The sequence below is a fragment of the Carassius gibelio genome, chromosome B8, assembly GCF_023724105.1.
Source record: "Carassius gibelio isolate Cgi1373 ecotype wild population from Czech Republic chromosome B8, carGib1.2-hapl.c, whole genome shotgun sequence".
In the NCBI taxonomy this organism is placed as follows: domain Eukaryota; kingdom Metazoa; phylum Chordata; class Actinopteri; order Cypriniformes; family Cyprinidae; genus Carassius; species Carassius gibelio.
Window position 1 is genome coordinate 18,258,851 of NC_068403.1, and position 67,855 is coordinate 18,326,705.

General features: G+C 37.2%; 2 protein-coding genes across 10 annotated transcripts; one reads left to right on the forward strand and one right to left on the reverse strand.

Moving 5' to 3' along the window:
- Positions 1-19,443: 19,443 nt before the first annotated feature.
- Positions 19,444-58,316, reverse strand: LOC127963531 (GTPase-activating protein and VPS9 domain-containing protein 1). 9 transcript variants are annotated; one of them, XM_052563482.1, is made up of 29 exons: positions 58,106-58,293; positions 48,230-48,434; positions 47,334-47,601; positions 45,383-45,958; positions 44,699-44,785; positions 44,126-44,260; positions 42,402-42,594; positions 40,759-40,839; positions 39,935-40,089; positions 39,717-39,846; positions 39,169-39,294; positions 38,875-39,048; positions 35,850-35,975; positions 34,456-34,590; positions 33,634-33,753; positions 32,505-32,582; positions 31,366-31,712; positions 30,407-30,494; positions 29,674-29,706; positions 29,041-29,112; positions 28,824-28,964; positions 28,008-28,137; positions 27,729-27,841; positions 26,859-27,018; positions 26,492-26,679; positions 25,290-25,503; positions 24,949-25,021; positions 24,668-24,865; positions 19,444-22,573 (listed from the first exon to the last, which is right to left on the reverse strand). In XM_052563482.1, the coding sequence occupies exons 2-29, from the start codon at positions 48,412-48,414 to the stop codon at positions 22,433-22,435; spliced, it is 4,467 nt and encodes a 1,488-aa protein (XP_052419442.1). In that variant the 5' UTR covers positions 48,415-48,434; positions 58,106-58,293; the 3' UTR covers positions 19,444-22,432. The 9 variants fall into 9 exon arrangements, with proteins under 9 accessions (XP_052419442.1, XP_052419447.1, XP_052419445.1 ...); XM_052563487.1 differs by lacking the exon at positions 40,759-40,839; XM_052563485.1 differs by lacking the exon at positions 40,759-40,839 and having other exon boundaries at positions 32,505-32,606.
- A 4,153-nt stretch (positions 58,317-62,469) lies between these two features.
- On the forward strand, positions 62,470-67,618 carry hpdb (4-hydroxyphenylpyruvate dioxygenase b). Its single transcript, XM_052563506.1, has 14 exons — positions 62,470-62,540; positions 62,632-62,658; positions 62,850-62,912; positions 63,282-63,386; positions 63,534-63,576; positions 63,666-63,748; positions 63,847-63,936; positions 64,254-64,357; positions 64,534-64,611; positions 65,950-66,112; positions 66,201-66,272; positions 66,394-66,516; positions 66,709-66,825; positions 66,996-67,618. Exons 1-14 carry the CDS (start codon positions 62,538-62,540, stop codon positions 67,104-67,106), a joined length of 1,182 nt encoding a protein of 393 aa, XP_052419466.1. The 5' UTR covers positions 62,470-62,537; the 3' UTR covers positions 67,107-67,618.
- Positions 67,619-67,855: the final 237 nt, after the last annotated feature.

Below are 67,855 nucleotides of genomic sequence, written 5' to 3' on the forward strand. Positions count from 1 at the left end.
AAGTAAAAATCCATTATAAAAAAAACATTTTTCTTAGGAAGCCTTGTACTATTATTATAATTCTTTGTTTATGAACATATTTTTTTTTTTTTGCATAATCTCAACCTAAGTTGTTTTCTTGTGATCACAACTTAACTTTGTTTCTTGTGATCTTGACAACAAAAGCTGTTTTCTTGTTAACATAACTTAAAGGTATAGTTCATTACTGAAAGTTATGTGTTATTAACCCTCATGTCATTCCAAACCCGTAAGACTTTCTTTCATCTTCAGTACATGAATTCATATATTTTTGATGAAATCCAAGAGCTTTCTGACCCTGTGCAGACATCAACGCAACCACATTCAAGGTCCAGAAAGGTAGTAAAGACATTGTTAAAATAGTCCACGTGACATCATTGGTTCAGCTTTAATTTTATGAAGCTACAAGAATACTGTCTGTGCAGAAAGAAAACTAATTTCTTCTCTTCTGTGTCTGTCTTCATCACGCAGTACAACGACACATGCGTGTGGTGCTGCTGACGCAGGAGCCAGTGTTCTGAAGTAGAACATCCATCTCTCTTAGTTCATTGTTTGTATATTCTGGTTTGAATAAGTAAGGCCGGGCCAAAAAAAAAAAAAAAATGCAAGTCATCCTCTCTGTCAAAATCTTCAGACATGTTACTGAGGACCGTTTTATGTTCAGCATGCGTCTTCCTCTGCTTGTAAATAAGACACAGCGCATCTTGTTCCTGCATCAGCAACACCACACGCATGCATTGTGGTAGTCTCTTGAATGCACGGCGAAGACTGAAGAGAAGAAATTGTTGAATAAAGTCATAAAGTCCTTGTTTTTGTTGAAGTGCCATCTATTGTTGATAGTGTTGTAGTATTCATCATATAGGATAGGCTTTCTGACCATTACATCTATGAAATCTTATCAAAACAGACTTATGATCTGATGACAGCCTGACTGTTATATTTATTCAATATTTTGTTATTTCATTTGCTAAGTCTATAGTTAATGCTGTTGTTGGAAAACAACTTTTGTCATGGCAAGATGACAAGAAAATTAGGCTGTGATCAGTGACGGTGCTACAGCTTGGAGGCTATAGCCCCGTCATAACTCTTAATAGGAAGATGAAGTTGTGATCAAAACAAGAAAGAAAAATAATAATAACAATGGCCTCTTAAGGCTTCCAGCAAAATATTGTTCTTTACTTCGCCCATGCACACGATTAGCTGTCGCATGCACGCAATAGATGAGCGAATCAAGCACAGGACCGAGCAAGTTTCAAACTTGACTGGTCAGTAACAAGCCAATAAGTTGAGATTTGGCTTTCAGAGTGTCTCTTTTAGCACAAATATTCTTTAGGCACACTCATTATGAATATTGCCTGGTCTGCTTTCCACATGCGGTCAAGTGTTGCAACTAGTTGCATTATGTCCGACTCGAAATTTCAGCATTCATCAGTAATGTACGGTTGGGCCTAATTGGAGACAGCTGCAATACATAATGCAATTATTGAAGAAGTTTCCACATTATAGTCCTGAAACATGTTCATGTGGTCAATAAGTCACGGGCGCCAGGGCAATGGAGAAGCTACGTGTGAGCTTCCGATGCTTAAAAGGGCATTTCAGTCAAGTCATTATCATTCCACCACACCAATTAGACACAAATAACCTCCATACAACTCTATTCTGAGAAAGGGCAATCTACGGCACGCCGTACTCTGGCACCGTAGCCTAATCCACATTTCATGTGCACACTCACTGCTTCACACCCACCAAGACACTATTGACTTCATTAGTGTTAAAAATTGCTAGCATTTTATAGGCAGATGTAGATTTGAGCATTATTAGCCCTCTGTAATGTTCTCCTAAAGGGCGCGTGAGGCAACCAATTAAACTAGAAACTCTGAGAAAGAACAGACAGGGGAACTCTGAAAGATAATATTTACCCCCCACACCCTCCGGAATGTGACTGTATTTTATTTCCTGAGGAATGAATAGCTCGCATTGGCCTTATCAAATGGAAAAATCAAAGAGGGTATGTGGATTCCACGCTCACAAATAATACAATGCCCACTTCGCCGGGATTGCCTCAGATTGAATTGTGAGATTACACAGTAAATACCTGAGAGAGGACGCACATAATCTTTCCATTACCACACAGATGTCTCACTAACATGGCCACTGGGTTTGACGTATCTTTATTTCTGCACACATTGGGTCACTAACTGTATGTACACATGTATTTGTTTGGGAGCATTTTAATACAGTAATTACTGCATGTTGAGTAGGAGAATTTAAACTTGAGGGTTGCTTTCACTTCAGGCACTTTCATTCCCCAGGGGTTGATTTTTATTATAATCATGGGACAGTTGCATAAATGCAGGCATTATGTTAAGACTTAAAAGAGATAGGTCTTACTAAGTTTTTAATGGACTTTAAAAAATAAATAAATAAATAAATAAATAAATAAATAAAAGTAATGACCAATTTTGCTACTCTTAAACACCTTTAATGTACAGTATATTTCAATCTTAAATTCCATGATAAAATTATGAATCATGACATGTATCACTACGATAATAAAACAAAAACTGAAATAAACATAAATCTTTTCAGTCATTACCATGAGAAAAATATTTGTAAACATTTTGTAGCGTAGTCCTTTGAATAAACACCTGACCATCCTATAAAAAAAAAAAAAGGCTTATTTTTGATGCAAGTTTAAAAAGAAAAACTGGCATGAATTCTGGAAGAATACACCTGTTCATGCGAGCACATTTTATACACAGGGTAAAAAATATTTTTGCACAAATATTCATAAATGAGACACCAGTCATGTTTCTAAACCAGCACTTCTAAACCAGGAGCTCAGTGGGGGCCTCAAAATGTCTTATGAAATAATGAATGAATGAATTAAAATAAGCTAAAACCAATCAAACAAATCAAATTCTAAATATTTCTTATTTTATTTCACCCCTCTCAACAACATCTGTATTTAAAGAACCAGGATTCCCATGTTCTTACAAAACCTGGATATGGGAAATAGCCTCAGCTTGAAAAGTTTCGGTGTCAAGAATTGACATAGTTATGTAAATAAATGGCATTTATTTTTTAATGACAATTTTTGTGAGAAATTGTGAGAATTTTTAATAGTTTAGAATATAAAGAGTTCTTCTTTTTATTATTATTATTATTCGATCTTTTCATTATATATTTTAAATATATTTATAGCAAAGTGCAGCCTACATATAACATTTAATCTTTAGTTAAAGGCATCTTAATATGGCATTGATTCTGAATTTCTAAACAAACACGGCCAGCCATGAGAGTGGTCAGCGTGAAGACCTCCATGAGTGAGATAAGCTAAAGCTAAACGCAGCACCAGCGTGAGGTGCAGAGGGATCCAGGCGCCCGCTTTCCTCCTCTGCTCTGCGGTCTCAGTGCTGTTACAGTGCTGTCACTTCTCATTGGCTGTGCCGGTTTCCACCGGGTGCCACCACCTCAACAGGGGCATCACTGCTGATAGAAAACACAGCGTGTGATTTGTGAACTCTCACCGTCTTTGTAATTTCATCAGGGTAATGGGATTATATTTCAAATCACCGCTCCTTTCTTCATTACACCTCTAAGCTCCTCTGACAGACCAAAAAACTTAAATAAAATGTGTGCGTCAGCCCCGCTTGACTTCGCCCGCCGCTCGCACTTGATTAGACAAACAGCGCGGAACACGAAGGGGGGAATAATGTGCTCATTTATTCATTTTCCCGACGAGTCACAATAGATTTTTAACGACCGATGTCTGACCTCCCTTAGGTCCCCCGTGCTTAGGAGGGTTAATAAAGCCCAACAGTCTGGAGCTGAGAGGAAGAGAGCGAGAGAGCGCCGAAGAACAGGAAAAGACCAGGCTCCTGCAACAATATAAAGACAGCCACGTCGCAGGCCCCAAAACAAACTGCCACTCCTTCCTCCATCTTGCACACCACCACCCTAGAGAGACGGAGAGAAGAAAGAGAGACAGAGGGATGGAGAGCTAGACTGCTTTTCCACTTAGATTCCAATTCCACTGGTCTCTGAGGGACAATTAAAGGCAGTGTGGTAGAAGTGGATTCTTTTCTGCAAGCTCTCTGGCGTGCATGTTAAAAGTTTTTCCCCTGGTATCACTGACACTGAGACTCTGTAGCGAAAGGGTGGACAGGAGAGATAGAGCACGCAGGGGGTGGAGGGGTGGGGAGAAAAAGAAACTTGCATTTTAAAAACAACCGACTTCAGACGCATACCAGTGGAGGGTAATGAATGTTAGCAGGACCAAAACTTGTTTGGTTTTTAAGAGGTCTTGAGGGAGAAGGAACTTGTGTGATGATGGTAGCATTGTGACAGAGGCTAATAAGTGTAGTGTGTAGAGTGAGAAATAGTTTTTATACAAAATTGTAAAAAATGTTTAAACAAAGATTATTAGAGTATGTTTTACAAGAAACTGATTTGATGTTTGATTTATTGCGGGTTGCCTCTTATGTCATACTCCGGGGTTCCCTCCACACTCTGCAAAAAAGGAGCTTATTGAGGACATGCTCAAATATATATATATATATATATATATATATATATATAAAGATATATATATATATATATATATATATATATATATATATATATATATATATATATATATATATATATATATATATATAAAGATATAGATTGTACTGCATCTAAACTGTAGGTTTGTGATGCTGTTTGTTCGTTTGAATATATATTTTCAGGAAGCACTGAATCACTGAACTATGTTGATAATGACAGAACTTGCAACCATAGTTGGCTAATAACACTTTTGGGAATCGCACCCCAGAGCGGGTAACCTGAACAGGTAAAGTTAGGCTGCAAATAAATCACCATCATTTACATAACCAATTTGAAACTGTACATAATACAGGGACTTGAATTTGAGAATCATTTTTCAGAATCTGTTCATGTAAATGAATCAACCAAACAAATTGAGTCAGGAGACTGAATCAGTGATTCAGACTGACACAACCAGTGTTTTTGGACTGTATTATAACAACAGCCAATAAGATTTGAGGACCAGAACTAACTGTTGAATAGTTATAATTAAATAATTATTTGAGTCTTCTCTCTCTCTCACACACACACACACACACACACACACACGCATCCTTTATCTGATAGGGTGTCCCTCTATTATCAAGATCCCCTTGGGTGTTTAACGATCACATATTTTTTCCATGATAATGCTAAAGACTTTGAAATGGCTTGTGATGTTGACACACTGAACTTTAAAGGCCACTCAAGAAGCAAAGACCATTACCAAACTGGCATGAAGTGACACCGGGTGTCTATTTAAAAGACGGAACAGAAATTTTATCCTGGCACTCTTGGCATTTCAATATATTAATGGGTTAATGCAGATGGCAATGTCCTCATAAATGTCCTGGCAAATGCCTGAATCCTGATCTTATCATGTCACACCTCTTCCATAATAGATCACAAAAATGAACATGAACAAAGCCATTCAAAGCCATTTGCTAATGCACATTCTTTTGCTTTCACATTTCTCAGAGGATTTTTCATCCAAAGTGACTAACAGCGAAGTCACATTGCTTGCATCATGTGATACCAGACGAGCTAACATTGCAGCTAACATGCTACTCCTGAAGTGTGCTGAAATGTATTGAACATATTTAAATATTGAAAGTGTATTTTTATACTTTTAACTTTGAAATACTACAATATTCCTGAAATAAGGGCAATTCAAGTGTACCTTTGAGTAAAAATCATGATTTTCTTTTTATCATAACACACTTAAAAAAGTGCACTTTGAAATAATGTAAAAAGGTTTACTTAGTATTAATAATCATGCCTTAATAAACTTTTAAAGTAGAACATTTTTTGACAAACTATAGCATATGTAAAGTACTGTTATGTTATTTGATATATATATATATATTTAATTGCAAGAAAATTATTTAACTGTTTAAAAACATAACATTAATTTTAACATAAAGTATATTATTTTAAAAGTAAAATATTTCCATAATGTGTACTCTTTTAAAAGTACGCTAAAGTGTCCTTATTTAACTGGAAAATGAGTGGGAAGAAATAGTATGATATCATAATTACATCATCTGCTACAGACTTATCTTTAAGTATGTGCTAAATGCTAAAATAAGTTTCATCATTGCATCATTGGCACAACGAGCCATGCCGCCATCAGATGTGCATTTAAGTCGAAAATCCAATGCATTATAATGTCTCCTTTGGATCTCATTCATGACTTTAAAACAATGAGCGCTCGCCGGGCAGCCGAGCTTATTCAGAGTGGAAAATGAAATATATCCATTCGCTTTTCACCCCCTCTCAACATCTCTGCATCATTTTCATCTAATTGTTCCCTCTATTCTAGCAGCTCTTTGTCAGGGGCCACATGGGAGAGAGGAAATTACAGACTACCTGATAATTAGCAAAGTTCACAGTAGAACTTGGATCTGTTCAGAACTAGCGGCTCCACGCTAGAGCCGGCTTTCTCTTAGCAACTAATTAAGTCCGCCTCTGAGGGCTCCTGCTGTGGTGGAGGTAGATGCTGCAACAGCAGAATCCAAAAAAAGAGAAGAGAGAGAGAGCTAGGAAGAAAGAGAGAGAAATAGTTAGACTTGCTTTCGTCTTTCTTTAAACCGAGGAATAAAACCGACTCTAATGCTCCTGGTGTTTTATTATTTGTTTCAGACGTAAATGGATTTCTTTCCCAAATGGAAGTATCAGTGGTGGTCACCATTACACACCACTCCAAACAGCGAGGCTTGTTCAGCTCATGACACACTTTAATTATTATAATGGCATTATCCATATCCGTCGATGTAACACGGAGAGAAGGAACAGCTGAGCGCAGTGGGCGTTAAGCGCAGGTTTTTAATCTCCTGCAGTTGAATTAAGTTTCTATCTAAAGAAGACTTTATTGGTGATGCTATCATCATCATTGCAACAGATTATTAAGCGGGATGCATCATCAAATGTCATCGCTCGTACACGTCGGGTGGTGAGATTATCTCCTCAGGGGCCTTATTGGATATAATTATGATTTTTGTGTTTGTTTGTTTTCATTTAGTTCAAAATTTCCTTAACCTGCTGGGCTGTGCTGAAGCCGTGTGCAGCATATCACTTCCCTCGGAGTGTGGGAGTTATTTTTTTATAACTGGATGGATGGATGGAGACAGACAGACAGTCAGACAGACAGACAGACAGACAGACAGACAGACAGACAGACAGACAGACAGACAGACAGATAGATAGATAGATAGATAGATAGATAGATAGATAGATAGATAGATAGATAGATAGATAGATAGATAGATAGATAGATAGAATAGAAAAAATAATAAAATGACAGACAGACAGACAGACAGACAGACAGACAGACAGACAGATAGATAGATAGATAGATAGATAGATAGATAGATAGATAGAATAGAAAAAATAATAAAATGACAGACAGACAGACAGATAGATATAAAGAATATAAAAAATAATAAAATGAAAGACAGACAGACAGACAGATATATAGATAGATAGATAGAATAGAAAAAATAATAAAATGACAGACAGACAGACAGACAGACAGAGAGATAGATAGATAGATAGATAGATAGATAGATAGATAGATAGATAGATAGATAGATAGATAGATAGATAGATAGATAGATAGATAGATAGATAGATAGATAGATAGATAGATAGATAGATAGATGTACAATAAAGACCTTTGACAAACACCCCCAGAATCCTTCTTGAAAGTCACTGCTGTGAACCAGAGGGCCATAGGAGGACAGCTGAAGCCATCCAGAAGTGACGTCTGGGCATTTGTGGCCATCCTCACGTGACTCCAGCGACACGGAGACACTGTTTGTGATGCAATCCAATAGAGACACGTCTAGCAAGCGAGCAGACGAGGCTAAGGCAGAGGCAGTCATTATTTTCTGTGCAATTAGAGGAAACCTGAAGTCCTTGATAACGAGCGCAAAAAATGCCACATAATTAGAAATACACCACAAACACCATTATTGTCAGGAGAACACGGCCGTATAATGAAGCAATTATAAATGAGCGGCTGAGCTCCTGTCATTAATTTCAGCTTTTAAGGATGCGAGAAGATGAGCAGAGGCTAAATGTTTCAGAGAGAGTGAGCGCTGAGAGGGTGCTTAAAGTAGTCAATGCCGTCAAAACCACTTGAGGTTCCCCTCAACGGCCAGATAAAGCCTTAAGTGCCCTGTGGAAAGACTCCTCTGAGCCTGAGTGTGAGGAGAAGAGCTTTGAGTGTTAACTCCTAAGCTATTATGGCCGTCACAAGCAGGGAGTTTATAAACATTTGCGCACAAGTTTACGTGAGAACTGACCTTGATGTAGAACCTCAGTCTTGAGCTAACCAACAATCAACCAAATCAACATTATTAAAGAGAGCCAGCAAAGGATTTGAATAGGCTCTTAAAAATAAAATTGCTTCATGGTGCCATAGATGAACCTCTTTGTCTAAATGGTCCCATAAAGAACCTTTAACATCTGAAGAACTTTTTAGTTTCATAAAAGTTTCATTGTAGCGAAAGAAGGTTCTTCAGATTATAAAAGATAAGGAAAATATGGTTCTTTAAAGAATTTTTGACTGAATGGTTCTTTGTGGAACCAAAAATGGTTCTTCTATGGCATCGCTGTGATTAAACCTTTTCAGCACCTTTATTTTTAAGATAAAGGGTTCTAAAGGGGGGGGTTACGCAGCAATGCCATAGGAGAACCATTTTGGGTTCCACAAAAACACTTTTAGTTAACGGTTCTAAAAAAACACAAAAACATTTTGATCATCTAAAGACCATTATTAAAGGATATAATATGCAATGGTAAGTTTTCATGGATCATCAATGCCAATAAAGAACCTTTATTTTTTAATAGTGTAATAATGTGCACTATCAATAGTAAAATGGGTGAGTTACACTTTTAAAAATTAAAATAAAGGAACTTTTTTTGGCATCTATGCTTGGGAACTTTCAGCTCTTATTAATTATTAAAAAGTTCTTCCCAAAAAGGTTCTTTTAAGAATTGATTACTGAAAGGGACTTTGTGGAACCAAAAATGGTTCTTCTATGTCACCGCTCTGATCAAACCTTTATTTCTGATTGTTCGTTGCTAATCATGTTTGTCTGTTAGCTTAAAGACAGAAAGAAAGCTTAATTACGGCCACACTTGGAGGAAAGAGAAAAACTCTTCATCCACGAAAACAACTCAAACGTATTGATCTCACTTTGAAATGCACACAACGCTCTCCTTAAACCCCGCCAATTAAAAAAGTGGGGGTGAATTTCTTTAAAATGCCACATGCTTAGTCTTAATCCACCACCACATCCCAACCAGCGCAAACAAGCGGACATAACGATTTATTAATGAGAATTTTTCTTCTTTGATAGCCCTTCTTCATCAAGACGATCGACGCTGAAATCCTAGGATGCTACAGTAAAGAACGGCTAGCAGAATATGTGCTAAAGCGTCATGCGTTAAACATGAAAACAGCAGTCACTTCTTGTTCTCACACATGCACACACACACACACACGGTATTGAACTTCAAAGTCGTTGGCATCATCCAGCACACTTAGAAATACAATCTTATTAATAGAAAGGCTGGTGCTACAGGCACACTACATCATTATTGTCTTGAGAATGCAGTGCTGGAGAAGGAGGCAATTAGGCTGAGGAAGCTGCGAGGTTGCCATTATTTTAGCATTTAATGACCAGGCGCTACGGCAGGGGCTTGATGCAGAAATGAGGGTCTCAGCTCTGAAATTATGCATTATCTGGCAGATCTTAGTGCACCCCCCTAAGACTCCCTCTCCTTCACCATGAATAAATTTACATGCGAATGCTTATTTCTCTAATTTAGGCAGTAAAATTAGAATATACAATACAAATCTACCCATGGAAGACAAGCATCTACTCACGGTTTTGGTTTTTAATGACCCTGTTTAATGTCTTCCTGTGCTTATTTCTAGTTTTAGGGGCGAGGGCTGAGACAGACTTGTGGAAATGAGAGTTGTGTCTTTCCTCCATTAGTTTAGATACAATTTTTGAAAATGGAGGAATATTTTGAGGCCTGTATAGGAAGTTAGCCTCATATTAGTGGTAGAAACTCTTTAAAAGTGAGAAGATCTCAGACTAAAATAGCAAACGCTGAAGGAATGGTAGCATTGCTAATTTGATGAACTAGTTTCTCACAGTCTAAAATAAAGTTTTGAGCTGTTTAAGTATCAAATGAATATCCAGGAAATATCTTAAATGTGAAGTGTGCACAAGTAGAATGTTTTCAGACAGGTTTTCTAAACATTCACCCTTGTCTGTCATTGGTCAGTCAAACAAAAAGCCCCGCCCAAAACCCACACCATTGGTTGAGCCACTGTTGCTGTACTGGGCTGGAAAATGCTGCGTTATGAAAGAAAATGTTTTAACATCCAAAGATTACATACTTTGAAAACAATTAATGGTTTATAAATAGTGCAAAACATTTGCTGAATGTCATCACATTTCTGTGATTGTTATTGATTAGCAAAACCTTAAAAAATAACATATTTTAAATGAAAATGCACACAGCAAATAGACATCCTGGTCTTGTTTTTGTAATCAAGGGACAATTATGTTTGCAAGATTAAAAATAAAGGACTCCAAATTAAATTGGGGTCCAATATGGGGTTTTGAATGTGAAAATATGACCGTGTGTATGTGTATGTGTTAGTATTGTTATTAAAAATTCAATTAAAAAGATTTTCATTGAAATCAAGCTGAAATAAACAAAAATAAAAAATATTAGATGAACACAAACAAAAATGGAAAAGGTGGCAACAACCTGAAAATAAATTGAAAGCTAGATTATATTATCTATTCTATATTATTCTATTAAAAACAAAAACAAATAAAAATGACAAGTATACAAAATTACTAAAACATAAAATGAAAACTACTTATAAGATAATTGTTATTATTAATAAATACATAAGAGTATTGTACATATATAATACAAAATCACTGTGTGTGTGTGTTTAGAAATTACCAAAATGTAAGCAAATGTTGTGTCAAAGTTGGCATTATGTCAAAAAAAAAAAATGTATTATTGTTTTCTTTTCCCTTAAAAACTAGATTATGATTATTTTCTCTCTGTCACAGTGCATACATGAAATTAAAAATCTGTAGAGTACTATTACTATTAAAAGTTCAGAAACCCTCATCCTCATGCCTTCTGTTCCATAAAACATAATTTTGCCATGATAGAGCATTAGCCACAGCCTGTGACTATAATATCACTAAAACAAATTTGTCTGACGTTCTCCGCTGCTTTTCATAACCCAGACGTGTCGACATGGCCCTCGTCTGCACTGTCAGCTGGAGCTCTTCTGTGAGCAGATTCCTGCAGAAGAAGTTTCAGCCATCCGGTGAAGTCAGGACTGAGGAGACGCGTCTCTCACTGCTAAGAGATGTTCATCATTCTTGATCTGAGTCTGTCAGGCCCTGGTGTTTTAGTGCCTCTTGCTATTAGGCAGAATTGACAGGCCAAGAAGGTAGCGAATAGCAGAAACATGTGAAATTAAGGAGGGCATCGTGTGCGTGCGTTTGTGTGTGTGTGCGTGATGGGAGAGAGCAAGTGAAGTGTGGCCGTCATTTAATCTGCAATTTATCAGTTTAGGCTGCACCTTGTTACAATGGAGTGAAATTGTTGCTGCCTTCAGGTGAGACGTGATGGCGTCTCGTCTCTTCCATTGCAGCCTTTCTCTCTCATTCGCTCTGTCTCTGCATGCACCTCTTAATGTAGTCTGACAGCGGGGGGCTGGGTGGAGTGGGAGAGATATGGTGGAGAGGTATTTTTTTTTATTGTTATTATTATTATTTCTGAAAACCCTCAGTTAATATATAGCACTGTCATCCTCTCCATGGGCGAGCGGCTATAGCTGTGTGACAGAGAGAGAGAGAGAGAGAGAGAGAGAGAGGCCTGTGGAGACTTGTGTGTGTCATATAGGGCCGAGGTCACACACTCAGTTCGGTTGCTTCGGGAACATACACGCACAAACATACACACACATCTCTTCCATAACAAGGAGAACATTCATTTCAGGGCAATCAATGCTTAATTGCCATTTTTCCCATTAGGCCTCTCTATTAATGTCTTTTTAAATCAGATTTGTATGAGTTGTGAGCTAGTTCATGTTAGATTTCCCATTTTAGAAGCCTAATCGAATTACCTCATTGGGCTTCTGTGGAATGTTATTTTTCTATATCCATGACAATATTCAATTTAAATGGCCTCCCTGCTAAACAGGTTGACAAGCATAGTATATTAATCTTAGCGCAGTGTCTCCTGAAATGACATGCAATCTGCAACCCGCTTAGTTGTGTTTACGCGCACGGACTTTTGCGAATGAAGTGTCCATCATAACATGGAAAAAAAACTCCACCCATGGGTTTGGTAAAATCGTTGTCCGGTTTTTGTTTTGCAGTACCAAGCACTACTATTTTTTTTTTTTTTATTATAATTTTTTTTTTTTTGGAAATTAGGTTGTTTTGCAATACTAAATACTTTTTTTTATATATATACTTTTATTCAGCAAGTATGCATTAAATTACATTTAGATTATTAAATATTCCAAAGTAAGAAAACATGTTTCTTTAAAAATAGTTCACTGAAAAGTTCTTTGGGGAAAACCAAAAAATTGTTCATTATTGTTAAATGTTAAAGGTTCTTCATCAAACTATCAAAGCTAATAAAGAACTTTTATTTTGAGGTGTGTATGTGTTACCTGGTTTTGTTTAGCAGCCCTGCTTGTAAGAGTAAGTGCCGGGGCATTAACGGTCAGTGGGACACTGGACCGAGCGTTGCTGTGCCACTATCACACAGCACTTTTTCTGTAAGAGCCTCTTTAATACAGAGCAAATTCACCTTTGTTAGCCTGCTGGGCTGACAAGCAGGGCAGGGAAGCCAGGACCAGCCCTGTTTAATGCCTGTGCCCTGTAAAACAGCATTGCGAAGCAGAAAAGTCAGGCCTGTGTTAAATACCTGCAGGGCATACTCCAGGCAAGCAGGGGAGAAGAAGACAGAAACGGAGGGAGAAAAAGAACTAGGGCATCTAAAAAAAGGAGAGATGGGGAACAAGAACTCTCACCTGGCAGGATTTGATGACACACATAAGTTGCAGGATGTAATTCAAACTAAGTTTCAGAATAGCAGCGGTCTGAAACACACCAACAAAACATTGAATTACTCACCGGTTTGTTACATCAAATATAAATCTTTAGTAATAGTTTTGTGAGGCTCAAAATGTTATGTTTTACCCTGCAGCACAGCATTAATAGCAACACGGCCAATAGACAAGGCCTTGGCAGTTATAGAAAACAAATCATTTTAGCTAAATAAATAAATATTTGTCCCTTGGCTTGTAGCTTTATAAATAACTGCAACATTTTTTTCACAACACTGGAATTTTATTAAATAACCTGCGCTGCTCATAACAAATATAAGCACTATCTTTCAAAGCTTTGGAGTCAATAAGATATGTTTTGCATTAAAAATGATCAAAATATTTCCATTTCAAATAATGTTGTTCTTTCTATTCATCAAAGAATCCTGAAAGATTGTGCATCATGGTTTTCACAAAATTATTAAGCATAACTGTATTCAACATTCATAATAATAACACATTTTTTTCAATCCACAAATTAGCATTTTAGAATGATTTCTGGAAAATCGCGTGACACTGAAGACTGTAATTGCTACTGAATATTCTGCTTTGCCCTCACAGGAATAAAATTACTTCTTTAAATATATTAAAATTGAAAAGTTACTTTAAATTCTAATAATATTCTAAAAATAAATCATAATATTTGATACTACGTTTTACTATTTTACTGTCATTTTGATTATATAAATGCAGACTTGGTGAACATAAGCATATCCTAAAATTATTTATAATAGTTTCATGTTTAGTAAGTAATGTGTATGTAGAAAATGTTAATCAGTTACATAAAATTATTTTGGACCCTACAAGCTCTGTCACTCATTTTACCCTTAATATTTTGTTGCTTTGCTATAGTCAGATAAAATATTACTTTTTTTTTCACTTAATTTTTAGTTTTTTAGTTCTGAAACATACAACAACAAATGCTTTAAGGCAATCTATTACTGTAAGAAAGTTACAAAAAGCTTCCTACCAGTATCTGTCTATGCTCTGAGATCAGATCTCTTCAGCCATGACAGTTGCATTTCTTTTTTTTTTTTTCAAACATGGATTAAACTCTTCTCCGATGAAGACGTGACTTGACATCCTCTGCTCACCGCGTGTCGGGAGTCGAGACAGCTCACTTCTCCATCGGGCACGTTGCCAGACAGCCGGCCCTGGGTCAGGTCCTCATAGGAGGCCAAAGACACATTTGCTTGTAACTTCTGTCACCTGTTGCTTGAGGGACAAGGCAGCATGACTGAGAGCAGTCACATCAGTGCAGAAGAAGCTACGGAGGCCCAGTCTGAAACCGGAAAACTGTGTGCCCGTCAATTTAGTTTCCTCAGGCACATCAGTGGCACAGCTCAGAGCTCATTTCTCATATTAACGCTGACAGAAATCAGTAAAGCAGGCGTCAAGCATACACACTTAGGCCAGATCGCTCTCACTCGGAGGGAGCCATTGGCTACAGATGATGCATGTCTGATTGATCGTGCTAGTGGACTTTAGAGACGTCTCCGATGAAATATATCAAGATCTGAGATGAGCATTCTATAGGCTGAGGTGAACACGAACATAAAGTGATCTTAAAGGGACAGTTAACCTTCAAAATTGTCATTTCAAACCTGTATGAATGTCATTCTTCCCTCTGCAGAACACAATATAAGATATTTGGAAAACCCCTTTTGGCCTTACACTGAAAGTCGAGACTCTCTTCCTCAAAATGTTCTTTTGTGTTCCACGAAATAAAGTAAATATCTACTTTAACTAGATATTTGAAAGTTAAACTTAAACTGACCAGGTTTAATGCAAAATACATTTCAAATGTTTTTTGGCTATACACTTAAAGTCATAGGGTCAAAAACAACCCTGCACCCTTCTGCCATTCTTTATTTAATAATAATAATAAACGCTTTTCTCAAAATACAATCTTTTGTGTTCCACAGAGTTCTACATGTTTGGATTGATATGAGTGTGAGTAAATTTTTTTTTTTTTTTATCAACACATGCACATTCCTAGTCTCGATGTGAATAACACACTGTTTTACCATCAAATCAACATTTTAAACTGATTGACAATACAGTGACTCTCAGGGGGGCTCTGCAAACCTTTTTAACCTCAGTTTTGTTTTGTTTGTTTTTTGTTTTTTTTATCAGGGACAATACAAATTAATAAAACATAAAATCAGCCATATTTAGTATCTGTAGTTCCAAGTGAGGTTGATTATTAAGATAATGATGATGATGAAGATGATAACAAAACCCTTAATATTGTGTAGATTACATTAATTCATATGCTTTTTAAAAACACATAAAAAAAAATAAAAGATGTACAGCACTGAACTGAGGTTTAATTCTTTTTTTTTTATTACAGTCAAAGTACCAGAGGTGAACATGGTTTGATTGAAGGGCATTCAAATATTGTATTAGAGTCCAAATTGTTGAGAACTACTGTGTTAATAAAATAAAATAAATCTTTTTTCTCAAGATCCTGTTTGACTCCGTTAAATGTGTCACATTACGCAAGTAAAACTTTGAATGACAAGCTGACTTTAAAGAGTATATTCTCTGCTAACAGTAACAAAACAGGACATAAACACAATTCATACTGTGCTATATTACAAGACAGTCCTTTGGAGCTGAAACACCTAATATTCTTACAAGATCTTTAAAATGCCACATATTTTATGCCGATGTTATTAATCTTCCATAAGCCATATCGTATAATAAGCTTATCTTCTGCATTAAAGACTCACATCCTCAGGTTTTTAACACGCAGCACAGTCCTGTTGTGCTGGTCATGCTTTTCACTAACACAATTTAACTCAACTCATTTCCAGATGAACAACATGTTTGGAGCTTGTTTTTGTTGGTATTGGGTTTGGATGTTGAACGTCTCTCGTGTCCATGCTGCAATCCCAGCATGTGCAGGTTGAGCTGGGTTTCATTATTTACATCTCTGCGGATCCTCCTGAGCTCTAATCTGCACGTCTCGCAGGCTCCTCGGGGCTATTTCATTTAGCTTTAATATGTGCATTTGATGTTTTGTTCATTTAGCTTCCCCCTTTAATTTAATTGACATGCTGCTGCCTTGTTTTGTTTGTTCTCGCCTGTGTAGGGTTCTTTTTTTTTAATGCTTCTTTCTAATGCTTCTATAATGCTGCGGTTGTGTTCGAACTTTTATTGTGTGTGGACAGACAGAGAAAATGAATTTATGCAAGCATGCTTATGGGAAGGTAAAAGCCAGTGACTTTTTCATTGCATTACGATTGCATGCGGTACCTGTGGGCATCAGCAGAATTGTGTAATGTGTAATCTGATTGACTGAATAATAACCAGCTGAGATTATGAGAATGCCATTATGTTGGTTATCGATTATGTGCATTGGTTAATGTTGCCTTTAAATTAGCAGTCATTTAATAGTGTAGACTGATGGTAAACATATTTCCAAAAAACAGGAGCAAAGAAAGGGTTGTGATTTTCAAGAGTGTAAATTTTTTAAATCTACTTTTAGCTCATGTGAAGCTACTCTAGAGCCTAGACCAGAAATATTTTTCAAAAGAACAGTTATATGAGAGCCACGAGCTCCCACTTTTTTATTTTAAGATGGTTTAAATGAATGTTAAAGCAGTTGTGAAGGATTTTATTCAGAATTAAGTGAAAAGTAAAACACTAAAAGTAAAAGACTTTAGGGTAGCCTAAAACAAAATTCTATTATCATTTACAAATGTAATCTGAAAAGTATTACATTGTGGTTTTTAAACATAAGAGAATTTTAATTTCATAAACATAACCCTGCTAATGAGAACAAGTTCATAAATAATAATTCAGCCATGTTATTTTGGATTATTATGCTTTTGTATTTGAACGTCCCATCTTTCAGACGTTCCATTGTATTTTTTTATCAGCATTACTTATTATCTAAATCATGTAGGCTATTTTAAAGGAAGGTTTCACAAAATGGTGTGTGTTTTAGCTACAGTATCTGAATGTGTTCTTTGTTTCGGGGACAGCAGGAGCGCTGGACGCAAATGGCGCGGCTGCCATCTGGCGGTCACTGCGAGAACGACACCCAACTCAGCCCTATTAATGTTCGCACATTTACTGACATTATTCTATCAACCGCATATGTCTTCAGTTCAGGGCAACCTAGCGCACCTTCATAATAGTACACGTGGTCATGAAACTCTCACACTTTAGCGGATGGTGATATATTGAGGTTAAAATGACAGAATATACGTTTAAAGTTTGAGTTCATTGAAACTAAATATATAAATAATAATTCATACTTTTTTGCACAGTGTATAGTGAAAAAAGTATGGGTGGTTTAAATATATATACAGAAAAAAAGTAGATAAGCCATAATAAACTTATTATTAACTTATTATTATTATTATTTCCTTATTAACATAAGGCCAAAAAACTGAAGCACAGCTATATTATTAGTAGTAGTATAAGTAGGTACTTTTATAATTATATTAAAAAAAATATAAAAAACAGCCTTTGTCTATCAAACTGAATTCTGGAAGAACACTGGAAGAAACCATGTAGTTGTGAAGTCATCACATGACCAAAAAGAAAGGAAATAGCCCCTCTCGCACAAACACACACACACACACACAAAACCTATTCAGTATATTTTCCCCAGGTACCACAGCGTAAAGACAATGGTATTAACAACTTACCATTGCACCATACATATGTGATACAGTATGTGACCCAGGAGCACAAACCCAGTCACTGGGGTATATTTGTAGCAATAGCAAAAAATACATTGTCTGGGTCAAAATTATACATTTGTATACAAATGATACACTTTTTTTCCCCAAAAATCACTATAACCCAAATATCTACAAATCACTATAACACAACCCAAATTAAGTAAAGGTTGTGTTCCGTTTTGCAATGTTTTGGTAATATAACAAAACGTAATTTTTGATTAGTAATATAAATTGCTAAAAGGCTACAACTTTAAAAGGTGATTTTCTCAATATTTAGATTTTTTTGCACCATCAGATACCAGATTTTCAAGTAGCTCAAGGTCACATATTGGGTAGATTACATTCATAAGGTAGCCTATGTTAAAGGTAGCTGACCCATAAAGCTTGCAGCTGCATGTGAATCACAAACCATGTGAATAAAACAAGCCTAACATTAAAAAATAAAATAAAATAAAAACCTGACTGAATAGTCTGTGTTTGTGTGAGTGTGCATGTGTGTGTGCGTGTGTGTGTGTAGTCATGTGTGAGCCTCACTGGACTGATGATCTGTGATTTCAGTGCCATCTGGGCTTGGCCCTCAGGCTGTTTAGATCTTCATGCAACAATCTGACATCAATATGTAACACAGTTGCATCAGACAAAACCCATTCCCAAATCCAGCATGCACAATCAAATCAGCAAACCCCCAAGAACCTTTGTTTACAAACGGATAAACGACAATAACACGGCCAGAGGACTGCCAAATGTGTTAAGATGTGTGTGTGTGTGTGGTGGGGGGGGGGGGGGGGGGCGACCTCGTGTCGTATAATCAAAGTTTATTCATATCACCAGCCTGTTTCACCAATAAGGCCTCCATCTACCACAGCGGGCTGCCGATATCCACCCGATCTCACCTAAACAAAAGCCATCTCATCTCAACCAAGCGAGTCATTTCAGGTTATTAATACAACTAATTACCCTTTTTCTGGCCAAATTTGAATTTAAATGAACAATCGGAGATATCATCAAGAGAAGCAAAGGCGCCCCGCTGTGTTCTTTTCCTCTGATGGAAAGATTACAATTAGAGCACTGGAGTGGTAAGGGCAGGAGAGAGAGAGCGAACGAGAGCCTATTACGCTGAAAAAATCTCCAATTACAAATCCACTATACAGTTGTCAGTGGTAATTAAATGTGTGGCGAGTGCGGGGGCTTTGCTATTTGTGGCACCCTTTGTTTCGTCATATTCAAGCCCGGTGCGTGACGTGAAGGTGACAGACATCGATGAGTAAAGTTCGATAGTACGCCAGTTTTTAAAAAGTGGTCCTCGTTGATCAAGCTTTTAGAGAGGAATAATTTGGGATTATCAATTGTGAATAAAGTCTTTCCACTGTCTGGCTTCGGCAGCTTCAGGAAGTTGAGGTCAGTGCAATTAAAACCAAATCAAAAAGCCACAACGCAGACATTTGCCGCAAAAACAGACGTTGCATGTTCACGGAAAAAGTCTTTAATCTTTTTTTTTAAGAATAATGTACAGGTTTATATTAAAAATCACATAACACACAGAATGCCTTCCCAACAGGAGCCCAAGTGAGTAAGCTTACAAATGCAAGAATTACCCATAACTCTTTGCATGCTCTTCAAAACAGTGGACCAACATATTTAAAGCTCTTAAATACAGATCAAGTACAATGCCTTGCTCTCTAGTTCAGTTCAGTATCCCAAAACCCTGTTTACACCAGAAATCATCACTGGAGTCGCTTCTGCTCTAAAACAGTGAACAAATGAATAGTAGTGGATTCATTCAAACGCTCTCACAGGTTTGATTAAAAAAGGCCCTATAGGAAATCACAAAGATTATGCAATTATTAATCTTAAAGTTGGAATATTTGATCTTGACCATCACCTTTTGTTTCTTCCAGTTACATCAAAAACATCAGCCTTTCAGTCTCGAGCAAACCATGAGGGTGGGGACAAAAGAAACAAGACTTCTGTGAATATTTGCCAAAGGTTATATAACCCTCAAGGTGCATATTTTAGTTAGGACAGGCTTTGTACACAAGAACGTCAGTATAAGAATGTCATGAAAATATAGTCTTTGATTCCTTTGGGAACTACTTTCACCAAGATGCAGATGCCACCAAATGCAACATTGCTGCTGTTAATAAAAAAAAAACAGAGCACCAACATAGTCTGACAGCCTGAACCATTCAAGATAGAGATGTTTAATCAATAACACCCGATTCCACATTACAGAAAATGTAGGCGATTTTGTTTTATATCACATTACAACTTAAAAGGGGAACAAATAAAAACAAAGATATTCTGTTATAACATTTATATAGAATATAAATGCTATAATACACAGAATATCCGTGTTGTTCCAAAGTGCACTGCGAAGTGAGGCTTGTAGCCGATGCTCTTCGTATTACACTTTGTGCAAGAGAAAGATACATGGTAGCAACCGGCGACAGAGTTCATGCACCATTCAAATCAGAAAGAAAAGGTATATACAGCGCTCTAAAGGCTACAAAAGCTAGAGGAAAAGAATGCATTACATTTTATTCATCCCTTTATGTACATAGACGGAGGTAGAACTAATTGTTCTAAGTGCATCTACTATAATTAGGACCAGAACCAACACCCAGCGTTTGCTATTAGATGTTTAGGAGTAACATTAAAAGACAGATTTGAAGAGGGACACTTGACAACCATTTAAAATATTGAAGATACATTTCTTTTGCCCTAGTTCTAATGGTGTGCAAAGGTTAGTGGTAGTTCTGATCTAATAAAGACAATTTAACAATAACACAGAGCATGATTTTTATATTCCTGTTTAAATAATATACTGAGCTGTAATTCATTTGATATCAACAGCTAAAAGTGTTATGAAGAATCTGCACTAGCTGTTAGGGGGTTATGACACGAGGTAGCCTGTATCAATCCATATATTCTCCTCAACATCAATACACTAGCATTGATGATGATGCCACAGTGTTCAAATGTTCTTTGCTATCTAAACTCAAACAACACACTGTCAGAAAAAAATACTGTACCAGCTTGTCACTGGGATGCACACTTTATTTACCTCTAAAAGGTGCGTGTTTGTTCATACTTAAGGTACTACTATGGACCATTTAGGGGTCAAAAGGTTGTCCCACTTGACGGTACATCCTACACTTTTTTTTCTGAAAGTGAACCTAAATTACACAAAAAATATTCCTCCTAAACTCATAGTTTTACTTGGGAATTGCATTATAAAAATAACAATGATTTAATCCTACAAAAGTAAGAACTGTGAAACAGTACACAGAATTTCAACACAAGTAAAAATCAGTAGCAAACTAAATGAAAATATTTTCCGGGGAGGACAGCAATAACTCTCATGTAAGACCATATCGAAAGACCCAGCAGACAATTTTGCATCTATTCAACACAAACAACAATCCTCATACTGACTGTCCAAACGTAGGGTGTTTCTACAAGGCATGTTGTACTTCTTATTTCAGGTTTTGTTATTACTAGCATTGTGGCGTTTCGCCAGGCTTGACTTCGACAGATCCGACTTCCACACTTCAAGGAAGACGCCAGAAATGTGAGATGTGGCAGAAAATCCACCAGAACTAAAAGAACGAGTGTTACTGAAAATATCGGCAAGGCACTAATTTACAACTCCATCCGCTAATGTGAATACACCCTGTTTTAGCAGCTCTCTGTGAGACTGAACATTTCTAGATCTTGTTTCCTCGACCGAACCGTATGCATCTGCCCGACAACTAATTCATGGATCAAGTCAGTCAATATAATAAAACATTAAATACAGGAGTTAAGTAATAAATACATTTTATTTTATATAAATATGTGGGCCCTTATTTCCAAACTGTCTGGGAAACGTAGGAAAGAAAGAAAGTACAACAATGACAACACCTGTTTACATTCATAGAACAAGCTGCCCTATTAAAATGATGGCGTGATTAATTTGATAAACTGTAGCATTGATACACTGGCAGCATCTATAGTGCCGCGCTCTTCGATATGCCTCGACGTGTGACTGTTAGCTTTGAACAGGGTGATATTGCATGGTTTATGCAAGGAGAACAGGATCATGGATTCCCCTCTGATCGTTGCAGGTAGTTCCTGGTCCCTTTTTCATTCGATTGTTATGTTTTAACAAAGCTAATTACTTGCTAAATCTGTGTTTAATATAAAATTGGATTCTAAGCCCCAGCACCTCCCCAGTACTACAGAAAAAGACATATGTTAGAAGCAAGATCAGTAGAGAGCGGCCACCTGCCGCGTTATTTGTTTTTATTCCTTTAACACCCCAGCATAGTCATGATCATATCTAATGTTTGATCCAATTTAAACTTGAATTTATTTTGCCTCTATATATAGCGAAACGGACGATGAAGGGGAGAGATGTCCGCACTGTCCTCTCTCTCTCTCTCTCTCTTTCTCCTTTCTACAGTCTGCCCATACAGGTGGCTGTTCTGCTTCACTTGCGATCGTCGATGGTTTTAATGAATTCCACGGCGGCAGTGAACTGCATCCACCAATAGCACTCCTCCCCGCTCAGTCTGCTGGCGTAGAAATTATTGATGTACTGAATGGTGGACAGAAGGCAGGGTGGGTTTGCCTGGAGGGAGGGAGAGAACGAGCGAGAGGGGGGAATTAACGTAGAAGATAACATCTGACCACCCACATTGTGCATGCTTACACATTCAAGCGCACTTACAAGTTTAGAAAATCTGGTGTGGGCGTGTGCACAGCAAATGCAAATAGGTATGGGAGGGGAAACCTAAACTCTAGCAGTGATGCACAATATATTGGTACAATACTCTTTTATAATGTCATATATTTATTTTAATTTATTATATCAGCTAATATTGGAGTTTAGGGCTGGGCGATACGACAAAAAATAAATAAATAATGATATTGATTATGATAAATTTCAAATTTGTGTGGTCAAACAATTAAATCGCATTCCAAAATAAAAGTGTGTTTACATAATATGTGTGTGTGTGGTGTATATTTATAAAAGAAACACATACAGTATATATTTAGAAAATAGTTACATGTATATTCATATAATTTATATCATATATAAATATTTAATAAATAAACAAAATATTTTTCTTAAATATATACATGCATGTGTGTATTTATACACACATTATAAATATTGACAGCTCACACACATATATTATGCTAACATTTATTGATTTATCGCAATTAATCATTTGACAGCACTAAATATTATTTTTTATTTTTTAAGATTAAAGGCAGATTTTTGCTCCTGAGTGAAAGTTGTAGAAAGCAGACAGTTAATTGTGGTTTTAAACTCCTCTTATGGTCACAACATGACAAACACTTAACGTTTCGGAGTTCTTTACACTTTTTTCAGTCATTTTTTTTTTACAAAATAAATATCTAAATAGAAAAATACTTTTCTTAGTTTCTGCATGTTCTAATGAGTGATATTGTTTCAAATCATGAAACAGGTTTGAAACAATACTCGTTTAAGTTGCCTGACTTAGACTAGTATCTTCAGATCATTTTGTAGTTCAGGCTGCAATACATCAATAAAAATTGTAACAGCCTCATTTTTATGTAGTGAAATGTAATTATTCTGACAGTTTTATTCAAATAAACCATTGGTCTTCCATAGTAGCATACATTTAGATCATGACAACGACAGTTATCATAAACCAAACATATAGCACCTCAATACCATGGTATAAATGTAACTATTTGGTTTCTTAGTATTTGTATGAAAAACAGTAGTCTAAGTGTGCAAATGCTATAGCTTAATCACAAAAAAACACTAAATATTTACTATAACTCCTTATACATTTAAAACATGTCTGATGAATAATTTAATTAAATTCTATATGAATATCCAACATTTGGACCACAATACCATGGTGTAGTTAGTGCTTCTACAGTAAATCTATTGTACATAATTTAGACTGAAAAGCCTTCTGACTATATTGTTGCACACAGTGTTTCTCCTGTTTGTCAGCGCCGTTTCATCTGGCTGTAAACTAGTTTAAATCAGTAGTTTGAGTGGTTTGCTGAATTCAAGCGCTTCACTTATTAGCGAGTAAACAGTGCTCTAGTAATCTTGCGCTGCACTGCCATTTGAACTTTGAGCCGAGCAGACAGATGTCCATGTGGAACGATTCCAAGGAGAAGCATTGTTTTGGTCAGCTTTTGGCAAATAAAAATTCTGTAAAACATTAAACGCTTGTTATCACTTGATTATCAAGTAAAACTACATTGCGCTAATAATTGTTATCCTTTCATTGCCCAGCCCTATAGGAAATATAACTGTGTACCTGGTTATTAAGCTTCAGAGAGGCAAAAACAAATAAATATTAGTTATCTTTTTAAAAGACAAAGCAATGAATCCTGCTCTTACAAAATTACAACTGCAAGTTGCTTGTATTTGAAAGGATATGAAGTTTTTCATTACATCTTAAAGCTGTTTAATAAAGTCAATATGTGTTATGGATGTACTGTAGTTGTGATTACAGAATAAGCTGAATTTATTTAATGAACCTCTAAAGAGATTTTTTTTTATTAAATGCCATATTTGATTACTTGGACCCCAATGCTAATGGGCCTTAGTGCCAACTATCAGAAATGATCATTGTACTGTTACAGAATGCACAACACACTTAAAGCAATTATGAACATTATCACTCTATGGTTGTGTCTCTTAACTCACCTTAATCAGCACAAAGACGAGCACAGGGACAAAGTCGTCCGCCCCGGGTACAGCGTCCTCATTGGCCAGGCTGAGCAGGTTCATTATTGTGGAGCACATGCGCAGGATACACTGTACTTTATCTCGTGGGGTCTTATAGGCGTTAATGGTCCTGATCTCAGCCTGTGCTGAGGGCCATGGTGCCTCCTTCAGATACACCTGCACAGATTCACACAAACATGAAATGCTATTTTTCTGTCTTCGTTTCGAACTATATTCTGAGATGAAGTGCAAATGGTTACCTCTGGGATCTGCAGGGCTTTGTGATTGGCCGTCACCACTTTGGACAGACGCTGAATGTGCTCGTGGAACAGCCTTGAATAAAAGAGACATACCATTAACCACATATACCATTTTCTTGTGCAAATTAACAATCACAGGCAGCTGAAACATATTTAGTATTTAAGCACAATTTTAGTCTAATAAGATTTAATTGTGAGCGCAACAAAGACAAAAGCCATGTCTGACTGACAAAACATCAGACAAATTAGTATAGAGGAGGTTGCATCATGCATCACATCTGGTTTAGACACAATGTGGAAATTAACAGGAATGAGGAAGAAGGATTTATGAGTTTTCTCACTCGTCTCTGTGGATGTCCCCATCCTGATTGGGGTAGAATGCCAGTTTGAAGATGCGGTTCATGACGCTGCGTTCGATGGCCATCTGGGCGTCCTGGAGCTGCTCTTCACTGGCGTACTGCCAGATGGCATCGTGGGCCATGGCTCCATACAGGTAACGCAGGAAATCCTCCACGGCTGCTGTCTTATCGTCAGCTGCTGTGCAGCCCTGAAATGCTGCAGAACCACAAAGAGAGTCAGACTCAAATTCAGGGATCTGACACTATCGTTTCATACAACCACTCAAACCACTTAGTTGAATTAAATGTACATGGGTAGTTTTATTTTGCACTAAGAAAATATTTTAGATTTTTAACCAGATGCAGCTGCTTCAGATACTTTAATTTGCATGTTTACAGGAAATTGTTTTTGGTCTACAGAAAAAATATTGTATTCACTGCTAAGTATTTTGATCATTTTACACACCATTCAGTTTGGGGTCAGTAAGAATTAGAATTTTTTTCTAACACTAAAATACTGTTATTTATCAAGGATGTACTAAATTGATCTAAACTGTCAGTAAAGCGATGTATAATGTTACGAATGAATAAATAATTTCTGAAGGATCATGTAAGAATGAAGGATCCTAAAGACAGGAGTAATGGCAGCCGAAAATTCAGTTCTGCCCTTAAAAGAACACATTTTAATGTAAACCAATTTTATTATTATTATTTTTTTTAATTGTATTTTTTTTTTTTTACAATATTACAGTTTTTCTGTATTTCTGACCAAGCAAATGCAGGCTTACTGAACATAAGACTTATTAAAACGGCAATCTTTTGAACAGTACTGTATTTTTAAAATGACTTACACTGTGATGTTTCTGAGACCATAACCTGTCTGCAGTTCTCCATGAATACAATCTCAGACAACATTAATCCACTTAACTACAGAGTAGTTCTTTAGATACAGTAGGTGTGTAATATAAGTCACTACAGTCTGAAAAGGGCTAGCCATGCACGCATACTATTACCACGCAACTATACTGTAAAAATGGAGAGCTGTAAAAATGGAGAACTCCAGCTAGCTAGTAATTAAAGTAAATAAAGTTTGAGACTCTCTGCTCTGAGAATGACTCATACGGAATCAAATGCATTGGAATCTTCAATCAGTACCATAAGTGCAAATACAAGCGGTTTTCGTATTCACAGAGAAGTATATAGACCTTTGATGAAGTCAAGCATCTTTGACTCCATGTGTTCCAGGAGCAGTCGGACACAGACAGTGGTAAAGTAGCGGTTGGCCACTTCTTTATCTCTCAACACTCTCTGCAGGAGACGCTCCAGATGAGCCTGGGACGTCTGCAAGCCTTGCCTGCACCGCGTCAGATAGGCAATGTACGGAGCCCGTTTCCTATTGCACGAAACCATCACAGCGCTCATTATGGAGTCATGCCCAAAAATATGTCAGCACAATCTTTTATTAAACTGTGATTCATCGATGTGTGTGAAAGAAGTGAGTAAAGGAGAGAAACAATGTGACAAAGTTAGGGAGACATTAAAAGAGAGAGAATAAGAGAGTAATGTGTGTACCTGTAGTCCTCTGCCATGGCAGTGAGCAGTTTTCTGCAGGTGCGGGGGTCGAGGTGGCTGACGCAGCGCGTAGTCTCCTGGATCTGAGCCATCTGGTTCTTATCCTGCAGGTTAATGGCCTCCGCCAGCTGCACCTTCAGAAAGCACACGATCTCGTTGTCTGAGGAGAGAGAGAAGACAGGGGCCAGACATAAATGCACAGCGTTTTGAACCTCAAAACCTGCGGAACAGCTACTTTCACCCCATGTGTACAGAGCTATAAAAACTTAAGTTCAGATGAAGGTTCCTTTTAAAAAGGACTGTATATTGGCATAAAAATAACAATAACAATGACAAGAGTGATAATGGTTTAAAAAAAAAAAAATATATATATATATATATATATATATATATATATATATATATATATATATATATATATATATATATATAAATTATTGTAGTATTATTAACAACACTAATCATTAAATATTTTTTTGTAATTAATAGTTTTAATTATAAAAACAAACACTTTTAAAATGGTATTCATTTATTATTATAAATTTAATTCAAGTTTGTTTGTATAGCGATTTTTACGATACAAATCATTGCAACGCAACTTTACAGAAAATTTTGTTTCTACAATATTTAGTAGTAGCTTATCAGTGGTGACTGTCAGCTTGTGTGCATATGACAGAAATTTTCAGAAAAATTAATACAAGACGTAGTCAATCAGATGATGAACACTATTAAAAGCAATTATTATATGATGCAATCACACTTGTGGCAATATTATTATCATTATAAAATAAGAAACATATTACAACTTTGTAAGAAGTACTGTAATAAGGCAAGTATAGATAAAAGAAGGCAATATAGATGATAAGTAACCTTCATGATCTGCATGGTCTGGGAGACCGTTACGTGTTGTTGCCGGTGGAATGATAGGAAATACAACCGAATCTGCAGAGCACAGGGCCAGGCGTAGCTTTTTCTTAATGTCACTGCAGAGATACAACAGACAGGTTATGCACACATTAGATCAAAATTCACTCCTCATTCTGATTCTGTTAAATGGTCATTGCAATTTTGGTTTCTGAGACTACAGACTTTCAGAATGTACGTTCAAGAGAATACAGTGAATGTGTGGAGTTAGTTTGTCGGAGACACCTGAAGGAGAAAGTCTTGTCCTGAGGTGGCGCTGTCTGACTGGCAGAGTCTGGAAGGTCATCTGCAGAGATGTTCTGCAGGGCTTCATCTTTAGGGGAGTCATGCTCACTCTCTGCTTCTCTACAAGGCTCTGTAAAAAGAGAGCAAAACAGTTACAAAACAGCAGACGACAAACTGTTTCACTGATCAATTTTGTCTAACAGATGAGTTAGAAGCAACATAAACAGAGTTGGGGAAAAAAATCTGTAGTCAAACTACTCTGAAAGTAGTTAAAGGAATAGTTTACTAGAATTACTGCAACTATTTCCTCACTATTTCCAGTGCTGTTTCAAACAATTTAAGATGAAAACAAAAAGCTATTTTATTTTCGTATTGCATTTTCTATAACAGTCAAAAAAAGACTAAGTCTATTGTATTTTACTACAAAATAATGAGGAACTTTTACACACTGATTCACTGATCAATCTGTAAATTATTCTTGTTGTATTGAAGTTTATGCCATATCCGCTGCACAGATTTAAAACTGAATAAATAAATACAATAAATAAATTGTAACTTAAAAAAAAAAAAAAGTCTTATAAAACAAATCTGTGAATTCATGTGATCCATGCTTGATATATTTACATGAACCATCTGCACAAAACAATTCACTAAAATGAATTGGACAATGCTTCACATGAGGGGACAATATCTGTACCAGACTACTATAAATCATTAGAAGCATAACTACTTTTAGTTATTTGCTCCACAATACTGATGAAAAGATGGTGTTTTTACAGTTTCTCCATAAAATATGAACTTTATTATATGACAAACCTTGTCCAACATAACTTCCAGCAACTGCCCCATCACTGTGGGTGGGTCGTTTCTCCATGATGTACTTGTACTTGTCCATTATTGCCTCTGCTGACTGGGTCTTAGAGCTCTGCCTGAATGCTGAAGGCTCATCTGGTATACCTGAGATGCATACACACATGATCAGCTTGGACAATTGCTGCAGTGAGTGCTTGAGAACAGTTAAATGACAGCAGACCTTGTGGTACCCTCTCTGCTCCTTGCTCATCTTTTTCCGGCTTGTCCCGCTTTCGCAGCCCCCCGATCGGCACTGCAAAAATGAAAAGGAACAGTTATTCTCAGAAAAATAGAAAAAAAATCAAATAAAAATGACACAATGTTGCAGCTGTGCTCCTACAAGAAAGCAAACCTGAAGACACGGACCCTCTCCAGTCCACTGTACCAAATGGACACACATGCTTTGAATGCTTTTGAGCCACGACTAAATATTCAGTAACGTGGCAATAAAACAGGAAGCATGTCACAACAAAAGTGCAAAGACACAGATGTGAGCCTCTTTGCTGCAGAATGTCATGTGTATGCACGTGAAGGCTGTGTGCAAAAACTGACGTGACTGTCTTTATATGAAAAGTCTATGGAAATTGAGGTTGCATTTTTGCAAGTGTATATTGGAGCAAAATATTTATTTAGAGTTCAACCACTGCAAAATAAATGATGGAAAACCAAGATGGCTGCATGAAGCAAAAGATTTAGCTTGAATGTGTCACGGCACAGCTCGAGCCGTCACACAAGTCTACAGGAGCTAACAAATATTCGGGCTGCTAGTGTACAGCACCAGACTGAGTGGGAGAGAGCTTGAAGAGCGGGTTACCTGGGAGTTCACCCTCTGCAGTCCAATAGAGCACTGTGTGAGGAACACAGACAGCAACAGACAGGGTTGGGCTCCACAAACACAAACCCAAGCCATGCTAAATGCTAACTGCTAATGAGCATCAGAAAGTTAGACTGAATCGAGTTGCATTTGGGAGTTTGACGGTCCAAAAAGTGTTTTTGTTTTTTAGTTTTTCATTAAATTGATCAAAAGCAACAGACATGTATAATGTTACAAAAGATTTCTATATTTCAAATTTATGCTGTTCATATTGAAAATGTGTATAAAACTGAATACATACTTCATACCACAAACATTTAAACATACAAGGCAATGACATGCAAATCTTTGGTGTTTAATAGTCAAACATCTGAGAGAAAACAACAGCCAATAGAAAACACTTGATGTTTTAAAACGAATAATAAATTAAAGAAAAAAAATCACAAAGACAATTTCTTCAATTAGAAACACTGATTCACATTCAGAAATGCAACAACCTGAGTGCCCATTTAAAGAAGTCTTATAGTTGTAGGAATGCACATTAGAGCAGTGACCATATCCTTATTAGCCAATATTAAACTGGCCCCCATTCAAACAGAATTTTACCTTTTTCTATGCCAATTATATCCATATTTAAATGCAATTTTCTAGCCATTGACCACGGATCCACATGATGAAAGCAGGCAAGTACTCATTACAAAAACCTTCAGGGTATAAGAGTTGGGCTCCTCACCTTTAGGAATGGCAGGAACAAAGCGCTTCTTCCACCAGGGTCTGTTCCTTTCAGACTTCTCATCATCGCTGTCCTTTCTGTCCTCAGACTGAACACATACAAAAACATGATCATTTAAAGTAGTAGTTCACTCAAACATTTGAATTCTGTCAATGACCTAACTTCAATTAACTGAAGAACTGAATATTTAACATTAAAAAAAATAATAATAATAATTAAGTTTCAGTTTTGTGTAACATAGTTGAGCACATGTAGAGTCTTTCTTTTCTCTCAGAATTACAATTTTAAATAGCAGAAGATTTCTTTTTAGTCCTTATTTAATTCAAATTAAATTTTTGAAAGAAAGACAGAAAGAGCCATTCTTTTGAGCTTTAAATTCATAAAAAAAATATCATGGTTTAAAATATTAAATATAAAAATATTAAGTAGCATGTATAGTATATGTATAGTAAATATTAAGTAACTGTTTTCAATACTGATAATAGTATAACATACAAGAACAACAATCATGTGACATTGAGCACTGGAGTAACAGCTTCTGAAAATTCAGCTTTGCATCACAGGAATAAACTACATTTTAATTATTATAATATTAAAATAGAAAACAGTATTTAAAAGTGAAAGTAAAAAGTGACATGACCCATACTAAGAAATCATGCTCTGCATTTAACCCATCCAAAGTGCGCACACACAGCAGTGAACACGCATACACACCGTGAACCCACAGCCATTTATGCTGCCGTGCCCGGGAGCAGTTGGGGGTTCTGTGCCTTGTTTAAGGGCACCTCAGTCGTGGTATTGCAGGCCAAGACTCGAACCGACAACCTTAGGGTTAGGAGTCAAACTCTCTAACCACTAGGCCACGACATCCCCTTTTAATTGCAATAATATTGATACAGTAGTGCAAGTATAGATAAATAATACTGATTACGCTAAACTGATAAATCTGTCTTTCTCACCTCTCCTTTGAGTGAATCCTTGCTGGGAGAGGATGTGGGTCCTGTGGAATAAGCCCCAGCCGGTTCTCTCTCCTCCATCACGTTCCTGCGGTTCAGTCCGGGATCACTGTTGGGTCTTCGTCCAGCGGACACCACATCTGTGCTGCGGCTCCTGACCAGCCTTTCAGGGTAAGAGTGCCTCTGCTTGGGATGCTCCAGGTCACTTTGCGCCAGGTGGGGGGCGAAGAGGGGTGGACGAGGCTCCTGGTAGCCCGTTACGCTGGCCTCTGGAATGGGGGGGTCAGGTGGAGGGTGAAGGGGCCGGGGATAGTGTACCTTGGGCCGCACCATGGTGCCAGTGGACGAAGCTGCCAAGACATTTGACCCAAATTTAGAGGGTCTTTGCTTTTGTATTTAAACCATGTCACAGGCTAAACTCTATTCCTACAAGAAGAATGTTTATGCATATAGATATTTGCAACGTAACCTCCAATTCTAAACAAACAAAACTAGAGCCAGGGTCGTGACATGACTTCTGTTCAACTGGCATTCATAAAAAAGGTTGCATGCACACAGTCAGCAGGAGTGTGTGTGTGTGTGTGTGTGTGTGTGTGTGTGTGTGTGTGTGTGTGTGTGTGTGTGTGTGTGTGTGTGAGAGAGAGAGAGAGAGAGAGAGAGCTTGAGAGAGCTGTCAGAGTCAGACAGACCTCAGGTGAAAGTAGGCCACCTGTTCCAAGGGTACAGCATCTCTGCTGTGTGCCTTCCAATGCCAGCCCTGTGGCACAAGCTCAGTAGGGACAGGCCGCTGAGCCAAAACGCCTGCAGTGAGGTCTAGCAACCTGTCATCCCCTCACCTTGCCCCACACACACGTATTCTCACAATGTCTCCCCAACACATTTATGCAACTTTCCATTGTAGATTTGTAGGCTTAGACAGACACAAATCAAATTTAGCCTTTAAACACCAACATAATAAAACCCCTCTATCCTACAAGAATGGCCCATAATAGGATAGAATCTGGCAAGTGCTTGCTTTATTTCACCACGCACATGCTGTTTAGCGGGCTCTTGTCATTAGGCACATTAATGGCACTCCTTTCTAGCTCTTACATGTGTAAGTACTGCATTCTACAGCAGTGCATGCTGTGAAGTGACATTACCTTCTCCAGAGGAGAGGGGATCGAACATGGCCAGCAGTGAATCTGTTTGAGAAGGTGCACAGGATAGACTGTGAGCTCCTAGAGAGGTGAAAGAATGGAGGGGTGCATAAAGAGATTAACTAAATGAGTAACAAAGGATATGTTAGTCCCACACCAGAAATCCCAAGAAAGATATTCAACAGCTGTGCAGGACAGGAATTAATAGTGAATAAAAACATGTCTGAAGATAAAAGTTTGACATACTCCTTTATAGATGGGTTTACAAAACTCACAACAAATTTAAATTTAAACTGAAAGATGCACCAAGTTATTACATGTACATATATTTTGCTGGTTCTTTTCTCCATCTTTAAGCAACTGCTTTGTTAGTATTATTCTCTCTGCTACCCATTTTCCATCAACTGGTCTGCAACATAAGCAGACATTCACTGGAAAAATACAGACGGACTAATATTAAAATCCTGACTGATTAAGAAGAGCCAGTAGTTATACAAAATGCTCTAGACAATAACATTAACAATTTTTTATGTTTTTGAAAGAAGTCTCTAATGCTCACCAAGGCTGCATTTATTTGTTCAAAGTACAATAATATTGTGAAATATTTTAACAATATAAAATAACCATTATCCATTTTAATATATTTTAACATGCTATTTATTCCTGTGATGGCACAGTTGGATACTCAGTAGCCATTACTACAGCCTTCAGTGTAAACATCATTTATTTGAAAAAGAAAACTTCTATAACATTATAAAAGACTTTATTCACTTTTGAATTAAAATTTTCCTTGCTGAATAAACACATATTTCAGAAACTTTTGAAAGGTAGTGGAAATGTGTGTGTCTATATATATATATATATATATATATATATATATATATATAAAAGAAACTAACATCACCTGGATAACAAGGCATAATAGCCATGCTAACCAGCCAAACCATGGCATCTTAGCTACCGCAATGAGACACGCCTTTTATTTACTATTTACTTTTATTTACTATTTTATGCACCACAAAACAGCTCTTATCAGTTCATATCTTAAGGAGTGAAACTTTCTTGGTGCATCTTTGAGTAATAAATGAGTGTGTGTATGTGCTCAATCAGACACTTGATTGTGTGTTTGTACCATGAGCAGAGTCCTCTCCATCTGGACTGGTCACGGAGTCTTTGCCTCCAAAATCTGAGCTGCACTCGGAGCGTAGGTCTTCAATCTTATTGGGGATGTCCTCTGACGTGGCACTGATGCCTGCAAAAACAATATGTAACAAATCAGCGAAACCTCCAACTATAAATCACAGAAGGAAACATATTACCTATAGAGCGGTGAAGTAGTTCGGTTTGTCAAAGAGAAAACTTTTTATGACATACTACCTCTGATACAAGGAACAAATGACAAAAAAAAAAAAAAAACACTTAGTTCTGCTGCCTTAGCAAAACGAGCCTAGAGTTCGACTGTGCATATTTCTCTCAGATCTACAGAGTAGTTCAGGGAGTAAGCAAAAGTATAGTGTGTAATGATGGAGTGGTGGCCATGTTGAACAGCCAATCTCATTTCAAGCTCTTCATGGATGCGAAGAAACCAATGCCAATGCTCCCTTGAGCACACAAAGAGGGCAGGAGAATCCCCAGGGAGGTCAGAGTAGGTGAACGAGAGATGGAAACGGCAAGACTGAACGAAGGAGGAAGGGAAAGGCGATCCATCTGCCAAAGTCCTCAGGGAAAACTCCCCACAAGGAGTTTGCCGTTGTGTTACATGGCTATTCGTCTTCATCAGCATGTCAGGGAAGAAGAGTCGCAGAGAATAGCATTCAAATGTGACATGCGAGAAGTTAAAACCTTTGGATTGTTGAATTCTGCTAGTTGACTTTTGCACGATTCTGCAATTCCAGACTTGCAGCGATTGGTCATTTGAACGCAATTAGACAGTTAGGTTTTTGTGTATGTGTACCTGAAACGACACTGAGTCCTGGGGTGCTGGGTCGAGAGCTGACCTCTCTGACCTCCGTGTCGTCTGAAGTACTACCCACACCCGAGCAGCTCTCCAGCTCCTGCAATCGTTCCTCCTGCTTCAGGTCTGCAGCTTCTGCAACACAGATTCATTAACTGTAGAAAACAGCGTATCCACAAACACATAAAGACACCCAGGGCATCCCCGTGGAGGGCTCTCATTTATGTGCTCATTTGTAATAATGCAGGTCTCAATTGGTCTTCGGAGTCTACTTTTCCACAGCCTAGAACTGAAACAAACTCCACAAAGGAAAAAACAATCACTCATTCTCTCTTTCTGGTGTTTGTGATGCAAAACGGGCAGGGAGACAAGACCCCACACAGACTGCCGTATGCCTGCTACTGGCACAGTCTGGTTTTACATTATTTCTTATTCACAACTGCATGATTCATAATATAATTAGTCCTGTTTATAGCGTTATCATTGGGGGATGTTACAACAACCAAATTTCAGCAATGATGACAACAATATTAAATTAAAACAATTACTGATACAAAAACTAAAAATTATATGCTACTTAACACACTTGTTTAGTGATAATAAAAATGTTAAATGTTAATTATCAAACTGAACTAAAACCATGGAAAATATAATTAAAGTGTTTATTCAAGTAAATGGTCAGTAACAAAGAAAAAAAAAGAGCAGTGAGTGGTCAATTTAAAAAAAATATTTATTATTTAATATTATTATTATTATTAATCAGGCTGCATTGTTTTATAATTAATATTATCTTATATATTTTTATGTTGTTTAATGCATTTAATCCAGGCTGCATTAACACTTCATGTCCCAAAGCACAGATCTTATGCTTTGATACAAACTGTTTTCTTTCTCTTTTTTTTCCCTCCCACTTGATTCATTCAAGTTTTCCTACCAGAAATTGTGTCAGAAATGAAAAACAAAATACTGAATATAAAAAATTAAATTAATAAAAAAAAAAAAAAATAGTAAAAAATTTGTATAAAATTAAAAGATGGTTACATTTATGTTCATAAAATCCTCTAAAGATTAGTTGACAGGTTTATTGGCTGGTTCTCAAGGGACACTTTAGGTTAATATTTTAGATCACTGGGGATGCTTGGGAAACCCTCCACTGTAAGCTATAATCTTATATAGAGGTATATTAAGTTTATTAAATGCCATCTTTGGACCAGTGATATCAGCTGTTTTGTGTAACTAATATTGTGCATTTTAGCATGCCTGGAACGCTGTATTTCCCAGCAACCAGGAACAGAGCTACATTTATTAAAGAGTTTCATGACTCTATTTAGTAAAGCTCAATCTGATTACTAACACTCTAACCTGAACCATCCTTATAAGGGTTCAGCTCTCACCCGAGTCACTCGGCAGAACCTCCACGCTCCACCCCTCGCTCGTCGTCTCAGAGAAGGTAGAACCGTACGGATCCAGAAGCACCGGCAGACACAGCAGGCTGCCCAAGGCGTTCTCCGCAGCAGCCCCTGAGGAGAACACACACATAAAAAGCACACGGGCATGAGGCGTCTGTGATCTAAAGCAGCAGGTAGGCAGACTGTGACAGAGATGGCCAAAGGTTAATTGCAGCCTCCCTCTTCACCCACAGACACAGACACTAGGGGTGTGCCGGTTTCAGAATTGGTAATGACGGTTATGACGTGAGTCAAATGTGACGGTTCATAACATAACCGTCGGGGGGGGGGCATGCTAGTGGATCTGCCGTAGAGTCAATTGGTTGATCTTGGAGATAGCGGGTTAACTCCGTTTCAGCGCGCGCTCTGATCGGTAAAGGGGCAGAGATTTCAGACCTCCGTTTATTAAGGAGATCTGTCACAAAACTCATCATCCGCGCCAAAGTTTTTTGAGCAAATTTCAAAGCCGCACCCGCCCGCCATCCGCTGATTGTTTTGCGGTCTATGCTTTGCTGATGCGAGCCGCAAAAAAAAAAAAAAAGCCATTGTCTGTTCTGGAAAGGATGCAGCAAAAATATTTAATGCTAGAGTATGAGGCATAGGCCTACGCTGAGTTTCATTTACAATGAGATGTGCTCTAGTTCACAGTGCAGTGCAAGTGAACGCGGCGCGCTGGTGCTTCCATGTCACGGTTATCATTGTCTGCTATATTTGCTTTTTATTTATTAAAATACATGCAATTGGTTGATGAAACATCTATTAAAATTAAGATAAAATTTGTACAAAACGAAATTCGTTTTTAAGAAAGGTTTCCTACAAAACAAAATTTAATGAAGTGGTAAATATCATGTCTGACGATTTACAAAACTTCATTAAGTGGTAAAAACCATGTCTCCCGATATATTGCGCATCTGATGATCCTATCTAAAAAATGAAAATAATTTTTGATAAAAAATGTTTGTAAAAAATATTTTAGTGACACGGTTTTGGCGGTTATAAAGTTCTAATGACGGTGTTCAACTATAACCGCCGGTCTCACGGTTATATACTAACCGTCACACCCCTAACAGACACGCATACGCGGTATCATCAGGGTTGTGACTTTGAGGTGTGGATCGAGCCGAGCATCACTCATAACCTCATTATTCTCTCAACCAGCATCCCACACAGCGCCTCCTCTCTCCGAAAAACTCCCAACAGGAGCTATCGCCTAACAAGGCAGAAGAATGGAGATGGAGCGCTGGAAGGGGAGGGGAAGAGTGAACAGCAAGCATGGCGGGTGAGGGAGGGAGGGAGGGAGGGTTTGATGGTCGGGCGGAAGTGGAGATCATGAGCGCTCCGTATGAAGCTCTCCACAGGTCACGTCTCCCCACATCCCCACGCATACGCACGCGCACAAGGGCAGGTTTTGTGGGCCTGCAGGAGAGCTTTCCCCCGCTGGCCCTGTTTACAGTGAGTGAGGCAGGGGCTCTGGGCCCCCCGTCTTTCAGGTGCATGATTAAATGAGTGGCACCCGCAGTAGTGAAACAATTAGAATTTCTGCCTCATTATCATGGTAATCTTATCAGTGGGATAATGAGGTATTAATGGATATTTAATGTGTATCTCATAACCCAATCCCTCGGAGAAAACACATAAGGAAATCGCTGTAAATTCACTTAATGATGGAAAAGTCCCCCAACGCCATATTCCGAGGAATGAAAAATGGAGGATGCAAATGAGAAGGAACCAAGGTCAATAAGACTGCAGGGACTGTGTGAATGTCAGAGAGAGGGAGGCGAGAAAGAGAGAGCACACGGAAGATGAGGGAACAGAGTGAAACGAAGGGGTGGAGGGAGCGAGACCGACTGAATGACAGAGGGAAAAAAAGAGATGGAGAGAGAGATGAAATGTGGAAGCAGTTTCAGGTTGTTCTGCACATCACTCCATTTCTGTACAGAAATGTTACAACCACTTGACATTTTTAAATCAATAAACTTAACCCTAGTCTTGATTTAGGAAAGGCTGAACTAGAGACCAAATTTATTTAGCCAAAACTGCGAGTTGAAAGAAATACAATGCCATTCAAATGGTTAGAATAAGCAAGATTTTTTTTTTTTTTTAAAGAAGTACCTTTTGCTCCTCAAGGCTGCATTTATTTGATTATTTGATTAAAAATAGAGAAAAAAAACATCAATACTGTGAAATATAACTACAATTTAAATCAACAGTCTTTTACTTTATTATACCTCAAAATATAATTTATTCCAGTGATGCAAAGCTGAATTTTCATCAGCTATTACTCCAGTCTTCAGTGTCACATGATCTTTCAGAAATCATTCTGATTTATTATCAATATTGGAAACAGTTGTGCTGCTACTTTTATTTTTGGAACCTGTGACTTTCTTTTCAGAAAGCTTTGATTAATAAAAAAAAGTAAAAAAAAAAAAACAGCATATTCAAAATAGAAGATACATATTTTGATAGTGTTAGATATATTTTCTAAACTGTTTTCAGATTTAGTCTAAATTAGCAATAGCAATCTAATTTGAAAGTCTTAATCAACTTATAAAAATGGTTAGATTTTATAATAATAATGGCTTCAAATATTTATTGTTGCTTAATATAAATGAAAATGGCTAAAATTATAACTGATTTGTAAGAATGTCTTCAGTATGAAAACAATTATAGAATATAATTAAAATCTGCTTTCTTCAGCTCCATATTTGAGAAGTGCAACTTTTCAGCTAACCACAAGGTGGCAGTAATGGATTTGCTGACCATTATGCCAATATGAACCTTGTCTCACTGTCATTTTTCGAACTTATCAAATGTGTTCCCAAAGTGAAATTTCAATTGCAAAGAGAGGAACAGCTAAAGGTTATATGAAGTTGATATGACCTGTATGAAACTACCACATTACAAAAAAAGAATAGCATTGTAACTGTAGCCATGACTGCAATCTGCAGTATTTGCAGAACTGTAATCGTACCTGCCATCTCCTGCAGTCGGTCCTCATCCATGTTGGGATCAAAGTCACTGCCCAGGACATCAGTGCTCCAAGTCTCACTGACCGTCTCAGAAATGTCCCTGTCATCTGTCAGCCCCATCATGTCCCGAATCTCAAACTTACGCAGCTTATCGTCCAAATTGTCCTGTGTAGTGGCTACATAAAGAACAACCCAGAGTAATAATGAAGATAAACCACTCTAACTGTAAAATTCCACAACAAATCTTATTTAGTCTGTTGCGAGAGATGGTGAAATACTCTAAAACACACATTCACCTTGTTCATGTTCCAGTAGTTGCAAGGCCTCTGCACCATTGCTACCAGACGGTCCTGGTCCTCCTTCTGACACAGACTCCACCTCCAGGTCCAAAGAAGAAACTGAATTGGAGCGGTTAGACGGCCCTGCAAAGAGGCCGCATTTATTCATATTAACTAACAAGCTACTACTAACTTAGTTGAAAGTTGTAAGTAGTACTGTGACGACTAGCACTTATCAGGATCAACTAAACGCTGGACATATAAAAGTATGTGAAATATTTAAAGTTTCCAGCATATAATCTTTAAAATACATCTGAGAGTTTTACACACTGTTATTATGGCGACATTTCCACGCCTGGAAACGTGACGCTGAAAGAAACAAATGGTGATTGGTTGTTTGACATGTCGGTCAAACGGCCTCATGGCCGGGCGTTATCCAATAAAAGCTGCCATGGATTTCAAACCTTCAACTGTCAGTCTGAAGGTCTGGCTACATTAAGACTAGGTGGTTATGGGTCAGCTTATGTACAAGAGAGACATCTGCTGGATGTCTGGTTAAAACACACCCTCAGAAATGCCCTCCAGGTTGTCACTGCAGAGGGAGAAGCGCAGCGTTTTGTCAGGTTTGCCGTGCAGTTTGGTGTCATCAACAGGGACATCTCCTTGTCCACCGTCTCCAAGATGCAGAGTCAGAACCTACACACAGACACAGCAGTCACTTTCCAATATCAATATACCTGTCAACTACTACAATTAGACCTTCACAGCATGACAAGATTCTGACCTCGTTTTCAGACATCATCCCAGGTACGGTCTGCAGTGAGGTTCCCAGCGAGATGACAAGCACTTCCTCAGGTGTAACCTCCTGCAGAGACTCCTGGGAGCTGGCTTCATTCTCGCCCTCCTGAGCCACGTTAGATCGGCTTCGGCTGCGAGAGCCTGCTGGGTGAGGAAGAGCAGGGTTAGAGAAGCGTGTTAGCAGAAGCCTGCATGAGAACCAGCACTCACAAATGCTCAAAAACCACGACAATAACACAAGAGTGTGGTGGATGAGGAGATACCCCCCGATAATGTAAAACGCTTTGAGTGCTTAGAAAAGCGCTATATAAAATGTAAGGAATTATTAATAATTATTAAGACATAATCTTTTAAGAGACCTGTGGCAAAATAGCTTTTACAGATAACACTTGTTTTGTTCCAGACTGCTTTAAGACAAATTGGATTGCTTCTTTTTTATGGCTGATGGAACCGAATTATAATGTGTAAAAAAACTCTGTATCATTCATTGAAACTGGAATGGATAAAACAAGAGCAAACAAATCAAATGAAGAAAACAGCTAGTGTGGAGTATGATGGAAAAGGTGCAGGGGCATCTTACAAAATTTATGCCACTCATAAACAGTCTTGCTTGTCTGAGCAACTACAACTACATTTATATTGCTGGAGGCAAGTAACGTAGCCCAGATGTGCTACAGTGAGAAGTAAAATGCATAGCAGGGACACACACGGCAGACACAGCAAGCGCTGGAAAAGAATGGGTGAAGCAGTGAGAGGCTGGACAGGGGTATTTGTACATGTCGGTCACGGCAGTGTGTCAGGGTTACCCACCAAATGGGGTTACTAAGGGTATATGAGCAGACAGGGCAGTGGCAGAGGGCTCCCAACACGTTATGGCTGCCAACTGTTGTCCTGATGATTATTGGCAGCAAGAAAAAATGTGGAAGAGGCAGAACGGGGAAAACAGAGAGTTGGTGGATAAGATAAACAGTGTGTAAAAGATCAGTAAATGAGTGTAAGAACAGACAGTAGTTAATTAATAGAAGTCCACTAACCAGTGTCCATGTCTAAGTGAGTTGTAAAGAAGAGATATTAGCTGTTTCAGCATGCTTATGACTCCACTCTTAAACCTCCCACGCTCATAACTGATTTCTATATATTAATATAGGTCAACATGTAGCTAAGCTTACAGCACTATGCTCCATGTAAGAAAAAAAAAAACAGATATCTTGGCCAAAATCATCAATTGAAAAAACCAAATTACCTTGATTAAACTTTTTAAATACTTTAATACTGAAAGAAAAATGATTTTTTTTTTTTTCTGATTTTAAATCAACATTTCTTTGACCTCAGTCATCTTGGACTTTTTCCTCTAAGTTCATTTTAAGATGTTTCTGCGAAGAATAAATGGGATGCCAGCTAAGATCTTTTGTTGAATTCTAAAAATATGTATTATTTATTTATGTATGTATGCATTTGTGTATGCATGTACTGTATGCATTTTGTTATTGTCACCCTCTTATTTGAAAACAAAAATAACAATAAATAGTAGTAGCATTATCTTATATATCTTATAAATAGTAGTAGTATTTAATAATCTTATTTAATCTTTGATAATTTGTTGTAGTAGTAGAAGTATTAGTAGTGATATTATCTTATTACCATCATAAATAATGTCACCAGTAAATAAAATATTAATATTAAAATATAATTTATTTAAAAATAGTGAGTGTGCGTCCTCAACTACACAAACATGTAGACAACCAGTTACTAATAACATGGATTTAAAGGGATACTCAACCCCAAAATTCAAAATGAAAACCACCCCACAGAAGAGCGTACACTGCCTACATTCAGCGGATGTTCTTCAAAACGGCAATGTGGAGAGACACAGAGGAGATAAGTTGTTTAATAAAGTTGTTATTTTAGTTTTTTCTTCACGTATAAAAAGTATTAACGTTACATTATGGTTGAACCACTGATAGCAGATGGACTATTCTGACGATGTTTTTCATACTGTTCTGGACCTTGTAAGTTACTTGGCTGTCTATGGGACAGTCACAAGCCTCCCCGGTTTTCATCCAAAATATCTTAAATTGTGTTCCGAAGATGAACAAAGTTTTTATGGGTTTGGAACGACATGAGGGTAAGTGATTAATGACAAAAATGTAATTTTGAGGTGGAGTATCACATTTAAGTTTCACATCCTTAGTGCACAAAACTCACTTTCAATATGAACATCACTGAAAGTAATGATACTCATACTTACAGTTCAAAAGTAAGTCAGATACCCTTCTTGACTTACTCCGTAGGAATAAATAATTTATCCAGTCCTTTTTTAACAATTTCAAAGAACCAGAATAAAGTGTAATTTATTATTGAATCAAATTATACTCGACTGTACTTTTTGTAATCGGTCTCTCCAAAGAATCTGCAGCAATCAACATGCGGTGAAGTTAACGTAGAAGCAATACCAATAGGGAGTCTGTTCTTCTTGTTGGCGGGTGTGGTAACTGGAGAGAGCTGGGGCGTGTTAGAGGGCGTGAGCTCCAGGCTGTTGCTCTTTGTCGTGCGGAACTGAGGTACATTGACTAGTAGGGTTTCCAGAGCCAGGTGGTCTTCTTCTCTGAGCTGATCTCCTGCAGTGACACTACGCACAAAGTCCATCTGAACACACAAATGAGGATAAAGACATTTATTTTTTCTTTGCCACAAACATGCCATCAAGCAATCACTTAAAGTTCATATCCAGTGAAATAAGGCCTGCAAAGATGTACAACGAGCTTTCTTAGGTAATTTTTTAACTCATTCTCAATCAGTGCTGGTAATTAAAGCAGGTGGGCCTCATTATTCAGCCATCATCATTAGTGAATTTCAAACAGTGAGTCTAATGCAATAACAACATAGGAGTCGGGCTAATTGGCTCTGTAAATGACAGTGTGATGATGAACATCTTGCTGCTCATGCTGAGAAGAAAAACACAGGGAAACTGAGGGTTATTGGCTCTTGGTAGTGTTGGACAGGAAGAGTTAAAGCATTAGGACTGTAAAGGTATGCAGTATGACGGTTACTGCTATATTCATGGGACGGGTTTGGACATGTTCTGCGGAGGTTTGAAAGAGGGTGAGGTAGAAGAGTCATTTTTCATTGATCTGAATCTTGTGTAACAGCTAAGTACTGTAAAAGCGCTGAGATGTGTTTGGATTAGGGCTAATAAAAAGTGATTATTCAAGTTAAATGAATTACATGACACTGATTAATTAAATGAAGTGCAAATTATTGCACATCAATACTACATAAAAGCTCTCAAATGAAGAAAATTCAATCCTGCTACAATAATTCCAATGCCTTTGATTTGACATCACAAAAAGTGTCTTTAGAAGTTTTCCTTTATCATCATATAATTAGCATAAGCCTGTCACAGGCCTAGTGTGCTGAATTACATGCAGGTGATTAAACACATTCATTTTAGTATCACATTATATTTTCTAGAATTGTAGTAAATTACAATTTAAATGGACCACCTTAGTTTACTGAAAGTGGACTAGTTTGAATATGACAATGTTTAAGACATCCAACTGTCTGCTAAACTGCTCAGAAAAATCATATTATAAACATTTTCATGAAGCCTTAACATTTCAGGCAGGAAAAGGATTTGAAACTGCAAAAGAATTTATATAAGTCATAGTGCAACCTATTACGAAACTTCAGACCAATATTTTATAGGGATGTGATTTCACTGTGACCAAGTGAACAACTAGTTAAGCTCTTTTGTACTTCTGATGATGTAATCATAAAACTCAGATGAAGTTAAAAGGTAAGTTAAGTTCAGCCAAAAACGAAAATTCTGTCTTTAATTACTCACCCTCAAAACCTATTCTTCTTCTTCAGAAGACAAATGAAGAGATTTTTGATGGAATCAGAGAGCTCTCTGACCCTACCATAGACAGCAATGATATTACCATGATCAATGTCCTTGTTACATATCTGTGCATTGATCGTGGTAATATCCTCGCTGTCTATGGTAGGGTCAGAGAGCTCTCAGATTCCATCAAAAATACCTTAATTTAAAAAAATAACTGAAGGTCTGACTGGTTTGGAACGACATGAGGGTAATTAATGACAGAATTTTCATTTTTGGGTGAACTATTCCTTTTAACTTTTTTCCACACATCTCTTTCTTCACTGCATTACTTACCAAAGCTAAAAGCTGATTATGAGTCATGTAAACCACCGTCCGTGCGAGGCCCTCCAGTAAATTCATTGATGACATAGGTGGAGTCTCGACAGCTCTTCCGCCGATGACGACATCCAAAAAGGCAGCAACACATGTCTAAAAAGATGAAAAAGCTAAGTGCAATGAGTCAATCCTCAAAAAGAGTGATGGGACATGTTAATGAACCATTTACCATTTCCTGGTTATGATTGGAATAGCGTACTACCAATGCACTAATAACACTGTTTGCGTAATACTTTTTGCAGTTCTGTATATATGGAATACCCAGATGACTTTTAACTGATGATTTAACTTTTAAAAGAAAGGAGTTTGTTTAATAGAATATTACATTTTAATGTCAGATTGTATTAAGAATCATGAAATTTCACTGGTGTTGGTTGGTTTCCACTACTGAAATGTTGCTATTGTTATCATATTACATTTTAAACTGGCCAGTATGCAATACACAAACAGTCTATGTTAATCTTCATATAGTAACATGATGAAAAAGACAAAAAAAAAAAGGAGCTTCAGAAATCTGGGTTTGTTTCTTACCTTATCAAACTTGGATAAGCTGCTTTTACGTCGAGGATCTCCATCATCTGCATCAGACATAGCTAACTGCTGCAACAACTGCCCCACCTAAAACATCAAATTAGGTGTTATTTTTTAGAACATATTAATATCACAGCCAGACATGAACCACAATAAATATTTGGGTCAGGAAAAGGGTTTTATTGACTTATAGGACTAGATGTCTTTCTGTAGTGTCAGCCATGCTGGTGATTTGAAAAAGCAAAAATAATCACATGACAATTTATGAATAAATGATTCTTATAATTTGGTTATTTTAATGAAATAAATTTTGACTGACTGAACTGCAAGTCATAGAATTCACCAATATTAAACTTCGGAATCAAAACTTGAAGCGAACTGAAAACTGTACTCTGCTCTGTACATGACCCTCTATATACCATACTGTAAAAAAATTGGTTTATGGGACTTAAAACAACTCTTGTAGGATTAGTTCAAGTTACAGTAAGTGTTTCGTTTTAATAGATATATTGTTTTGATGAATTTTTTAAATGTTTAATGCTATATATTTTGGTAAAAATAAAACAGTGCATAATCTACTGTCCTACTGTCAGCATTTTTAATTTCTAGCTGACAGCAGATGAGGAAAGACCCTCACATTACAGTTGTTTTGTATAATACTGATGCAACAGCATTAGCCCCTACCTGCATGAGGTTGAAACGTGCCACCTCATTGATGGGTGCATCTGAGATGATGCCGTACTGTTCAGGGTTGACGATGGCTGGACAGATGAAGCAGGTGAGCAGCAAGTCGGTGCACATCGTCCTCACCTCCCCGACCTCTAACCTCTCCACCCGTGTCAGCGTCTTATACATCTGAGACATAATCCAGCGCAGGCTCTGTGGGAAGCAGTAGGTGTTCTGCTTCAGGTAGCCAATAAAGGTATTGACCAGGGCTACCAGCTTGGCCTCGTTGGCCTCCACTGCAGCCTGAACTTTCCTGCGGTACTCATCTGTGCCTTTCTCCCCAAACAGACGCTCCTGCTGGGCCGGGGTAAAGCGCTCGATCAGTTTGGCTGGATCCGTCTCTAGATGATCCTCGTCCTCCACCAGCAATTGCATGATGGGCTCGTGGAGGGTTGCAGTGAGGAAAAGCTTCGCTGAATATAGGCCCTCAGAGAAGAGTTTGAAGAGGATGCTGAAGGCACACGTGCCTCGCCTTAACAGACGACGAGGGTTGTCACTTTCCTTTAGCTCAAATTCCACCAAGTAACGTAGAACCTGGACAAAGCAGGAAAGGCACAATGTGGTATGTGGTATAAATAATCCAGGGATAGGCAACATCGGTCATGGAGTGCTTATGTCCTGAAAAGTTTAGCTCCAAACCTGCAAAAAACCTCACCTGTCTGTAGCCCTAGTAATTATGAAGACCTTGATTAGCTTGTTAAGGTGTGTTTGATTAGAGTGGACGCTAAACTCTGCAGGACAGCGGCACTCCAGGATCGACGTTACCTACCCCTTAGGAGTTGCACGACTACTGATTTATACTAGTCAATTTTTTATTTAAAAAAATACTTGAGTTACTCGACTACTCATGTTTCATGCTACTGTAAATTAATAGACATAATAGCAGCTAAAACACCTAATAATACAGCTGCTGTGAAGTCTGTTAATTAAAAAAAGAAAATGTTGTATATTTAAGGATTATCTATATTTAATTTAGAATTTAGTGTCTGATAACTTTATTCAATTTCTGTATATTCCCTACTTGCTGAAAGGCACAGGTAACTAAATAAAGCATTTATTATAATGGGTTTATGTGAATATTGTTTCAAGCTAAATTATAAGTTGTTATTTTTTAGAGTCTAATAAAGGTTAAAATGGATAACTCTTTGGCTATAATCAGTGACTGATTTTGAAGGCACTGAGATCGGCAGCATCTGAGCACACAGTGCCCACACTCTCCCTCTTGTTCGCTGTTGTGGTTAACAGATCTGTCTAATATGGATAGAAGTCTGTCTAATAATCATATAGAACAGTTACACAAAGGAATTAATGTATACAAAAAGTATTATAACATTTGCCTTTATATTATAAGTAATAGGCAAACGTTATAATACTTTGTAGTTTGCCATCAGCATTAAGAAAATATGCATTTATGTCATTTAAACAAATCTTCAAATGCCAAAGAACATTTAATATCACAAACTTTGCAAAATTAGTCGATTACAGCTTTGAGATCTTGTAAAGTGTGCATTTTTATCCAGCATGATTATCCGCGTGTTCTATGTGTGACGGTCGGACCGTGTGAATTTAATGCTTTAAACTTTAAACTCGTGATTTCAAATTAGGCTGTGCTATATGCATTTGCCCACTGTCATAATCTTGGCATTTTCACTGTGTGCTGTATGTCAAATGTGTGTTACCCTGGCTTTATTTGAAAAATATGATTTCCAATTCACACATTCCCAGAATATGGAGATCGGTTACAGTGCTTACTTAGTTATATTTTTATTTAATATTTATTTATTTGTGAAAAATACTGTATGTTTATTTTACACATGTATTTTTTTTAATCCATTGTCAAATGATTGAAAATTTCTTAAATATTAATGAACCACTTTTAAAAATGCATATGCATATATATATTTTGTACCTGCAACAGGTAGCATTCATCATCTTGCATGATGCAGTTGCCATATAGGGAGGTGAAGACCGTGTAGATGACACCCTGTGTGTGTTCATGATTGAGTCTTTCTCCTGCCACCAGACAAGATGCCACCAGTCGTGGGTTCTCCCTCAAGCGGCCCAAGAACTCCCCATAGATGCTCTCCTGAAAGCCCAGTGTCTTATAACCATCCACAAACTGTGTGTCCTCCAGAACCTTGGCATGCTGACAGCATTCCGCAGGAGAGGCCTCCGCACTAGAAAGGAAAGAATGCATTCAGAGAAGTGGACTGCACAGAATCATGTGATTAAATCTGATCACGCTGGAGATGTACTGTAATGAATGTGAAAATGCAAAATTCAGCCAGTTACAAGCTTATAAAATCCCAACTGAATATCAAAGTGGCTGTCTTGAACAAACTTAGATGTTGTTTAAAGATGTTTCTAGCATCAAAAACTTTAAAAGAAGTTTGAAAACCTTTGTCGAGGTTTAGCAATAAATTACCCAGAAGTAATTTACTCAACTGCATGATGTTCCAAACCTGTATGACATAATGGATTCATTTAACACAAAAAAGAGAACTTCTAGAGAATGTACAGACTTTTCTCTTCCATAAATGGAAAGTGAACAGGAATCCAGGATTTTATATTTATAATTGTATTTCATGTACCACAAAGAAAGAAATTATTATTATTTTATTAGGCAATCCGATGTCAGGACTTGCCAAGCCAGAATGCGCATTTGGCTCTCTCCCTAGTTTCAACCACTGAGATAATCCACAATGTGATTTTAGCGATTGTTCCGGTTCAGTTGATCAGGTAATGAGTCATGAAAGAAAATCAGGAGGAGAGCCTGCTAGTTTTACTGGTCTGGAGTGCAGTCACCTGGTGAGGATGAGGCGGTCGAGGTTGATCCTTTGCTGTTTGGCGATCCAGGCTGCGCGGTAGAGCCTCTCTGCTGTCTTGAGCACCTCGTTGTTAAGCCGCTGTATGAGCTGCTTCTCTGACGCCACGTACAGCCGTTCCTGCTTCAGGTGGTGGGCCAGAGTGTGAATGTCTGGCTTCACCATCGTTCAGCTCAGCCACGGCGCTGAAGGTAGACAGAAGGACAAGCAAATCAGCGGTACTGCATGAATATTTACAACAGCATTAAGTCAGTAGAGCATGATGTAAATACTAATGTAAATTCAGTAAAAGAACTGGGAGGATTAGAGACAACAAGACCTGAGCAGTATTGTGTATATCCCAGGCTACAGAAGACATCACAATCACCAGGCAATTAAAAATAATAGTTTTAGCATATATACACTGCATAAATAAACAGATGTTTTCAAGAGGGTTCAGTGATAAAGAAAACTGATCAAAAGACAATAAATGTCATTTGGATCAGAGACTTTAATTATTTTTTTAATTATTTTTTTTAAGAAACAGGCTGAGTGATGGAAGTAGAGTCTGTCTAGTACAGTTATTCTGGTCAAATGAATGTGCTTTTACGGTTGGAGATTCAAGATCAAATTAAGTTAAAGGGATCATATGATGCAATTAAAGTTTTCCTTTCTCTGTGTTACAAGCTCTTGGTGCATAAAGAAGATCTGTAAATTTGCTTAGACTAAAGTCTCAAATCCAAAGAGATATTCTTTAAAAAAGTTAAGCGTCAACCACTCTTACCTAAAACGACTCGTTCTAACACACCCCCACATGTCTGTCTATCATGTTGAACACATCGGTTTTATATTTAAAGATTTTGCCACTGATGATTCAAATGCGAGTTTTGAGCATTGTAGAGTAGCGTTTGTTATTTGTCATTTCTTCCATCACAAATGCAGACATTGTTTTGTATTTAAACAGCACGACACGCAACGCATAAAAAGACAGTGCAAGTCATCATAATAAGTAATTATGTCCCAACTGGATGCAACAAATGCATAGTTTGTAATTGGTTTTATTGGTTTTGTCTGGATGTGCCGGGACATGGCATCACAGTATGTTAAGGGGCGTAACATTTCCGCCACAGACTTGGAGGTATTCAGCCAATCACAACGCACTGGATAGCTGGTCAATCAGAGCACACCTCGCTTTTCAGACTGATGAGCTTTGTAAAGGCGGGGTATAGAGGAACAACAATAATGTACATTACGTGGAAAATGTGTTTTTTGTTTTTGTTTTTTACTTTAAACGCATAAACACATTGCATTACACCAAATACACAACACAATGTTATTTTTAGCAACATCATATGAACCTTTTAACTAGAATAAAGCAACTAGAGATTTTGCAGTGACCTGGATATCAGTGTTTTCAAAGACGGTCCGTTAAATATGTCGTCGTAGTGTATTAAGTTCCTAAGTTGCGTGACGGGTTTAATTTTTCATACCTGTTAAAGAGTCTAAAGGTTTTTGTAAACTAATAGTTTGCATGAAGATCTGTGTTTAAAATGCATGTCTAGTGTTGTCACGGTACCAATATTTCAGTATTCGGTACCGATACCAGTGAAAATCCACGATTCTCGGTACCAAAGCAAAACACAAAAATATGCTAATTAAAAAAAAAAAAAACTTTTAAGCACTAAAAATAAAACCAATGCCATTCTTTATACTTATTTAAAATTGTGTTTAAAGTTTTTCTACAAGTTATATAATTATGAAAAACAGTAAACAAGTTTCACCCAAATTTAATTTGTCTTTTAATTTATGAAATTAAACATTTTATTTTTGGTAAATAAAGGGGATTTGCTATTCAAATTAAAACATGGAAGAAATATTGTGATTTATTTCTTTAAAAAAAGTTTTATAAATTTTTTCAACAGTAGTAGCAGTATCACATACATTGTACTAAATAATAGTAATATTTCTAGCACAACGCCTTTATGTAAAAATTAACTATTAGGCCTAATGAATGCATATTTGTCATTTTAACTGAACTTAAGACTGGTGGTGATGCTTAAGATATGTTTGGTCATTGAGGGTTTCTGTGAAAAAAAAAAAAAAGTAATAGATCATTAATTATTATTAAAAAATAATAATACTAATAATTCTACTATCATACTAATGTATATACAATGCACTATGAATTGATGAGGTGCTGGGTTCATGAATATTAATCACGATGTATGCGTTCGGTCAAACTGATTTGCTGAAATCAACACAGGGACGGTACCAGATCAGCGTGTCGATTCAGACCTCGGTACTACCAGTACTTAAAGAAACCTGGTACCGTCACATTTAAAATTTTTTAGTACCGACTTGGTACCGAAGTACCGGGTCTTTTGAAAACACTAAGCATGTCAATTTCAAATTCCTATACAAAATTATGACAGACCAAAAATAAAGCTCTTTTGGCTAAATTTCTCAGGCTGATTGTTCCCTGCCGTCTCAATTGTTCACAATTTTCTTGTACTAACAGACTCCATTTATAATTTTGTATAAACACAGTTTGGACATCATGTCACACCAGTCATCCCAGTACGTCAGCATGGAAATAAGAGATAAAAATACTTCTGGGAAGTAAGCAGAAGTATTCATCTAGCAGCAAGTTTGGTTCCTTCTGAAGTGTAGTGTCATTAGTGTGGTATGAGATTTCACAACAGGGATTCAGTAGTAAACCCTCATTATAACAGCTGGACAGCATACCTTAGATTTACATCGCATCAATAAACAGAGCTGCTGAATAGTGCAAATCCATCTGTGTAAGACAAATATTCACACCTAAACAAGAAGACAGCTCTATGTCCTCTGAGACGGGAGAGAAAATAGCAATTTTCATACAGGGAACTTACCAGAGTATAAACACAGACATACAGTGTAAGAAAATTGCTTGAATTTTATAAGGTCCAAAAGGGCATGCTGAAGTAAAGCATTTTTTAATTACTTCACCTTTTTACCCACAGTCAGCTCACAGCGATGGCAACTATGCATTTAGCTTTGATGCATTTCATTTAACCTCGTGAATCTGCCATAAAAAGAAGCAAGGCATGAAATGCATAGTTTCCCTTTATTTGTACGGTGCGCAGAACAGATGTCATGAACAAACTATGCCAAAATCATTTTACACTACAGGTAAACAAAAGCACCAATGATTATTCAGGATTATACAGCAGTAAAACTTTGCTAAATACACACACACACAAAAAAAAAAAAAAAAAAAAAACGTATTAGCAATGACAAAGCAAGGACCACATAAACTCTTTTAGAAAGAATCCTTCAACAGTCAAGTGCCTCTTAGAAATTAAAAGAGATGGAGTGTGCAATTTTTGGCTCTTGGTGGTCGACAATGTATTTTAGGACTCTGCGCAGATCAAACTAAATTTCTAATGCTGATGTTACTCAAATATAAACTCCATAACATGCAAGTGATCTATACAGTCAATATAATGTGAATAATCCCAAAATAATACAGTGAATGACTAATCATAGTGCAATGTTCCAAACTATGTGACAATTAAACGTGTATTATTACACATATGTAACAGTGTTATTATTATTACATTTATTCGTTAAAATACAAATATTAGAAGAAAATCTAAACTTCAGAGTGTGAAAAACAAAATTTATCAGCTTGGTTGAGAAACTCTGTACAAGTGTGCATATTGCAGCGACAACTCAATTACAAAGCATGCTACTGCGACCTGACAGACACTTCATGCTTCATGAATGGCCAAAAAATAATATGCAAATCACATTAGTCGCCTTTGCTTTCTCACATAATGGAGGGATATAGACAAACAGAAAACACCCACACAACACCCATTTAATCTCACACATGCACGTACACACACACACACACACACACAAGTATTAGCGTACACACACAAACTAGACAAAATGCAAAAAATCTGAATAATTTCTTGGACCAGTCCTCAGGCACAAAGAGGTCTTTGTAAAGCACAGTTACACAGGAGAATGTGGGACGAAGAGCAGCCCAGAGACGCCCTTGATGGAGCCCAGGCCCCTTCACATCCGTAAATGCAGCCCACAAACACAGAGCAGAATATGAGTACATCTGCAGAGGCCTCTTGTACCGCTCACTCCTGAATCAGCTCAAACTCTTGTCATCCTGCCAAATACAGCACATCACTGTACTCGCTGTGCTTTGTGGTTGAATGCAGTGGTATGTGAAGATTTAGCCTTGGGGGGAGAGGAAATGGCCACCCATTCAAATACCTACTTCTTCTATTCTAAGAAGTTTAAGGTAGATGTAATGGCTTTCATGCTTTGTGTCAGAAAGCTTATAAATAGTGCAGAGATGAGCACATATCAAATAGGCCTACTTTTCTATATCTAAGTTTTGCTTAGTTTGTCATATGGTCTCATGTTTATGTACACTATGAAGTTTTGAGGCTAGTAAGATTTTTTTTTCATTACACATATACAGATAATCAGACCATTTGCAAAACATTTTTATTTTAAATGAATTTTGTCCTTTATAACTATCTTTTTAATGGTAATATGTTAAGTAAGAAAACAGTTATTTTAAAGTGTAATCATATTTTGCAATACTACGGTTTTCTACTGTTTTTTCATCAAATAAATGCAGCCTTGACAAACATAAGAGACGTCTTTAAAAAATAAAATAACTCCACCTCAAACTCTTGAATGGTACTGTAATAAAAGTGGTACTTATTGTATTGATATGACATGTTTACATGTCCACAAATAAATTAACTTAATAAAAGGGGGAAAAAATATATATATAATAATAATAATAATATTTCAGCCAAAGTACAAACTGGACTCAATATAATAACAGGAGCACAGAGAAATAAAAATGGACATTTTTAACTAACATACTGCTTCCAATGCCAAATTTCTGATATGGGAAGTTAAAGGAGTTGAGAACATTTTCTAGACACAGATGTCCCATTCTGAGGATCAAAAAGATCAGAAGAACATAAATGCATCTATTTTTTTTTTTAAATGTAAACGCTTTACATCTTATACACAAAGACACAGTTTTGAGTTATTAAGCAGTAGTGTTGTTTTTTTTTACTCTAAAACATTCCAGGGATGGTTCTCCAGTGAGAAAAAAAAAACACACTGCTGTCAATATCAGCACACCAGTGATAAACACAAGCAACTAAAACCAAGAGATCGGTCTACTTTCAGTTTTTTCAGGTTTTGGACTTAAGCCGATGCTGTTTTTAGCAACACAGAGAAAGGCACACTTTCCAAAAGCACTGGGAACAGGAGGAAGGTCCTTTTTTTCGGTTCCTCTATTCTGAAGAGCAGTGTTTGGATTAGATCTGACAGCATTTGAGCAGGTAGAGCAGACGCACTCTCGGAGGAGGAATGGAGAGAGAGAGAGAGATGAATGTGTGCTTAGAGTATTCTTATGCAAGAGAACAAAACATCTTATATTAAATGTCATCAAGCACATAGCCCAGGGGTTTAAAGTAGGGATGTGTAGATAACATTTGTTAGAGGCCAAGCACAACTACTAACACTTTCTTTTTGGTAGCTGCTGATATGATACATAAGATTCAGTACTGCTGTGTCATATTCAAGTACAGTGCAATTCTGTCACAGTGACTGTTTCCTTGTTATTCGCCTCCCATAGGCTACCCGAGTTTCTTCTGATTGAAACAATTGAACATGCCTGCACTAAACAAGCCGACACCACTCAGGTGCACCCACAGATTTCTGCTCACACAAGAGTACAGATGAGATTGACACTGCATTAGACTTGTTTAACAGCATCAACCTTTCTCAGAACTGTACAATCTTTTGTCTTGTGCATTATTTGATTAAACAAACAGACAAAATAATAATATTGTGAAATATTATTGCCATTGAAAATTACCATTTTCTATTATAAAATATTGAATGTATTTTACTCCTGTGGTGGCAAAACTGAATTTTCCGTAGCCATCACTCCAGTCTTCAATGTCACAGGATCCTTCGGAAATCATTCTAATATGCCGATTTGCGGCTCAAGAAACATTTATAATTATCAGTATTGAAATCAAATTGTGATGTTTAAGTGAACATGAAATTAAAATTACTCTTGTATGCAGTGTTCAATATAAATACTTTAATATTTTTGTGGAAACTGCGATTTTAAAGATTTTTGATGAACAGAAATATAATTTGAAACAGAATCATTTTGTATCATTACGAATGCCTTTCCCAACAAGTTTGATCATCAATGCGTATTCGCTGAAAAACAAAATTTTACTGACCCCAAACTTTTAAATTATTTATGTTTTATGTATTTGCTGACAAGATTAACAGTCTAAGCTTTTCGGTTTAAGACAGACTGACCGGAAACACTCTGTGTGAGTTGCGTGTAACTCTCAGGTTAGCTAGGTGCCTTAACAAGGATCCCTTTTTCATTTCTTCTTCCTCTTTGTATCTGGTTGAGGCGGTGCTCTCAGTGCCCTTAAAACACAGCAGTGTGGAGCCGTGTGGGATATGAATCACAGATAGAATGCAACATCAGGCACTTTTACATGTTTGCAATGCAGACCGGACCGCTCATGAGAAACTACCCACACACTCCATTCAGCAGTGAATGCCATCTGACTCGGCACTGGACAGCATTGTGGATGTACTAGTGACTGAGCAGATGAGAAATCAGAGTGGAAAATAAATGTTTCCTGGCCATTATGAATACAGCAAGACAACATGTGAGGAATGAGGGCAGCTAACGTGAATAGGGATGTGACAAGGAATGGGATGCTTTCTCTATGACTAGGCATCCCAAACACATTTCTAATAACAACTTGGCCATACTGAAAGCCCTTTCAGTGTGTTCAGATCTGCATTTTTCTGCTTCTACTGGTGTCTAACTGACCACTGAAAATCCCACAACCAAGCAATAAGTCTTTCTGAGAAATCTATTTCATTACACCAGCCAAGCATACAGGAGGGTGTGGGAGTACTGCACGGAAATGTCTCCAAACCAGGAGGCTTTCTGCTCTCTTTACACAACGCAAAACAATATCACTGTGGTTTACAGAAATAGTGCACCAAGCAAGTTTGAGGACCCTGGCAAAAATTCAGAGATAAAATTCTGAGGTTGTTATGAGATAAAATAACAACCACATGCACAGTTTAGCATCAGTCATCTTTGAGATTTCACACAGTCACCAAATATAATGGGTCTAAGAAACACCTGTGCCAAGACATGGAGGCGATATTATGCCTAGAAAAATGTACTGCTGATGGAATAGCATAACTGCGAATAACCAAATGAGGAATCAAAACTTTCAAAAAAAAAAATATATATATATAATATGACTAGAGTCAACACACAGATGACATAAGACTCCTGTGAATTACAATTGTACGCTGCTCCCAGAAACCATCATCACACCTCTCAAGTTTTAGATAGGGAAGTTGTTGACAGATCTGAAAAAGTGGCCAATTATGTAAAGAAAGGCCAACAAAATGATTCCTCAATTAAACAAACAAATACAACAAACATTTCTCTCACCTAAGACTATGTTTCGATATTTTTTTGAAGTGGCCATACATTGAGTCCCTTTCACTATTTTGCTTAATTATAAAAAAAAAAATCTGTAAATAACAGACATACGAATAACATGACCACAACTGTTATTGCCCAATATTAGAGATTTAAATTAATTAACAATATCAGATATTTAGTTGGCCCATACTGGGTATTTAATTGTGGGCTATTTTAATTCAACACTAGTTTAGTTTAGCATTAATTTAAATGGAATCCAATATATAATGGCACAGATCTAACCTAAGAAATGTTTTAACTAGTGCCTTTGTGTGTGTGTTCAGGGCATAACAAAGGCACAGTTCACCCAAAAATGTGTTTAACCTAATGTCATTCAAAACTTTAGTCTGTGAAACATAAAATATATTTTGTCTCTGTGTTTCAGTCTGAGGAATATCAGAGAAAGATGAAGCACATTCTAGTATGTCTACAAGCACGTGAGGTTCAAGAATTGCCCATTTTCTCAGTTTTGTTAAGTACCAACAGCAGAGCGCCAAGAGAAAAATATATTAAGAGCCCCTATGACATTACTTTATGTGTCAATGCACCCACTGTCATGCACATTATCACACACACATACTATCAGGAGATTCACACTTCCTAACTCCTGACCCTGCTAGAAAAACACATCCTGCTTGACCTCAGCATCACCTTACAGAACGTCCCAGAAACAGCTTGTACACTGCTTCAGTCACATGACACAAAACTGCAGTCTGTTAAAAAATGCAGAACACCTATTAAAGCTGAAATGGTTTATCAGTACATAACACTCCAACAAAACCAGGACATTTGGCAGGAGTAAAGTTAGGAGTAAACTGGCATCATGAGACTTCCTTTTTGAGCTATCACTATACAAAAAGGCAAAGAAGGTGTAGAGATATGAGCAGAGCACCACTAAAATAGTTACTGCATCAAATAAACTCCAATATGTTACACCTCTTAGCACCACTTATGATCTTATGTCACAACTTTGGCATGTGTTGAGGAGATGCCATGGGAGGAGCTTCATACCCACAACATGAGGCTACATGAGGACGGCCGAACAGTTGAAGGATGAACCAAATCAGAAAAGCAGTCCAGCCACACAGCTGTAGGATTTGGCAAACTGCTAAGAGAAACAAGACTGTCTTTTCTGAGACTGAGCAAGAGAATGGATCACAGTTTCCCAAATTTATTTTGTATTTGCTCTTAATTATGTCATCCAGTGCATCCCAGTGCTGATTCAGTCTAACACCAATGGGACTTTCCCATGAGTGTAACATGGTGACAAGCAAAGCTTAATGCTTTGGCTTATTTGGGGATCATTTTCATAAGTGGTTAAAGTCACAATGAAAAAGTAGCAGCAGCAATTATTTTCTTCTCTGTTGTGAGGTACTCCAAGTGAACACGATTATCAAACAAATTAAAATCGGACTGGGCTTGGTCCTATCCATTAATTGTTAATGCGATGTTGCAGTTGATTACTGAAGGGCAGGGTTTAAGTGGACTATATGAGTGGAGAAGATCTGCAAGAGATCAGTTTGACGTTTGCACAAGAAGACTGAGTTATGACATTTTAATGAAAACAAAAATGAAACATAAGCACAGGTGAATTGTTCACGATAAAATCATCTATAACAAAAGAGATACACATTTCATGCTGTACAATACATTTCATAACAACTTTAAGAAATTTAAAAATTGTGCAGTTTTAATAAACTGTTGTATAAAAGCAATCCCAAATTCACAATTGTGCTGTTGGTCTGAATATCAACGTGACTGTAACGATCTTCAGTTGAATCACATCGACACTCCTGTATTTACATGTCCTATCAATTTTATATTTATTTAATCATACGTTCCTAAATTATGGATTTTATATGACTATTTTGGCTTATTTTTTTTTCCATTTCATTTTAACGTTTTACACACCAAAAATTTTCTGAAAATGTGCTAACTAAACCTACCTTTAGGGATGGTTATAGCACATATTTACCGAAAATTTATAACAGGAGCATGACTGTCAATGAGAAGTGCAAGACAACAACAAAAGCTGCAAGAGTCGGTGTGTCAACGAAGAATCGTCGTGTTTTATAGCGCAAGAATAAATTAAATACCCCCCTTTGTAGCGTACTGAAATCTTCATTCAGGTAACAATATGCCTAGAAACCCAGATGTGTTCTTAAAAGCTTAATTTGGCAAAAAACGGGCTTTAAAACAAAAGGTGACAACATGACCCGAGACGAGCAGGCCAACAATCAGCTAACGCTCAGTTCGCTAAAGTGTCAAGAAGCTCGAGCCAGCGTACAACAGACTTACCGAATAATTTGACGGCTGGGTGTGAAGTACTGAATTCAGTCGCGACTGGTATGGGTGGGTTTTACAGTTTAGTTCTCGTTTCAGTCCGTCAAGGTCCTAGCTGCGAATGAAAGAGATAAAAAGCCCTCTGTCGTAAGATTTTCTCCTCCCTTTAGCAACAGCCACAGCGTACAGCTGTCATCAAACGGGGACGCGCGCCACGCGCATGCGCAATCCCAGCCTGCGCGGACTTTTTTCTATTTCCAGAATATGTACAAACATTTGTACAAACTTTTACAATTCGTAACAAAAATGAATGCAAAAAAAGTATACAAACATATCTAGGAGAAAAGAACATTAGCAGGCCTGCAGTGTGTGGAATTTTTTAATGTGTTTTTGTTTTGTATATGAGATTTGCTTTCTGTATTTAATATCACAGTTTTCTTTCACCATTTTATTTATTTTGAACATTATATTTAAAAACTGAGGATTAATAAAGTTAATTTCATGCGAACGCTTAAAATTGGCTGAATCATTGTAGATATTGCATTGTTTTGACCAGCAGGTGTCGCTACCATCACGTCATGACCATAGACTGTATAAAAACAAGTCATGACTGAAAAATCCCAATTATGCTCTCTTTTGTAGAATGCTGTGGAGAATGCTTTGTGGAAAAGTGAGTTGTATTCTCAGTTTTGGTTTGTAAATCTTTGAGATCTGACTCCCTTTCAGTTTATGTTACAATAATAATATTTTTGTGTTCCTAAATATTGCAGAGGGATGTAAAGATGTGCATAAACATCTGACACTTTAATAGAAATTGATGTTTTATTCTGGTTCTGTTGTTTTTAGTTTTCTTGTGTGTTTTTGTTTGTTTTAAGCCACATTCTTAAACCAGTTTTGTGGGGTCACAGAGCCCCCTGTACTGTATGAATAATTATAAGAACTGTTGAAATTATTTTGTGCAGTTGTAGGGTGTTTTAATCTGATATGGGGATTTTCTAGGGAAACTTTTAATATATATATTTAAATAGAAGCTTTGTAATTGAAATGTAATTAAAAAAAAACAATTAAATCCATGCAATGAACACATTATAAGTTCTAGTGGAACTGTAAGCAAATGTATACAAATTAATTATAAAACAAATTAAAGAAACTTTATCATTAATTTCTTTATTACGGACAGTATAATTGCATAACATCTACCCATGTATATAAAAAACATTCATGTATATAAAAAATTAAAATAAAATAAAAAGTTAATTGACACTTTTTATAAAATCACCTCTTTGATTACAGATTAACCAAAATACAAAATAACATATAAGCAGTTATTTTTTTTTTATGTGCACCCATGTATATTTTATTTATGCAGTTGGTCAACAAATTTAAATACATAGATTAGTATCTAAATATATGTTTATATAATGATATTTATATTTATATATTTATTCAGTAACAAAAATCATTTTGTGCAATGTGATTGTAAAATTATAGCACCTAGGTGATAAAACTATAAGAAATTAATTTGTACTTCATCTTGTATACTTTGTCATTATGTCTTAGAAATCAGCATTATACACACAATTCACGTCCACGGTTTGTCTTCTCTTTGAGTCCTCTTGAAGGATTTTTCTTGGAGGTCATCAAAAGTTTCATGGACAAACAACACAAAATAACACAGAAGAGAACCATTCTGTTCCTTAGTTCTCTTTGCAGCTGTTCATATCGAACAATTTTATTTTGCGATCTCTTTCGTTGATTCTGAAAGTGAAAAGTGAAAACTGAAAGTTTATTCTGAATAACTATTCAGAATAGTGTATGTTTGGATCACAGACCCCATTAGCATGTTGGCTTACCAATGCGAGTCTTGCTTCGCAAAGCCTTCTTGCCTTTCTGTGCAGGAGGTAGAGCAGGAGGCAATGGCCCAGGAGGATGACTTACCACCTGGTCTCTCCTCAGCAACATGTGAGCACCGTTTCTGTTGGCGGTCTCAGTCCCCCAACCCCCCAGTGGCTCTGAATTGGAGCGGGGCCCCAGGGACAAAGGTAAGCAAGTTTTCGGGGTGATAGTGGTCATTGTGCGGTTGAGCACTCGTCTTCTAGATGTTCCCAGAGGAGGCATGCTGGGAGGTCTGTGCTTCTTGGTCTCCGTGGATTCGACTGTGTGGTTTCTCGGAAGAGTCGAGGGAGTTGTGCGCGCCAGCTCTTGTATTCTCAGTAAGTTAGTTAAGCGGGTCTCCAGGCCGCAGAGCGCTTGGTCTGTGTAGCTTTGCATCTCATGGCGAAGCTGAGCGAGCTCCTGTCTAAAATCCTTCTTTAATGACTCCAAGTTCAACAATATCTCTTCCAACAAGGTCACACATATCTCTTCTCTTTCCTTACTATTTTCTCCTTTTTCTGTCATCCGGTCTTCTTCGGTGTCTTTCTGGGCCGCCTGATCCACTGCGTTCTCCTCAGATGAGCTGATCTCAACTGTGAGTCCAGGTTCTTCTTGTTCTTTCTTGTTCTTCTCTAGTTCCTGGGTGAGTTGGTTTACAACACCCAGTAAGCCCATGCACTGACCATCCAAACCGGCCTGCGCTCTGATCTGACTCCTCACCATAGAAAAGACTGAATGGACTCTACCCTGCTTTTCTTTTTCTGTGACCGTCTCTGGTGTTTTAATCTTCTCCTCCATTTCTTCACGGACAGCATGTTCCGCAACTTCAACCTGCATGCTCATTTCCTTCTCTTTGTCTTCTCTGCTTCTCCTCTTTTGCAACCACTTCTCCAGGATGGCTGGATTTTCTGCTGTCTGCTCATTCATGGTGTTTAGCTCGATTTGTTCTCTTAACCTTACTTGTCTCCTTTCCTCATGCTTGTTTCATAATCTTTTTACAGCTTGTCTCGTGGTTTATTGTCTCATTGTTGTTTCTTCGTTCTCCTCTGATCTCTGTTATGACTTGTGTATAGTTCAGATTGAGCTAGGAGAGCCCAACAGCGCTGTATTTCCCTCAAGAACTGTAGCTGTCCAATCAGCGTTGGCTACAGACTGTCACTCACAGTTCTCTGGGGAAACATGCCTCATGTGCATCAACAGCTTACATATCTGCTCATGTAAATTTCAGCTATTGCGAGTGTACAGTATGTCATGTGTAAGGTGAAATACCTGCTCTCAGTAGGCTTGGACTTCTGAGAACACATAGTACATGTTTCACACTACAGGGATTCACAATAGCAGTAGCAATATGACCATATGCTATCTATCTATCTATCTATCTATCTATCTATCTATCTATCTATCTATCTATCTATCTATCTATCTATCTTAAATTAAAGACTTATTCATTTAACGTATTCCTGTGGCTTTGGATAAAAGTGTTTGCTAAACGAGTAAATGTAAATGCAAATAATTAAGTTACATCACACCTGATATAACTGTCCTGAGTATCAACACTGTTCTCAGCATCATCTCAAACACTGTTAATGAAGTCCCCAGTGGGTTAACAGCATTTTGCTAACTATTCAAAATAGGCTGGAGCAGTAAACCTGCTGTTTGCTATTAAGAGGCATTTTCTAGTTGGAAGGGGAGTGACAGGGAGGAGTTTGAATTTTGGGCGTCAGAATGACACTGCAGTTCTTTAGAATCATTTGCATTAATTGTTACCATATTTAAAATGAACTCAGGCGAATATATATTAATTGAATTAAAATGAAGTTAAAATAACTGGATCAACAATTATTTAATTGTTTAATGAAATAGTAGTGTACATTTAAATAGAAATACAAACTGATTTAAAAGGAAATATAGTTCTGGGTGGAAATATTTTTTGTCAATGTAAGAATTAATAGATAAGTTTAACTTTAAATGTGATTCAAATTTGACCAAAGATAGAAAACAGTGTGTCAAACTTCATGATTACAGATCTGAATGGTTTGGTCTTGCATACTTGCATGGGAAACTACATGAGCAACTCAACTGGCCAATAGGGTTGAAGGAACTCTGTGCCTCCTCTTTTTCTTGTAGACAAACAACTTCACAAAACATGAAAAAGCACTCAAAAAAAAAAAAAAAAACACAGCTTATCTTCTAAATGAGATAAAATTCTGAAGATCACTTATTTGGGGATATATTTGACTGATTTTGTATGTTTAGAGATTCCTTTGTTTACTTTGGACTTATTAATTAATACAAACTGCAAAGTTTTAAAATCCTATTATTTATATATTAAACCAATTTTATTATTATTTGATAAGATTACGTTAGAAACTATATTAGTATATTAAACAGTGTAATAAAATAGTTACTTATATTCAGCAGTAGAGCATCTTGATTGCTGCTCTCCTTCTCTCCGGAGCGCCAGTGGGCGGAGTCTCACATACTACAAATTCACATCTGCAGCATCTGCACTCACCTCTCCTCACTTCTGCCACTGACCCAAGAAGAAGCTACCTTCATAAACCACTAAAACATGGTAATACTTCATTTTTAAGATGACTTTGATTTGCAAACTGACTGTCTGAACAATTTAAACATGCTTTCATTTCTCGTTGCTTTTTCTGTAGACATCCTACACTGACAAAGGTGAAAAGGTAGGTCATTATTTTTAATAACTTGCCCTTATTCCTTCTCCCAATATACTGATATTTCACTGCCATATGCATTCTGAACTTGTCTTCATGTGCTTCTCATTATACTTGTAGGCAACATCATTACACTATTCAGATTATATCCTATAAGAAATCATGATCATTGCTGTAATTGCGTTTATTTATGTCAACAGCACGAGCAGGGCAAGTTTGTCTGCTTTGATCATCTCACTTTCTGGGTTGGAAATGCCAAACAGGTAATTCTTTAACAATATATGTTTATAAATTGTATTTTTTTTGTGAATATTAGAGGAGGTGTCCTGTAGGGAAATGCTATTGGCTCTTTTCAGGGGTGGGAGAAATAAGCCTGCAGCTGCAGAAACCACCATCCTCCACTCACTAATGTGTTCCATATTGAGACATTTTGGGCAACTCTTAGATCTCGCCACTAGATGGCGCCATTACCATACTATTATAGCCTACATGTAGAGAAAGTTAAATACATCTAAAGTTTAGCTTTGAAGTATCAGTCTGCGAATTTTGTTTGTATAATTTTTCTAAATTTTAGATATGTAGAAACAGATAAGGAATTTTCTCCTTTGCTTTCCTCTCTGTGATGTTCTCAGGCAGCATCTTATTACTGTAACAAGCTGGGTTTTGAGCCCGTGGCGTATCGTGGGCTGGAGACAGGTAGTCGTGATGTTGTGTCTCATGTGGTGAAACAGGGGAAGGTGAGAGTCAAATTGTGTCATTACTCCTGTCCATCCTCATCATTACTTATGGATTGAACGTTTAATACATACTGTAAGAGCCTTGCCAAATTAATCTTCAGAACATGTTCTTCGATCACTGTTTATGTCAATAACTATTTCCTGTAGATAATTTATGTCTTCACCTCTGCCTTGAATCCTGGTAATAAAGGTAAGACTAAGACTTGTAAATGTATTGTAGAATATTCTTTATATTCGATTGTCTACCATACTATATAATCTGTCATTTTCCTTGAACAGAGATGGGAGATCACCTGGTAAAACATGGAGATGGTGTCAAAGATGTAGCTTTCACTGTAGAGAACTGTGACTTCCTGGTAGAGGTGAATGCTAATGGTTACTTCTCATGTTTCATTTCCTAAAAGTGCTTTCTGGGCATCATTTGCAATAATAACTCAGTGCTTTCTTAATTTTTCTATAGAAAGCGAGAGAACGAGGTGCCATCATCATTAAAGAGCCTCACGTTGTGGAGGATAAGTTCGGCAGGGTGAAGCTCGCAGTGCTGCAGACAGTACGTATAATGTCAGGATCTTTTTTTAAAACATATTAATAATTTAATTCAGGAAGAATATATTTAATTAATCTAAATTTTAGTAGGCATTTATATTTTATCAAACATTTCATTTTCAAATGCAAGAAATGTTTCTTGAGCACCAAATCAGCATGTCAGAATAATTTCTGAAGGTGCATGGAAGTGACATTGGAATAATGGCTGCTTTGCAAACACATAAAATTATATTATATACCGCAAACTTTTACACGGTAGTGTGTGTGTGTGTGTGTGTGTGTCATAATTCTTCTCTGATATCTCTTTCCTTATTGTTTTAGTATGGTGATACCACTCATACATTTGTAGAGCGGGCAGGATATAATGGGCTCTTCCTCCCAGGATTCCATGCTCCTCTGTTCTGCGACCCTTTCTTAGCAAAACTGTGAGTGTAGTGTTAATACTGTATGATAAATATGGTTAAATTGTGTTTGGTATTGTTCAGTGGTGAAATGATCTGTCCAGATCTTAACATATAAGAGGTCCATATCTCAGATCACACTTGGATGGTTTTCTATCAGTGTCATCTTCTTAGTCTCTAACGTGATTTTTCTTTCCCAGGCCAAGTGGGAAGCTGGACTTCATTGACCATGTGGTTGGAAATCAGCCTGACAGTGAGATGGTGCCAATAGTGGAGTGGTATAAAACTTTACTAAACACATTGTTGAACCTATTTCAAAATTCATACATATAAACAGGCAGACAGCAACAGACCTCTGTGCCAGGGTTGTTAAGACCGAAAAGCATAAAAGAAGTCACGAAGGTACTCGCTCAGAACAGCACAAGTCTTTAGGGGGAAACTCCCCATCCATCCCATCCAGTCAGAACACACCGAGAGCCCCTCCCCAGTGATCAGCAGTGTGTCTCCATGGTGAGGATGGTGTGAAGACAGAGAGGAAAGATCAGATGAGAGAGTCTCAGAGAGAATAGATGGAGACGACAGATGGCATGGCTGCAATTTAATCTTTGGTAGTGGACGACTGATTATTATGCAAGAAAACACCATAGTAATTATGACTCAGCAAAATGATTTCCAAAGGGTCTGAGACACCATCTGGAGACAGTTAGACACAGCAAGGAGGGGGAGAAAGAGGAGAAGAGGGTGCTGAGGGGTGGGAACAGCAAAATTATCTAAACCAGACCACATGCCATCATGTCCAGCACTTAAACATACAGTACACTGCAGAAAAAATGATTTGTTTTTCAGAACAAATATTCTTAAACCAAGATATCTATTTTCTATTTTCATGGTTAAACACTAATTATTTTAAATAATAATAAATGATTAAGGAATAAAAATAAATTAATTATTAGTGATTTATATTTTAAGTTATTTTGTTTTAAAAGGGAAATTTTAGAGTTCATTTTTATCAAACATTTAAAGACTCTAACCTTGTGATCCCTTATAAATTGTGTTTTGGCCATTGATTTTTAAAGCTGCAGCCGGTAACTTTTGACGCTCTAGCAGTTAATAAACAGAACTGCTAGCTTGCGGAAGAACTTCGTAGCCGGATCTACTTCTCTCTGTTTATGTCTATGAAGAATCACAAAGGTACTGGGTTACTCTGCCGCGGTATCCCGGAAACAATCTAAAATAGTCAGAATATAAACACTTATTATAGGTGCACCCTAGTGATTCAGGACAAGCTAAAAACACGGTTTGGAAAATGGATTCATGGTGTACTCGCTTATTATATACATGTTTCTACATTTTGAACACAAACAAAGTTACGGACCGCAGCTCTGATTGGTTGTTTCTTAACGGGAGCGATGGAGTTTCTGCAAATGGCAATAGGACCACTGGGAGGAGCCATAGGAGCTTGATTTTTTTCAAAGATTATCTGTCTCATATTCTACTGTCAGGACATAATGACAGGTTTAATAAATATGTAAAAAATATATTTTTACAAAAGCTACCTACTGCAGCTTTAAATCAGCATCACTGTGTTAAATTGACCTGTGCATGTTTATATGAAGGTATCAGAGGAACCTGCTGTTCCACAGATTCTGGTCTGTAGATGACAAGCAGTTGCAGACTGACTACAGTGCGCTGCGCTCCATAGTAGTGGCCAACTATGAAGAAACTGTGAAAATGCCAATTAATGAACCAGCCATGGGGAAGCGCAAGTCCCAGATTCAGGCATGTATTATAGACATTACATTTACTGTACTTACATTCAACTCTACAATGCATGCATCTATTTATCTGACAATTTTTCTCCTTTTAGGAGTATGTGGAGTATTATGGTGGTGCAGGGGTTCAGCACATCGCCATGAACACCTCTGACATCATCACAGCAGTGAGTAAATCACAGCAATAAGAGGTTTTACACCATTGATAGAGAAGGCAGCGTGCAAAGGTTTATGTTGTTCTTTGAGAATGCTGAAAAAGTTTACTTGGCATTTTGAATCTATTTGCAGATCCGTAACCTAAAGGAACGTGGTATGGAGTTCATGACCGTGCCTGACACTTACTACCAGCAGCTCAGGGAGAAGCTGAAGCTTTCCAAAGTCAGAATTGTTGAGGACATCAGAATATTGGAGGTAAGACAATATTTCCAGTTCAGGTAATCAAAGTGTTTTAAGAAGGAGGAGGAGGAACTAAATTGAAACATTTTAGTTGAAGGAAATGCAGCAAAGATTAATAGGCCAGCTAACAGTCTACGCACATGAATGCAACTTTCTGTAGCAAGTCTGAAACAGAATGTGAAAACAGTGTGGCATTGCTTTATACAGGAACTTAGAATTTTGGTGGATTTTGATGACAATGGCTACCTACTCCAGATCTTCACCAAACCGGTACAGGACAGGCCTACAGTGTTTCTGGAGGTCATCCAGAGACACAACCACCAAGTAAGCAAGAATCTATCAATAGTTCATGGACTATTTCAGTTCAAGCGTTGTGCATCATAGATAAATTTGCATTCTTCAGAAATGTCTCCTAAATGCATAGATATGTAGCATTTCTTACTATGTGGAAAAAACAAAAACATAAATTACAGTACAGTCCTTTTTTGTTTTAGGGGTTTGGTGCTGGAAATTTCAAATCTCTGTTTGAGGCTATTGAAGCAGACCAGAATGCCAGAGGAAACCTCACCATCCTTACACCTAATGGCACATCACAGAAACTCTGACCTGGCTCTTTCTATTTACAGTAAATGCATGGTACACATATTTAGAAATATGCATAGTAAACTCTCTGATGTTTTACTTAATCATATTTTAAGTTTGGCTTTTAAGCATGTGCCAATATATTTTGTACCCAAGTGTTTCTGCAACCACAGACACATCTGACCTTGTGGACCTTTAGAAAAATCGAAATGTTTCATTTACACTATATCTCAAATGATATATCATGTTTAACACCATTTTGTGGTTGAAATTATATTATAATATGGAAGTGGAAATGATATTTTTGGAATAGAATTCATTGTTTTACGTATCCTGTATTTTTACACATGCTGTATGCATAATTTTCAAAATTACACCTTGATTGCAAATGAAGCACAATAAAAAGATTCCTTTCATGAGAATAGAACCTTTTTCTTGGATTTTAACACAGCACACTGAAATCTCGCTGAAAAAAATGCCACAACAGTTCACAACGAGAGTCGTAATTCGTGCCTATATATTTCGTGTCTTTAAAAATCTATTTACTATGAATATAATTGAATAAAGACCAAAAAGACAAAGATGTATTTGTATCCTAATGTCTAGTATTCCTTTCTATTTTGATAAAAATACAATTATGCTCATCACGGGCGAAATGTGGGTTTAAAAGCTGTATTCAACATAGCTGCCCTCCTTGCTAAATAAAATAGCTGTTTATATTTTAATAATGTATTATGCATATTATTTTACAAAAAATCTGAATTAACAAAAA

What these genes read in the sequence shown, in the direction of transcription:
- hpdb (XM_052563506.1), top strand. An exon ending in ACTGTGACTTCCTGGTAGAG is followed by an intron (nt 63,749 to 63,846) that starts GTGAATGCTAAT and finishes ATTTTTCTATAG; the next exon opens with AAAGCGAGAGAACGAGGTGC. An exon ending in CCTCTGACATCATCACAGCA is followed by an intron (nt 66,273 to 66,393) that starts GTGAGTAAATCA and finishes ATCTATTTGCAG; the next exon opens with ATCCGTAACCTAAAGGAACG.
- LOC127963531 (XM_052563482.1), bottom strand. Translation starts at nt 48,414, where the DNA reads ATGGTGAAGCCAGACATTCACACTCTGGCCCACCACCTGAAGCAGGAA. An exon ending in ATAATCAGCTTTTAGCTTTG is followed by an intron (nt 42,595 to 44,125) that starts GTAAGTAATGCA and finishes TTGTGTGTTCAG; the next exon opens with ATGGACTTTGTGCGTAGTGT. An exon ending in GAAGAACAGACTCCCTATTG is followed by an intron (nt 40,840 to 42,401) that starts GTATTGCTTCTA and finishes AATAATCATCAG; the next exon opens with GACAACAGTTGGCAGCCATA.